This window comes from Mus caroli, unplaced genomic scaffold, assembly GCF_978045245.1.
Source record: "Mus caroli unplaced genomic scaffold, Mus_caroli_1 scaffold_11, whole genome shotgun sequence".
Taxonomy (NCBI): Eukaryota; Metazoa; Chordata; class Mammalia; order Rodentia; family Muridae; genus Mus; species Mus caroli.
The window spans coordinates 82,524,645-82,592,710 of record NW_028227266.1 but is presented as its reverse complement, the minus strand read 5'-3'; the positions used below and the strand labels follow the sequence as shown (position 1 = coordinate 82,592,710).

General features: G+C 41.6%; 1 protein-coding gene across 1 annotated transcript; it reads left to right on the top strand.

Moving 5' to 3' along the window:
• The first annotated feature begins 24,174 nt into the window (after positions 1–24,174).
• Positions 24,175–52,283, top strand: Elovl4 (ELOVL fatty acid elongase 4). The gene is made up of 6 exons (XM_021173155.2): positions 24,175–24,514; positions 41,312–41,499; positions 43,144–43,224; positions 46,282–46,453; positions 48,160–48,287; positions 50,192–52,283. The coding sequence occupies exons 1-6, from the start codon at positions 24,415–24,417 to the stop codon at positions 50,459–50,461; spliced, it is 939 nt and encodes a 312-aa protein (XP_021028814.1). The 5' UTR covers positions 24,175–24,414; the 3' UTR covers positions 50,462–52,283.
• Positions 52,284–68,066: the final 15,783 nt, after the last annotated feature.

Sequence of the window (68,066 nt, the reverse complement as noted above, 5' to 3'; positions counted from 1 at the left end):
TCCTGTGTGAGAGCAGAGGCAAATCATCTGTGGCAGCTCTTCCTATAAGGACACTAATCCTCTTGGATTAGAACTCCACCCTTATGATTTCATCCTGCCTTAATTACCTGTTTATAGGCCTTACTGCTAAATGTAATCACATTGTGGATGGTGTTTTGGAAAGATAGAATTCAGTCCAGAAGGAATTACATCTAGGGAGAATGGAAGAATTAGCCTAGTGTTTGCAAGCAGAGTGTCCCTCAGTAATATTTATTACTTCGACATTTGTTTGCAATGCTGGGAATCAAATCCCAGGGCCTTGGGTATGCTAAGCAAGAGCTCTACCATCGAGCTGCGCACCATCCCTGCAGGAGGATTGTTAGTCACTTTGCTCATTACTGTGACAAAAATCCTAGATGGCAATGATTTAAGGAAGGGTTTACTTTGGCTCACAATTACAGGGCAGGGAAGTCAGGGCAACAGGGATTTGAGGCAGCTGGTCTGACCACACCCACTGTTAGGAAGCAGAGAGAGAGAGAGAGAGAGAGAGAGAGAGAGAGAGAGAGAGAGAGAGAGAATGAGAATACTGGTGCAACCTTCTTCATCCCATCCATTCAGGCCAGGAGCACAGCCCATAGAATGGTGCTGCCTACATTTGGGTTGTCTCACCTTGACCAAACCAATCTAGAATCTCTCAAAGCATTCTTGAAGCTGGTCTCCTAGGTGATTCTAGATCCTGACAAAATGGTGATTACCAGGAGAGTAAGATTGAGCATTAATGGTTATGCGCTGTGAAGACATACTGGAGGATATGAGACTGTGGCACAATTAATAAAGCAACACCAGACAGTGCAAAATGCCCTCTGCTTCCAGTTTTAATGACATTTTCAAAACCAAACCCAAGGCATCACTCATGACCACCAAACCACACACCCAATCACATCTTCTCCTCTTGGTTGCTAAGCTTATACTGTTATTTTTATTATGTTTCTTCAATGCACCCCCATTTATTTTAATGTGAAGTTGACAGTTAGACTTGGGGCCTCATAGATACTAGACAAATGCTCTACCACTCAGTTGTACATTTCTCCTCTCATTATGTTTAAACACATCAGCCCCCTCCTTGACACATAGGATAACGCCTTCACATTTTATCTCTTCACATTTACTCTGTCCTCCTACAAAGGACCCTCTAAAAGTATGTACCAGATTTTTAAAGTCTTTGATGTCTTTCCTGTTGTTATATCTATGAGCCTTGTCTCTCACTTAAGCCATATTTGTATATGCACATGTGTTCGAGCATGTGTTCGAGCATGTGTGTGTGTGTGTGTGTGTGTGTGTGAGAGAGAGAGAGAGAGAGAGAGAGAGAGAGAGAGAGAGAGAGAGAGAGAGAGAGAGAGTTGTAGGCCTGAGGTCAGCCTCAAATGTCATTCCCTTTGTCTTGAGCCAGGTTTTCTCAATTGTCCTGGTACTTGCCAATTAGGCTAAACTGGCTAACTACCTGGGATTCCCAGTTTCTACCTCCCCAAGAGTTTGAATTACAAGCGCAGGCCACCACACCCAGCTTTTATACATGGGTTCTGAAGGCTGAACTCAGGTCCTTATTTGCAAGAAAATACTTTACCAGTTAAGCTATTTTCCTACCTCCTTGAGCCACCTCTTTCACCTCCACTCCTACAGAGAATAGTGATGCCCTGGCATCGCCCTGCTTCTTCTCCAGCACCCAGCACATCTGAAGCTAGTCACCGGATTTTTACTTTCACGTCTTTTCTTCAAATACGTAAAGATATTTGACTGTAGGTCTTGGAAGGGTCTCAGATGCTGGACTTCAAGCCTTGATACTTGTCATGCCTCCGAGTTTTTTGTTTTGTTTTGTTTTCCTTCTGGGATTCGTTAGCCACCAACTATATAAAAGTATTGAACTACGTCAAAAGGACATTTTGCAGCATAAGTTCTCTTAGATTCTTAGCATTGATACATCAAAGTCTGCAGTTGGAGAGGCATAGTAAAAAGCAGACTCACCCGTGGAAATCACCACGCAGAGTGTTAGAGTCCTTTATAGCATTGTGTAGCTGGAAGACAGAACTGGAGAGTTCTGTCCTGTGCACACGTGCTGAGTGGAGAGGATGCGAGGGCAGAGTGCAAAGGTTTAACTGGATTAAGCCATAGGTTAAATATCCCTAGCTCATCAATGAGGGAGAATATATATCAATTCTATAATACATGTTTGAAAGAGGTGAATATATAAAACAGACATGATTGAAAGAATGGTTTTATACAGATGTTATATACAATAAATTCATTCATATTTAAATGATATATTTTGATAATTTTCATATTAGATAAAATTACAAAGAACTGACAATATCAATCATCCTCCAAATTTTTCTTGGGCCCTTGACTCTTCCTCCCGTCCACATGTCTCCCCACCTGTGCCTTAGGAACACATGGATCTTATAAGACTACACCAACTAGCATTTTCCCCAATTTATTATAGATGGAACCATAAAATAATGATTCATTTTTGCCTTATTTTGACTGACTTCATGCGGATTTTTGAGATGCATTCATGGGGTTGTGTGTATTAATGTCCACTCTATTTTATTGATAATTTAATTCTACTTTATAATAACACAGTTTGCTAATCCATTTCTTTTTCTGTGATTATCCACATTTTGAATTCTTTTCAATTTGGGGTTGTTACATATAAGGCTGCTAAGAGGATTCACCTACAGTTATTGATATGAAGTATAGTTGACTTTCTCTGGAGCAAATACCCAGGAATAGAGAAGCTCTGTCGTTTGGTAGGTATAGCTTGAAATTGTGTTTTCTAAAGTTGTTCTATTGTACATTCCTTCAGCCAGCCTTGAATGGCAGTTACAGTCTCTCCAGATCCATTCCATCACTTGGTGTGGCTACTACTTTCAGTTTTAGAGACTGGGTTATTGTGTGGGAAATATTAAAAAAGAACAGCAAGTTCCCGCACTATGTCCTGCTACTCTCAGCCCTGGCTGTCTCACCAGCCAGTTCTTATCTCATGGAGATTCTCTGACTCAGAGCTCCAAAATCTTTCCACCCAGCTTGCTAAGTTCCCACTGACAGAACGCTATCATACCAGCCCCGTGCTTCAAAACCTCCACAGCCTTTTGTGGTGCACATCAGGCAACCCCACACTTTGCCCCTGTACCTTTCTCTCTGGAACCCAGAGGAGCCACCACATGAAGGAAGACACAACACAAACTTAGTTCAGAAACAACAGTAACTCAGTCAGTGGGCACATCAACTAAAGTCCTAATCTTGTAAGCCTTATTAAACCTAAATCCTCTGGTGAATCCTGACAGATCCGCCATTGAAACCAGGAGACACTAGTAGCTACATCTTGCCCTCACGCTATCCCTGTCCAAAAGGCCCTAACTCTTTCCTGCTTCCTCTCTTTCTCCATCTAACCCGGGAGGTATTTCTGGGATCCCCTGGATATTTTCACATGTTCCAATAAAATAATGTATGCCTCCTATATAATACTGTGGCTGTTTTCAACATCTAACTTTACTGTTCCTTGGATCACACTGGGTCGAAAAGACATCCCTATTATTGAGATTCTGTTATATCACAGGCTGTGTGTAGATGCATATCAAGTTATCATAGGATAGCCTTTAATGTGAGATACAGGTGAATAGAAGTTTAGTTTCCATGAGACTTTGGAGAGGCAGCAGTGGCTAGACAGCCAGTCTGGAGAGTGAAGCCTTCAGCCAAAAGGAGACTGAGTCGACACTGATGACAGCAGCAGTGCCCTAGTTTTTCCCTGGCATAGGCAGGCGTTTAGATATTCATATATATTGGGCAAGCACTTGACCTCTGATCTACATTCCAAGTCCAAGGTAGCCCTCTCGATTCTTCAAACCAACTTTGTTTTCCTTTCTCCTCACCCACCAGGTTCTAGCTCACAGGCTGCCACGGTTCTGCCAGCACAGTAGGATGTTTTTTGGCGCAAAGGGGCCCTTATCTTCAGATATGCAGGCATTGCTCAAATATTGTCTTTTATTTTAAAAACATATTTAATTTTTATTTTAAATTATGTATACTTTTAGGAGGGTTGCATGTGAACACAGGTGCTCACAGTAACATTATATCCCCCTGGAGCTGGTGTTAAAGGCCACTGTGAGCCTTCTCCCACCATGGATGCTCTCTAGCATGCCCCTGCCTGAACCCCTGCCCTCTATGACCCTGTGTCATGTCTTTAGTGAGACCTTACATAACTGCAAGCCCTCCATGATTTTCTTCCAACTCTTCATCACATCTCTATGCTTATCTGTGCATACATTTTTAAACTATCTATAGTAATATTGTTCATCTATTTTTGTTTATTGCTTCTTTCTTCTAATACATTTACTTTGAGCATGACATTTTTATTCTTCTTTGTTGCAGGATGATTAAACTATAAACCTCAAGACTGTGTTGTTTTCTGAAAACAAACAAACAAACAAAAAACCCCTAAAAAACCTATTTCTAGTTGTGGTGTGGCTCACACAAAACACACTTTTAATCCTTCTGGCTGGAATATAGACACACCTTTAGTACACACCTTTAATCACAAACAATGAAGGAAAAGTTAGTTTGTAGAAAGAAACCTCATGCTTGAAGGTGATGTTTACGTGAGGGGCAGACAAAGTGATGAATCAGAGAAAGATAGAAAAGGATCTGCCCAACTACCACAAGAACAGAGATAAAGGGGAAGCTACTTGAGGGGCAGTGCAGAAATAGGAAGGAGGCAGTTTTCCTGGGAGAGTTTTACAGAGACAGGTTGAGCTAGACACAGGTAAAGATAGAATGATCCAGAGAATGAGAAGGAGCCAGAAGATTAGAACGGATCATATGAGGCCAAGCAGAGCAGTTCAGTAAGAAACTGAGAGAAGCTACATTGAACCAGTCAGCTTGGAGATGAGTTTGAGCCAGAGCAGCTGAGTTGAATCAGACGGTTAGAGCTCAGAAAGAACTAGAAAGGGTGAGCTTATTCAGCAGTAAATCTCAGAAGCTGAAAACATTCTAGGCCTAGATTAGACTGAACAGAAGCTAAAAGCTTTCAGGTGTAGGTCTAGGTTAACAGCTGAGGCAGTAAGCCTCAGAGACAACAATTACTGCAGGAGAATAAAAGTTACTTCTTCAGCTTTTTCACTGTTGTGCCCAAACTACTTAATGGCACCTAGTTTTGAAGCAGTTGTCACAAAATGTTCAATGAATGTATCTTTACCTGTGCTGTACAGCAGACTATGACATCTATAAGAACCGGACAGGAGTCTACTTTTCTCATGGCTTTGTATGCAGACAGAGAATATGTACTGAATACAAACGAAAGCAACGATGGTGATGGTGATGATAGTAGCTGTAAAGCTATAGACACTGTAAAAACCTAATAAGGCTACATCATTTGAACCACATAGTTAACTGTTGCGTTTTGGCATCCTCTGTCTATTGGGTCTTGAACCTGTGTCTAGCTTTGCGAGGACCAGGAAAATGCAAACAGCCCAAAGTCCCTCTAGGATGTGTTTACACTCAAGATCACTCCTAGACATCAGAGCATTTCCCTTATTCACTGTAAGGTTGGTTCTTTGCCCCTAAGACTGTTGCTCCTCATGCCCTCAGAGAGCATCTCATTTTGATCAGGAACAAGTCCAATCTCTATAATGTGCCTGTCCTGTAGATACCTTCTCCTCCAAGGGCCACCACTGCTCTGCCAGGTCACAGTCCTCTAAACATCCCATACTTAGTAAACCCCACTTCTACTACACTGACTATAAAGAATATTACCACCCTCCACACGTAGCTTCAAAATTCATAGCAACAACGCGTGGTGACCCATGACTGTTGTGGATAGCTCTGGGGTGAATTATATTTGATGTGAATTCCATTCCTCCTATAAGGGGCTGCGAACAAGGAATAAGTCAGCATTCAGGTGATTTTCTGTAAACCTGCTTCCCACCTTAATTTGTAAAATAAAGGAGAGCTGATGATTGGGCAGATAAAGGTAAAGTGGAGCAGAAGGTGGGGAAAGAGAAGAAGGAGAAAATGGGAAAGAGAGAGAGAGAATGAAGAAGAGGAGGAAGAAGAAAAGCAGAGCAAAAGCACATGGCCTAGAGAAACTGCAAGTTCTAAGGGGTCTCATAGATGTGAAAGATGGTAGTGTAGCGGTAGATCTGCCCACTCTAGGCGCACAGCATGTATGCATATTAATTGAATCGTGTTTTCATTGCCAGAGCATATTTGGGTTGGAGATTTACCTCAACGCATGACAAACTACCAACCATCACAGATAAATCGAAATACATTTGCCTCAACAAGTCTTCATGCTTGAATGATAACAGGAGTTTAACCAGCTTCTGGACAGAGTCAGCAAACAAACCAAGCAGGTGTGCCATGACTTAAGCTCTAGCCAATCACAGGCTGCCAACGTATTAGACCATGGCCATATGAAGAACTTGCGAACTGCAGCCAATAAGGTTGTTTCTCTTTGTCACTGCCTTTCCTTTGGCTAGAAATACAATTGACACATGGGCCTTGGTGGGAGATTCTGATTCATCTTTGGTTCCCAAATGCCCTATTTCAGAATGTATACCTTCTCCAAGTATGCTTTATTAAGTTGAAATGTTCTGTTTTGTTTTTTAACACCTTCCTTTTTCCTTCCTCCTCTTTCCATATAAACACTTGCAGTACACCTTTCCTTGTGCATTGATGGTCTACAGCAGTGGCTCTCAAATTTCCCAAAGCTGTGGATTCTTTAATACAATTAGTTCCTCCTGTTGTGGTGGAACAATCATAAGACTAGTTTCGTTGCTACTTCCTGACTCTAGTTTTGCTACCGTTATGAATCCTAATGTAAACATCTGACCTGTGACCCCTGCGAAAAGGTCATTTGACTCCCCGGAGGGGTCGAGACCCACAGGGTGAGTCTAGGGAGTACGTGGTGATTGCCCTTACAGTTCTTACACATTACTCTTACTTTACAGACCCTAGATGGAATTGAGCCTTGAGTGAGAAACAGCCACAAGGTTTTTTGAACCCATTTCTCCCTCTGGCACATAAGGATATGTGGCTGAGCTGCCTGCGTTTCCCTTTCCTGTCCTTAGAATGAGTTCCTTGAAGGAGACTAGGCAGCCTCCCTTCTGTTAGGAATCTACCATGGCATTTCACAATTTACCCCAAATGCCTAGTAGCACTATCAGGGTACAAAGCTCAAGCCTGTCCCAAATGCCTCAGGAAAACAGCTGGTGTTACAATTTCTCCAGACATGCTCAGACACGTAAGACCTGGGAGTACTGCAGCCCAGATCACAGCCAAGGCTGTGTTGTCTCTGACGCATAAGAAAATCTTCACATGGACTCATCAGTGACAAGCCTTGAAGTCACATAAAACCACCCACACCCTTGGCATTAAAGACAGTTTCTCCACAAAGAAAATGTTCTTTTGTTTCTTCTATAAGGGGGCCAGACATAACTTGCTGCTGCCCAAATCCTTTCTTAAATTGGCTAGGAAAAAAAAAATCAGTTTTTTTTTTCCCCTACAGTGTTGTGGTCTGGAGTTTCCTTCCTAAATTAAAGAAAAGACAATGTGAATTTTTGGTGATAGGAGTAATTTCCTGACACTTTTGTATTGTTGGATTCCTTTTGTTGCTAAGTTTCATGGGGATTCATTTGTCCTGTGTACAGATGCAGCGAGGTGCCCCTTAGGATAGAAGTCACCCACATTAGCCTCCTGTGTGACAGCTCAGGGCAGAACTGGACTTGAACAGAGCACACACAACAGCAAGGGGCCCGAGGCATCTGTCAGAGGTTCACTCCCTGCTTTATCTGATAGGACAAGCAAGTCAGGGAGTATCCTGCAGCCTAGCTAGTCAGAACCACAGATGTCTCTATGGGGAGGAAGTGGGGGCCTTTTTTTTTTTCTAAAAAACAGAGAGCCCCCCTTTCCCATCAGTGTCATAGAGGAGTTAAGGTTGGATATGGATATCCATTGGTGGTAACATTTTTTTTGGGCAGCATAGTTCTCTTATGCATAAACCATCTGATTTTTAAAAATCAAAAGAGAAGGGTAGAGTAATAGGAAATTGAAAGACATCCAAAGCATCCCTAAATTATTCAATGTGAGTTTTTAAAGAAAAAAAATGGAATCATACTTTAATGGCATTGGTATTTGATTTGAGTGATTTAAAATTCTGGCCTGTGCCAGGCAGTGGTAGTACAGTCTTTAATCCCAACACTCAGGAGGCAGAGATGGGCAGATCTCTGAGTTCCAGGCCATCCTGGTCTACAAAGTGAGTTCCAGGACAGCCAGGGCTACACACAAACACTTAAAATAGAAAACACATAAACAAACACACAAATAAAATAATAAATTAAATTCTGGCCCGCAGTCATTGGAAGTATATCTTAATATAATATAAATAATATAGATGAAGTATATCTTACCAGGGAGTCACATAACATGCCTCCCCTCCACAATGATCCTAACAGGAGAGCAGCAATCAGTCCTAGCAAAAAAAACCTCACAGAAGGCAAACAAAGTGCCAGCATTTTGAATTTGCAAACTGCTGTGTGGTAATCAATGTGCGTTACCATCAATAGTCTCATTGGATTCTAATTCTAGTTTACAAAACAGGCAGTACAATCCTCTCATCTCTGTTTTTTCCCCCAACATAGGAGACTGAAGTCTAGACCAGATTAAAGACATGCCCTCGAATATTCCTCCAACAAAAACCAAAATGGACATCCTCTTTTCAGTCCATTTTTATTTACTAGTATTCAAATCTATATATTTGGTCACTGAAAATAGCTATCAGTATCCAGAGGTAGTTGGTTTATAGGCAAGGAGGATTCACATACTCATTTATAATTGAACTGATATATTTCATGGTGGTGCAGATGGTTAGTTTATATGCATAAGTAGGTCAAATTCACATACTTACTCATGCTGGACATGGTAGGTAGTACTTGTTCTAATTAATAAAACAATGTGTGCACCAGCCTACCAGGCAACTGATCCACTTTCCCATAGGTCTCTGTGAGGCCTCCTCCTGTTGTAGTTTAGTTGGCATGTGTTTCTTTTGAAGGACATCACCTCTACATACTCCACACTCCACCCTCTGACCCAGTTTCTATCAAAAGTTGGCACCACTTTGTATCACATTGCACACACTGCCCAAAAGCTCTGCACTTGTTTAAAGTCTGTCTCAGCAAATTTCAGCTGATTTAATTCACCCTAGAGAGAGCTGGAGTGGTGAAACACACTCACAAGGACACCATCAGGGCCATGCGAGCCTCCATTTAGTTCATCCTTTCCCACCCAGGACAGGTTGACTCACACAGACCTTCAAGGACCATAGTGATACTACCGGTGACAGAACTCCTAAAGGCACTTCACAGGCACTTCGTACATGAAGGCATTCCAAGAAGAAGAGTCTGTTTAGCTGAGAACTTTCTGGTAACGGTGGGTTCACTTTGTGACTGAGAAAAGTTGACCTCTAGCATCTGTGACGTCTACAAGAAGAGTTGAAAATGATGCCCTCCCCCCACACATTGTGCTTGTTGAAATATTTAAATGTTCAATTAAATATCTGTAAAATAAAATATACCCCTTTCCCCCTACTGAAACCAAACCAATAAATAATAGTCAAATGAAAGTATATGTTAAAGTTATGATTATTATGTCCTGATATTTGGCAAGATATAAGACACATTCAAATGTTATTATTTCTTTACACTTTAGATGTTTTGTGTGCAAGATCAATAACATGAAAGTACATAATTTATAAATGTTTTTACAAATTGTCTTTCTTCATAAATTTGTTCTTATTTTCACCAGAAAAGTTTCACTCATTAATTTTCTATAAGTAAGATTATCACCGGGTCCAGTGGTTCATGCGAGTGATACAGTGTGATACCACCACTTGGCAAAGTAGGACTGCTGTGAGTTTGAGGCCAGTTTAGCCACCATGGTGAATTGGGTGATGACTCAAGTGAGACCGTATCTCAAAACAAACAAACAAACAAAAAACAAAACAAAAATAAATGCAAATTTAAAATGGATTTTCATATAATTTTTGTCTATTGACACAAGTGAATATACTTTAAACATGTCTTCAGAAAAGTTAAACATGATTAGAATTATTTTGTACTCAACTTCTAAGAAGTAATTTTTCTTTAAATGATCTATTAAAAAGAAGAATTACACTCAAGTTAATGCACATGAAAACTATAATATAAATTATCTAGAGTTAACCTTTTAACTTACTTTTCAAAATATCTAAGTCTAGATTGTATTATGTCTTCACTGGTATTGTCTAATAAGGAATAGTGCAATTTTTTCATATTTTATGTTAAAAACTTTACCGATATTTAGAAATGTAAAAGTATAGTGCAGTCACTACAGAAATTAACAATTTTAATGTTTTATCTAGTCCTATATGGCTAAAATATTATTTGAATTTATGATCAACATAAAACTATCAAGTCTTTTTATAGTCTTTTTCACACTAAGTCTAAAGAAGTTTTTTTTTTTTTGTCGTTTTTTGTTTTGTTTTGTTTTGTTTTTGAAGGGCCTTGTAGGTGGTGTTTACACTGATCATCCTATTAGGCGGATGCATCACATTTCAGACGCTCAGTAGCTACAGTTTTCTTAACGTGGCAAGTATTCTCTGGCTGCCTGCATGCAATTGTTGCAGATATTGCACTCAACAGTGAAGCTTTCAGATCCATGAACTGAGGCATGAAGAAAACCAAAAACCAAAAAACAAGAAAATGAGTTTGCACTACGTCCGGGGAATGACTGTGAACAGAACTCAGCATGTCCTTTCCTTTGCCTTTTCTCTTCACCAGCCTCTTTTACCGCTGCCCGGCTTTGAGCAGTATTCACTGCCCACACAGATAGTGGCAGCGTCCCTAGGGTTTCGTGGGTGTAGGTATTTTTGTTTTAAAAGACGGGATTTTTTTTTCTTTATTCTTAAGATGACAAATAGGTTTCAAGTTTTTTCCTTTGTTTGTTTGTTTGCTATTTAAGTACAAAGCTAAGCCACAAACAGGTACAACCAAGACATTTTTATCTCACAGTTACACCCTCCTGTCGGGTCCTCCTCCAAGTCTGACCACTGACTGGGCTAGCAGAGGGTGCAGGGGAAGACTTTCTTAGGCAGCACCATCACGAGTCTGGGAGATGGGGGTGTTGGGGACAAGGGTAGGTTTTTATACCTGGCTCCTGAACCCCAGGCCCCTGGACTAAAGGTGAATGGTGAGTCCTCCCCATGGAGGGAGAAGGAAGCCACCTACTCTTGCTCTCACAGGTCAAAATAAAGTATCATCCTGGTTCTCTGCCGGCTGTCAGGTACCCTAGTGCCAAACACATCTGGTGCCTGATGCTCGCAGGGGTCCTAGACTGACAGCTGACAGCATCTTCGTGGGATACCAAGAGCTCTGCCTTGGCAGCTGGTGGAGAACTTCCCACGCAGCAGAATTGGGGTTGAGGAGGGGGTGCAGGCTTAGTAATTTCTGGTCCCACTACAAAACCTCACTTTTGATTAGAATAGAGTACCATCACAAATCCTTCTACACAAACCAACCAGCCGAGCCAAAAAGGAAAAACAAAAGCAAACAAAAGCAAACAAAACAAAAACTAGAAGAAAAGAAAACTGCAAAACTTGTATACATGTTAAGTTTTTTCCTGTGGGATTTTTTTTTCCATTTTTTTCTTTTCTTGATTTTTAAAAATGTTTTGTTTTTATTGTTTTTTAAAATAAATTCAGTGTTTACATTTCTACAAAGAACTAATGCAGTTTCATGAGACCTGCCCTCTTGAGCAGGAGAACAGTGCTTTCCCCAGCCCGTCTCTAGTCTGACTGTCCACCCTGGTGCTTCAAGGTGCCTGGAAAAGCCGTAAGACTGTGGAAGACGTGTTTTCCTGGCAGGGTTTCCGAGCCCCGGGCTCAGTAAGCTTTGGAGAAAGCAGAGAGGAAAACTAGCTTACTGTGAAACTTTTGCTAAAAAATATTCATACACATCAGTGAGTATGCCTGTCAGGACGCTGAGGAGAACAAGAGCTTGGAGACATCCCGTCCAGGCTGTGGGTGGGGGAGCAGCACCCTCACACCAGTCTGTCCTTGGACGTGGGGTGCAGGGGAGTTCTGGCTTTCATCTTAGGCAGAGCCCGGCTTCCTAGTTCATGTTCAACTCCATTCTCTAAAACCTGTGCCGAGTCTTACACTGCGTGGGAAGCACGGACGTTCAGCTTGTAGGCAAAAAGGTACAAAAACAACTAGAATATAAAAATATAAGGCCATCTGTTCAAGTCCACCTTGGAAACCTGTAACAGATATGTAAATACTACGTAAGACAAAAAGACACAGGACAGGAATTTTGAAAAAAATATCTTGGGGCCATGAAAGTTTCTAATTAAGTATTTTAAGCCTCACTGTGCATAACTGAACCAGCTAACGAATAGTGGAGATCCGTGAGTGTGCTAATTTACAGGTTGGTGTGTTTGTGTAAAACAGAGCCCTGTGTTTATTTTCACAGGTATGAAGGAGGATCAGAACCAGGGCAACCTCAAACCTAGTCAGATCTTCTAGGAGCACACGAGGACAGGAAATGACTGAGACGAGCCAGTCCTCTCAGGACTGTGCTAAAAGACAGTAGAGGAGCTGGGCTTTGAACCTTTGCCTAGCAAGAGCAGTATTCCAAGCCTGAAGTGAACGGCAGGACAAGGTGGAAAAGAGCCTGCCCCCTTTGGCGTGGCTGGGAAACTGATGATTTGGGCTGCACGGGATCCATTAACGACTGTTGGTCTAGTTCTTCCATGGTACTCAAATGTCAAAATAAAGATAGAAATGATTTCAGTGGCCACTTAAGTGTTCTAACGTATCCATCGGTCCATTCCTTTAGTCAACATTTGTCATCTGTATTGAACATTTACTTATTGGAAGATGTCTCATAGGACCACAGTACAAAGATGCCTAGGATCTCATTGCTACCCATCAATAGCTCTTGCCACTGTGTAGGAATCAACCCCACAGTACCTTCTTTCTTTCCTTCCCTACTAATTTCTTCTGACATGAGAACATCTGGTTATACTGTCCTCATTGATGCTGGTGAAGACCGGGGCTGCTGTGGGAGATGGTCTCCATGGTGACCTCTGTTTCCTTTTTCTTTTTTCTTTTCTCTTCTCTTTTTTCTTTTTCTTTTTTTCCTTCCTTCCTTCCTTCCTTCCTTCCTTCCTTCCTTCCTTTCTTTCTTTCTTTCTTTCTTTCTTTCTTTCTTTCTTTCTTTCTTTCTTTCTTTGCAGGGAAGACTGAAGAATTGCCCTGTAGCATTTTATAGGGTCTCCTTTTAAGATCACTTGTTGAAGGAATTAAAAACTCTCTATGAAATGTCTAAGTAGAATATAAGGAATATATAGGAAGAAAAGAGGGATTTCAGAGCCTTCTAAACTATATGTAATAGAAAGGAAAGAGAAAATAATGCCAACCTTCCACCTAATGAAAGATGTTCTTTTAAAAATAATTTAAAAAAAACGAACAAATTTGAAGTTACTCAGGTTACAATTGTAGTGGCCAAATCTGTATAATCACTTTATATCATTTTGATTATTGTAGAATACTTAGATGATTGTAACTTTTCCCCATGGAAAGGAATGCTTGTTCAATGGCTTTTTTTTTTGTATATTTGAAGTATATTTAGAGCATTGCATGTGGTTATTTAATTTAATTATTTAATGAAGGATATGATTGTGTCTTAAATATTTTAAATTTCTATGTAAACTTCTGGTGGTCAATTTTTTCCGTAGTAAAAATGCCATTCTTTAAATACCCTTAAATATCCATTCCATGCAACTGTGTAAAATAGAGAGTGAATATCTTCATTTATCAGATGGAGTGACTAAGTCTAGTACCTTGCCTGTGCCCACACATACTAGGGCCAAAGATAAACAGAACCTAGGTCTCCCCCAATTGCTGGGGGAAAGATGCTTTCCACTATGAAACAATACTGTCCTACTTTCTGCTCATAAAAACCTGTGGTCTTTGCACATAGTGTTTGAAAATAGAATCCCATGCGTAATGCAAACACCTTTCTTGCTAGGACCCAATAACATGATGGTTTCCCCTTATTTATTCTAGGTTAGAGAGGAGCAAATAAATGCATGCCACTACTTGCTGAAAGTATACAATTTAGTCATCTAACAGTAATTCACATGCAATTTCTTATTGGGAAATGGCTGAGATCTTTCTTTACAAAAAATAATTCTAATCATATAGGGAATGTGGCTGAATCTAATTTGCTTTACAATAAAACTTGATGATTGTGTTGTTGAGTTGCCATCTCTGATAGACAAACCTGACTGATACTTGACTTCGATTCTCAACAAAATGATTCCAACAGTAGGTGATGAAGGCATAGTATTTCTTCCACCTTCTTCAAATTTATAACTAGAAAAAAGTTCAAAATCACATGTACACCTTGTCATTGTTAATACACCATGCCATTGTTAAGTGACTGCCATTTAATTCAATGCATGTTATGGTTAGGACAACACAAGTTATAAAAATTTGCTTTTCTTTCTCCAAAGACTATCCATTTGGCCCAGATTGAATGATATCAACTACTTCATAGGAAAAAAAAAGTTGTAGAAGGCAGCCATGTGGCAGAGCTGGTGTTTGGAAAGCTTGTAGCATCTATTATGGGATTGGCTTAAACTGCTTGCCTTGGCCTAGAGAACAAGAGATTCATCATAGGAATCCAAGCAGATGAAGGTGGGTTGTTACAGAGTAGTGAAGTCTAGAGATACAATATTTACTGAAGGTATAGTTACACTGAGCTAAGAGTCCAGCTAGCAAGCTCATGAATGCCACCCTGAGCATCTTCTTCCAGTTCTACATTCACTGATGAAATGCTCCTGGGCTTAGCGTCAGAGAGAGTATTTAATCATAGAAGCCACACAATGTTGCAAGTGAAGCCTCTAGGACCTCTTATATTCTTACACACACACACACACCACACCACATACACATAACACACACACATAACACACACACACACACACACACACACACCACACACACATAACACACACACATAACACACACACACACACACACACACACACACACACACACATTCTACCCTTAAACTCTGCTCTAGCTTTTCTCTCCAATATCCATTGTTGCCATTTGTGCGCTCATTATCTTTCTTACACCACCCAGAAGGTTCCTGATTTCCTTGTTGAAAGTGTTGATCCCTGAAGTGCTCCTTTCAAACATCAAATCAAGAATTGTTTTCTAAAATATATACTGAGTACTCTCGTGCTTCTTATCTTTTACATCGATTGTATACAGGAAAGGTCCACACTCCTCAGCATGATTTCCCAAGGTCTTTATCCACCATCTGATACTCCTGCCTTGATCTTAATACCTGGCAACCTTTCATTACTTCTTAGTTTATGTATAGTGATGTGGAGATAAGCACAAATTCTATTTGTCACTTTTGAAGTTGTTGTTTCATTTTTTAAAATATTTTGCATTTGTTGTGTTTGTTAATAATTTTATACCATGTATACAATATGTCTTGATCATATCTAATGTCTGCTTTCCCTTCCCAAAGGTCAACTTATAATTGTCTCCACTGTGTGAAAGGTTATCTTACACTGTGATGGTAAGCTCGAACTGTTAACTTGACTCAATCTATAATCTCCTGGGAAGAGAGTCTCCATTAAGGTCTAGTTGAAATTAACCTATGATCTTGCCTTTGGGGGATTGTCTTAATTATATTCATTGATGTAGGAAAACACAGCCTACTGTGAGCACTACTATTCTCTGAGTTTGGATTCTGACTGTATAGTATGCAGAGTGGGCAAGCACAAGTAGGCATGCAGGAATTTATTTCTCTCTGCTCTTGACTGTGAATGCTTCAAGTTCCCGCCCTGACGCCCTTGAAATAATGAACTATAAGCTGGGAGTATATTTGAATAAATCCTTTCTCTATTAAAGTTACTTTTGTTGGAATAGTATAATCATGATAACAAAGGAAACTAGAACACATATCCAACTAATCACATGAACCATTTTTGTTGGAAAGCCATACTTGATTCCTCCATTCACTCCACAATGGCTACCTTGCCAGTTCTAACCTCTGCACTCTTGGCCATTAATTACATTTATTTCATTATATTGAAATGTTACTCTTTTTTTCCTCTCAAAATCCTCAAGAGAAAGACAGACAGCCTGGCATGCACAGCAAACTTAGCATACACAGAAACTCAACTGATATTTATTTACAATATTTATTCATGACATTCATTTAATTATTACTTTGTCCAATAAGCCAGAAATATCCTCCAGCAGAATTGGGAGGTATTTTCATTTCACTCCTTCATCCCTCTGGCTTCAGTCTCATCTGTATTGTTGTTGAGGCTAATGTTATCAATGTCATCTCTTTTTTTTTGCTACATTTATTCAATGTTATGACCTAAGTAGTGGGATTAACTTATTTTTAATGAGGTCAAAGAGCAAACCAAGAGCTATTTATCATCAGTCACTTGCCACTTACTATAGTCACTCTCCTTCATATCTCAACCACACTGTCAGTTCTTTGAGGATTGTGGCTTATTCAGGAACAGTTTTAAACCAAAATATTAACAGTTGCAAGTAATAATAATAAAATGTGAGAATTCGAGTACCAAAAGTTATTGAGAATACTACTTTTTATGTCTGACTTCATCTAAACATCTCAGAGTGCTAATTCTATAGCTAACATTTCCAAGCTTACATTAAGATATATCATAGCTATTTCTTCAGAATAAATTCCCAGGCACAAAAGTACTTCAAAAGGCCATATTTTTCACATTTTACTTATTATTTAAAGCTATTTATCAGTTAGAAGAGTTTAAGATTTATGTAGAGGGTTTGGAGAGTTGACCTGGAGGTTAAGTGTGCTTCCCAATCTTCTAGAGGACCTGGTTCCCAGGCCGCGCATCAGGTGGCTCCAGGGGATCTCATACCTTCTTCTGACTTCCATAGGCACTGTCACACTCATGGTGTGTGTTCACACAGATACACATGTATAAATAAAAACAATAAAAGTAAAAATATTAGTTTTCTGTAGTATTTGTAATGATATATCAAAATGTCCATATATCCCTTCTCCAGTTTTTCTTACTATCAAGCATGACAATTTTGTAATGCTTACTGAAAAGACAAAACTTTATGATTTACTTGGTGTTACATAAAGATCAGTCACAGTTTGTGTCTCTTTTGCTGTCATAAAACACTTCCGGACAAAAACAAGTCGGGAAGGGAAAGGGTTTGTTTCATCATGCTATTCTGGTCACAATCCAAGCACTGAGGGGAGCTGGGGCAGGAACTCAAGGCAGGAACCTGGAGGCAGGAACTGGAGCAGAGACCGTGGAGAAACATTGCTTCCTGGCTTGTTTTCCACAGCTTGCTCAATTGGCTTTCTTGTACTTCCCAGGCTCACTTGCCCAGGGGTATCACCACCTACAGTGGGCTGGGTCCTCCCACATCAATCAGTCATCAAGCAAATGTCCCACAGACATGCCCATGGGCCAGTCTGTTGGAGACAATTCCTCAAATTAGGTTGCTTTTCCCCCAGGTGCCTCTAGTTTGTGCCGGAACAACTGACCTTCTTCAGTTCACAACACACATGCATCACTGTTAATAAACAATCTGTTCTTTCTTATTTACCCCCAGGATCCCATGCTAATCCACAATACAAAGCATAGCATAGCTTAAAAAGTCCCACAAATCCTTAAAAGTTTCAAACACTTTAAAAACTCAAATCTCTTCAAAATATCCAAAGTCTCTAACTGTAGATTCCTATAAAATAAAAACTAAAATACAAGTTAAATACCCCTTTCCGCCAAAAAGGAAGGGCATAGTGGGCACAAGAGCAGTCACACTTAAGCAAAATCAATGTCTAGACTTGTAGCTCCAAATCCTGTGGCCCAGTAGAATTCCCAGGAGGCGATTGGTAAAGGTGCTGCTTCCATTGTAATGGGAACCTGAGCTTATTGGAGAAAGCAATGGTTGTCTCAGGACAACCACCAAAGATAATGGCAGGGGTGAAGTGGATCCCACCTGAGCCTATGAGTCAACCTGTGTGGTCCAGATGGCAGAGAAATACTAGTTCCACGAACACGTTGCCAAATAATGTACAATCGGAACTTGTCTGCTGTTTCTCACATGATGAGAATTTTGAGGAGCAGGACCAAGAGGCTCATCAGGGCAAAGCTTCCCATCACCATCCTTATCTGGTTTTAATATTTATCCTTTTCATCCATCTGATTAATGTTATTCTCTATAAAGTTGCCTTTTTCTTATTTCAGTTCTTCACTGTTTGGGAAGAAGTTACTATGTATAGGACACACACACTTAAGGCGTGGGTACTATGACTTGAAGGTAGGCTACCTACAAAAATTATTTGGAGTTTTTTGTGCTGCAAAGATACTTTTTTTTGTGTGCTAAGAATAAAAGGCAGGCAGGGCATCATGCATGCTAAGTGTGTATTCTATTCCTGAGCTAGATCCCCAGCCCCAAATAACAAGTGCATTTATACACAATCATTAATATCTATGTTTATCCCCAGATAAGTTTGTACTGTTGTGCCAAATTCTAATCTTATGTCACATGATAATCCTGAGCTCCTCATGCTTACCTATAACTTTACATTTTATTAAGAGACTTGCCTTTTTGTCTTGTGCATTCATTTACTTTATAATTGAGTTCTAGTGTAAATATATGGGTGTACCAGAATTATTGTTTGATTCCACTGTGGGAAACAGTTAATACTGCATATATGCAGTCAATTTGCCTTAGTATTTTAATGACTTTTTTATTTGTTTCTTGAGAATTTTACACAGTATAATTTGATCATACTCTTTCCCCTTTCACAACTCCTCTCAGATCCTCTCCTACCTACCCAATGGCATGCTATCTCTCAACAAAACAAAACAACCAAAACCAAGAGTGTATGTGCACACAATCATGGATTTCAATAGGTGTTGACCCCCTTACTCCTGAAAATGGAGTAAGTCCTCAGTGTGGTCGATATACCTAGTATTCCTTCAATCAAGAAAACTGATTTGTCTCTCTCAGAAACTATCAATTGTTCATTAGATTCTTGGCTAGGGGGAGGACTTTGTGCCCTCCCCCCTTTCTTCCATTGTGGGGATTTTATCTGGCTTGAACTTGTACATATCTTGTGTATATAGTCATTGTCTCTGTGAGTTCATGTGGACACCTGCCCTGCTGTGTCTGGAATAATACTATTTTATTGAATTTGTCCAACTGCCTCTGGCTCTTACAGCCACTCTATTTTCTTTCTACATAGATCCCTGAGACTTGAGGGTAGAGGGATGATGAAGACTTAGGGTTCAGTGCTCCAAGATCTCTCACTCTCTACACATTGTCTATTCATAGGTCTCTGTTAATTATCATCTACCATACAAAGAAGTGTTTCTGATGAGGGTTCAGCAATGCACTAATCTATGGGTATAGTCACATCCTTAAGAGAGGTTCTGTTCGGGTGTTCATTTAGCAGGAAAAAAATGTAGTAGATATACCACTACCTACTAGACCTATCTAGTCTCAGTTTCCCAGCCTCCTTAACATTGTCAGGTATGAGCTCTACCTCATAGGGGGCTTTAAATCCAATTTAAAAGGGTATTGGTTACCCCAATTGTGCCATTGAGCCAGTGGACATATCTTGCAGGTAGGTTGCTATCCAGCTCTCAGGCTTCACAGCTGAGTGAGATGGACCATTACTTTTCTACAATAGTATCATGAATAGCATCCTCAAGTACTATAAGCACTAGCCAGTAGGGGTGGGGGTGAGGCTTGCGGTTGAGTACCAGGTTGAGTTCTCTGTGTCCTATTACATTAAGTATGTGTAGTCTTCATCAATAGGGTCTTATCATCAGCCGTGGCTGACAGCAATGCCATTTCGTCAGTTTTACTGACCAATCATGTTGGTCAGAAATGATACTCTGATCCCATTCCGTCAGATTTTTTTCTGAGATAAAGAAGACAAGAAATTAAATATGAGAACCAAGAAAGGTTTTATAGTGATGTCTATGTCTCCTGGTTAGATAAAATATTAGATGTGGGCCTGGCAGTTGTGGTTCGTGCCTTTATCCCCAGCACTCAGAAGGCAGAGATAGGTCTATTTCTGAGTTCAAGGTTAGCCTGGTCTACAGAGGGAGTTCCAGGACAGTCAGGGCTACACAGAGAATCCATGTCTTTGAAAACTGCAAACAAAGAAATAAATACTAAGTACGTAAATAAATAGATAGATAGATAGATAGATAGATAGATAGATAGATAGATAGATAGATAAGTTAGGCGTGAAGGAATGAAAGAGAATTCCACCTGGATCTAGACAGATGTGTCTGACAAAATGCTTCATTATGGCTAAATATTCTTGAATGTGAAATGAGATTCTTCTTGATATATTCAAGATGAGGGTACTAGGGAACTTTCCAAATTGACATACATACATGCACACTAATGAGTATGCATCTCCAAAGACCCTGACTTTATTATAATATTTACATTGTTGTTTGACATCCCTACCCTATTGTAACAGTTCAAGGGGATTATGGGAAGAATTACTTTAAAAGGGTAATAGTCCATCATGATTTGGGAGAGGAGGAAGGGGTTCTTACCTTAGCAAATATGCTACCCACTTCAGAAATACTCTTATAAGATACTTCTTACAATTCCACAATGCATTTGAGGTCAGTCTGTTTCCATGTCTGTATGGAGTGTAGTGTTTATTAGATTTGTCCTGCTTTGTTAAATAAGTTACTCCTGAAACTGTGTCTTCTCTGTATTCTTTCTTTTAAGAGGAATCAGAGGAAACAATATTTTGTAACATAGTTAGATTCTTTTGTGGCAGTCTATCTATCTATCTATCTATCTATCTATCTATCATCTATCTATCTATCTATCTATCTATCTATCTATCTATTAAGGGACATTTTGACTGTTTAGAGCATACAGTGATTATAAGTAAGACTTTTATTTATCTAACTTTCCATTTGTTTGAATATTTGAAGGTACACGATCACATGCATTCTGGGTTCAATTGTCTTAGCAGAAATGGTGCTTGTAATTTGATATAAAAATACCACTAATTCTTGGGAGTTAGTCAATTATAAGAAAGTTACCTTTCTCCAGCTTGGTCTCTGTCTGGGTGGTTTGCTACCAAGTGTCACAGTGCTACTGTGTCATTCTTTCCTTTGACAGATAAATGTATCTCTTGCTCAAATTAGATTTAGTTTCATTTGAGAATAAATAACTTAAATTTTAAAAAGAGCTGTATATTCCTGTTGGCTCTGGAGAATTTACAAGTGTCTTCTCTTCCCCTCCCCCCACCAAAAACATACCCAGCCTTGAACCACAACTTTCCAGAAAGACTTAAGTTCCTTTTAAATGTCCTTGTCCCAGAAGGTCTCTGTGGGTTTTGAGAAGGAGGAAAGAGCCATAGGGATATGTGCAGGCTTGGGGATAGACATAAGTTGTTAAGTCAGGACAGTTGCTAGGTCTGTCACATTTAATGAATCCAACAAAAAGCAACTGCTAGCATCGTTTGGTTTGAAAATTCTTCTATCATTCATATACTTCAGCTCATCACTCCTAATCTGCTTCCATACATCCCTAGGCATGGGCACAGTCTAGCCAATTTTACTTTACTTCAGTTTTCAGTGCTGTTCTTATTTCTCTCTGCAACATCATCAGAATGTCCCATACTGTCAGAGCTTCTACTGCTGGTGACCTCTAAGGTATAAAGATACGCAGTCTTTCTTCCCCATGTTCTCTCTGTTGCTCCAACAGTTCCTGGGAAATCTCGATTTTATAGCTAATCCTTGAAGATCTTCCAGTCTCTACCCATTACCCTACTTCAAAGCCGCTTCTTTTCAAAAGACTAAGTAACTTGTAGAGAATACAGATTTATTTCTTACAGTATAAAACTAGGAAGCCTATATTCAAGGCACTAGATCTAGTGAGGGTGCTTTTGTTTCCTGCATCATTCCAAGGTAAAAAAGTAGACAACTAAGAAGTATTTATTCTGAGAGACCAAACTCACAATTTAAAATGCTTTGCGCTTGGCAGTGGTGGCACATACCTTAATCACAGCACTTGGGAGGCAGAGGCAGGTGTATTTCTGAGTTTGAGGTCAGCCTGGTCTACAGAGTGAGTTCCAGGACAGCCAGGGATACACAGAGAAACCCTGTCGGAAAACCAAAAAAAAAAAAAAAAAGCAGCTTTGCTACTTAATCTATTCATGAAAGTGGAGCCCTCATGATCCACACCACTCCAAGTAGGTCTCACCTCTCTACCTTGCTGTATTGGGGATTGAGATCCAACAACACATGAACTTCTAGGGTTGTTTTCAAATCATAGAAGCAAGCTTTGGTTCTGTGCGATCATTGGTATCTGTAAACTACATGTGAATTAAGTAATATTAAGTAATGGACTGTAATCTTCACACCAAGTAATAGAGCTCAAGGGTGGATACATCTTGACTGTTTCTTCTTATGTGCTTGAACAGCTCCTAAGTATAAATAAAAATGACTATGCCCCCAAGTAAGGCAGAGAAAATGTTAACAATATAGTTGCCATTTCTAACTTAACATTGATGGGGCTTGTCTATGATTTCCTTATGTGACAGGCGCCCCCTAGTGAACAAGGAACTCAAACTGACCTCCACTGTAGAAGAGAGGCTCCAAGAAAATTCTTGAATAAAGCTGCCTTAACGATTTCACATTATATTAAATAAGCAAAGACGGTGACGTTTTGTGAGGTGAGGGTAGGAATCTGTTCTCCATAAAAACATCCAAGACTCCAAGACAAGAGAGAGGTAGCAACCAATACCATAAGCAAAGGGAAACCTAACTCATATTCACATTACCAAAGGGAATGAGATTTGACTAGAATTCTTTATAGTTACTAGATTCGTAACTAGGAATTGAGATGTAAGAAATTCTTTAATCTGAGAAACTTCATTCTGGCAAGCAGATTTGACAAATTAATAAATCATATATCATTTGGTTGATTTCAGAATAAAGCATGTAAAGAAGGCTGTGGTGGTCTGAGTTATACAGCAAATCAGTTACTTTTAATTACCCTTCCTCGACGAAGCTCTCTCTACTTAAACAACTCCCACTATGCTCTGAAGTGATGTCCGTTATAATTTTGTCACCATAAATATTTATGACTTGCTATTTATAGCACAGAGTTAGGGCTCAGGTAGTACTCATGTTAACAACGTTGGGCATTTGACTCAGTGACCTCTAAACTAAACATTCTAAATCAGTCAAGTGGAGAAAAATAGCTGAAACAAAAGTGGATGGCACACCTGAATAAAAAGCATATGAACTTGTTATTGAACCAGTCACTGAAATCTTGCTTTATGTCAGAAACTATAAAAATTGCATAGTGTGATTTTGCTGCTGCTGTTGTTGTTTCTATTCATAGGGACGGCTCTCTTCTCACAAGTCAATTGCTCTTTTTCTCCTCAGCATCATCCTTTCAGATTGACCTGAATCTCATCTGGTGCAAGCGGACTCTTTAACCTATTCTTATGGCTCCATCCTCTCTGAACTACCAGTAGCCTAATTTGGCACAATTATATTGCTTTGATCGGCCAGTGTCGCTGTTTTCAATACTCACAGGATTTAACTTCATGCTAATAATATTTATGGGGTGACCACAGACTACTCTCCTTTACCGCCGCTTAAGACAAATAGCATTCCTTTACAGTGAAACCACCCGCGTTTCCTTGTCTGGGTGACAAGCACGAGCCATAGGCGAAGACAGCAAAAGCACATGTGATGGAGGTGAATGATAGGCAAGGACCAGAAATGCCTCGCGTACTTCATCTTTGCCCACAAACTCCCACTTTTTCCCGTCCGGTTTCCCACGTTGCATCCGGTAGAACAGAGGTAACCGTGGGCAGGAAGGCAGGGGAGGAGGACTGGGTACGAGGTGTCCCCCTGCGGCGTTCCTGTGGCCCAGGTGGTGGCCCGGGGCTGGCCTTAGCGCGCCTGCGCAAGCCGGCCACCACTCGCGACCGCAGCATCCCCGCGCCCGGGGCGAGAGGAGGCGCCGCCCCGCCCCGCGCGGCCACGTGATGCGGGCGAGGGGATTGGAGCTGTGGCAGCGCGCGGCGACAGAGAGGAGCAGCGCTGGGCGCTCGTGGCTGGTCCTCCTCCGCCGCCGCCCTCCGGCTTCTTGTCTCTGCTGTTCGCCGCTGCTCGCCGCCTGCATCCCCAGTCGCGGCGCCTGGAGGAGGAGGAGACGCCGCTGCCAGCAGGGTTCCCGCCGCAGTCGCCCACGGTCCATCGGAGCTTCTCTTCTCGCCGCTGCTCGCACCTCTCCTCGCCAAGATGGGGCTGCTGGACTCAGAGCCCGGCAGCGTCCTGAACGCGATGTCCACGGCATTCAACGACACCATGGAGTTCTATCGCTGGACCTGGACCATCGCAGGTACAGGCGAGGGGCCTCACCCATCTCCTCTGGGTGTTCCTTGGGCTGCCCACGGCTCAGACGCCAGTCCCCGGCTTCAGCGCTAGGCAAGGCCCTGCGCCCCCTTCCCAGATCCTTGAGGCTGTTGGGGGCGCCCGGGTCCCCGCAGATGCGGCGCCGCGGACGCCGCGGTTGTGCACTGGTTAATCGGATGGGAACCTCAAGGCGTACTACTCCCCCCATCCCCCCAACACTCCCTTCTCTTCAGCTCCGCGGATGCAGGAGCTGACTTAACCAGATGCTACCAGTGAAGCCAAGGAACCACCCTGCCCTGACGCCCGCATTTCCCGAGCTCGCCTATTCTCTTATGTACTGGTACTCCTTATAGAGCGATAGGCCTGGAGGCGGACGAGAGCTGCGACTATACCTGTCTCTCCGCTACTTCAGCTTCCTTGAAGACTTTGACAAACCACTCATTATCTTCTTCCATTTAGCTAACCTCTTTGTAGTATAATTTCGACTGAAAAGTAAAATAGCATTATTTAGCTTCTTGAAGAACGTTAGTTTTTTGTGGTTCCCCAGTAGCAAATCTGTTAGGCTACCCTCGGCGAGGGCTTTGCGCAGTGCAGTGCCGTCAGGGGGAGGGGAAAGAAGGCAGGCTTTGGGCTGGGGGTCTCCGCAGCAGCACCTAGAGGTTGGCCCGGAAGCCTGCATAAGCATAAGTACAGTGTACTGAAATTAGCGAACTTTCCCTTCAGCTGTTGAGTTTGCAGAGCAGGGCTGTCATTGAGTGACTTAGGTAGTTTTCCTAGCTGAATTAATTGTAACATAAATGTTCACGTTTTAACATTTCTTCACTTGCTTTGTTGCTTTAAAACGTTTCCGAGACCTTAAACGTTAAGTTTAAAGGATCCTGGGGAATAGTTTGGGGCTTTAAATTTGTGTTGTGTGTTTGCAGTGTGACCCTGTATTCTAGCAACGGAGGATGTTAGCAATATAGGTTATGATGGCTGTCTTCTTTAGAAGTGGAAAGTTTCTTCTTTAGTTTTTTGTGTTCTGTTGCTAGGGCAATCGAGACAGTGGGTTATATATAGCATGATACAGAATGACATTTGATGTATGTGCTGTGGACAAAATGCTTGCTGGAATTGTTTCTGTATGAGACAAATGCTTTTTCGACCCGGAGGCTTCGTTGACTTGTTTTAAAAAGCGCGATATTTCTCAGGAGCTCAAACATCTGACCGTAGGAGAGCCAGTAGTTCCCAAGCCTCGCATCTGGCGATGGTTTAAAGCAGTTGTCCAGGGACGACTCTTCCTTGAGCTTTACTTTAATGCTATCACACTGATACCTGCCATACCTGGGGAAGAAGCACCCTTCCCTTCCTCTCTGTGATACTGCTGGGAGCATTGCATCAGAGCTTCCCCTTACACAACTGCACAGAACCGAACATCAGACAAGCTGGCTGGCAGGTGGCGATGCGGATGAGGTTCTCCAGCTACCTTGCATCCAGAGCCACACCTAGGCGTTCTCTCTCGGCTCCTTCCCATTCAGTAGTGTTCTCACCTCTCCTGAGCCTCAGGAAAAAAAAAAAAAAGAGTTGAGAGCAAAGCTAGAACGTAAGCCTCCTGTGATGGTTCATTCCTTCTGAATGATTCTGGAAAAAGACAGTGAAGGGAGTTGGGGGTTTTGTGTGTTCCCTCGTGTGAAAGCTTGCACCTACACTTTTTAGGGGCACATAAAATAATACACAATGATGGGACAAACTTGAGAAATGAGTAGATGCAGGGACACTCAGGTGACCTCTTACTAGCAGGTCAGTGGGAAGGTATTCATCCATGTTCTAGACTATCCACTTACGAAACCTGAGACTGCTTCCTTACCTCTGCCCAGAGCTGCCTGCCGTGTGCAGGCAGAGCTGCTTCTTAATCCACCAGAGGCTCAGGGGCTAGAGTCTGGGCCTTGCTGCAGTGTAAGGGGGAACACTGTTCAAATTTGTTTGTTTTGAACACACCTGGAGCTCCTGTCCTTGCTCCCTTACGCTTGTGTGTGTGCTCCGTGTTCCTTCTGGGAAGCAGGTCACACTGCTCCTCTTCCAAGAGCACTTGCAGAATCTGAGAACCTGGTTCAGGGGGCTGCAGAGTAGAAAGGGGGGCCTCTTCAGCGATGCTGAAGAAAAGTGGATGAGTCAGATGTTTGGAAAGAGGAAAATAAAACTGGGTGGGAGACAGAGGTACTCTTGGGAAATGGTTGTGACGAAAGAACACGATTATTCAGGAAAAGCAAGCTGAGCTAGGCGCCATGCCCCGAGTGCCTTGTTGTAGGTGGATGCCGACTTCTCTTCCTTTGACTGGTTCCTTGGGTTTTTCTCTCCTGGAAGTTCCTACCTAAGCACAAGTAAAGTAATTTAGTTTGGATCATCTTAATAAGAAGGGTCCAGGTTTGTAGAGTGTATTTGACAGCCTACGACTTTTTATTTTTTATTTTCTTAGCCTTCAAACAAATATAATTTTGAACTCTACCATCAAATATTCAACAGCACACACACACACACACACACACACACACACACAGAGCAAATAATGAATTTGTTCACTTGTAGGAACAAGTCACTTTTATTGTGTATTTGACACTTTATATTTTGAAAGATCTAAAGGACTGTGCTTTTAGAAAAAAAATTAATTTGACTTTCCTAAAGTAAGCACTCAGACACTTGCAACAAGAAAGTTGCTTTTGCTGCCCAGCAACTAGGAGCTGGCGCTCTGAGGCCCCTGCATTTGCTTTTTCTTTTCTTCTCTGATTTTACTTTCTATGTGTGCACAGGATTAGACTCAAAAGTAACTAATTAAGCTCTGTGTATAAAAATTTAAACTGACACATCTAAATAGTCTCCCCCTCTGATAAAAGCTACATTGTCCATTTTATCCACTATGACCATTTTTCTTCTGGCTACTTGGAACATGGGTACATGCTTATATGTTTCTGAAGTTAGAGGCTTAAACAGCAGAGTTATCTGGGTTCTTGAGTTTGCTTTGGAAGAAGCAGAAGGGAAAGAGGATGAGACCAGTGGTATAGGAGGGAGGGTGTCTCATATATGATGAGGACAGACTTCAGAAGCCAGACTTGTATAAGTTAAGTGCACTTAGGTTACGTGTAGTTCTTTAGTTCAAAATGTACTTGCCAGGCGAAATCCAGGTCAGGGACAGAGAGAATAGGTCACTAGGTCGAAGCTCACCAAGTCTAAGGGAGTCACTGGCATTCTGCTCCCATTTGAAATCCTGGATTGAGGGCCTGGGAACAATCAAGGAAGTCCTTTTCTACTGTCACCTCAGGGGCCTCTCCCTAATGTGTCAGTCACGAGTGGTCAAATCAGTGGACTGACTGGCTCTGTTTTCTGATCATTTCAGCAATTTCTCCCAGGTCCCTTACCCCAGCAGTGAGCGAGCTGATGGGAGACTAGGGCAAAGGTAGCAAAGGCAAAGGGAGCAGGGGCTGAACTAGGGACTGAACCAGGAAACCCAGACTTTGAATGGACCAGTGAGTCACTTGGACCTGCTGTGGGTGGGGATGCTTAATTCAGCTGTACCAAGCTGGAGTCAGGGGAGGTTTACCACCCTATGGCCTGCCAGGCTGCAGGGGAAGAAGACAGGTTTTAAATGGTCTACAGCATATTGATAGTCATTTTATTTGACATAGTTAATGTGTAGCTTTTATTTGTGTTAATTTCTAAAATAGGTTTTGTTTAGATTAGATGGGAAATATGTCTGTTTGTCTGTCCATATCTCTCTCTCTCTCTCCCTCTTTCTCTCTCTCAGCAAGGGCTAGGGTTTGAGGTAGGGTCGTGATGTGTGAACCCAGCCAGCTCTGAGCTCACCGTGTAACCGAGGCTAACCCCAAGGTCTTTAGGGTTTCACCTCCCAGTACTGTGATTGCAGGCGCACACACTAGCCCAAAAACAAACGTGTGGGAAATAGCCAGCTTCTAGACCCTCCCACGGTCAGTGTTGTTACTGATGTCTTGTCTCAGCCTCTCTGAAGCTTTTGTGAGGTCCAGACAACTTCAATGGGGTTGCTCTGTTGATATTTTTCCTCTTTCTCAGTCTTACTTGAGATAGCACATACCCTTAGAGTTCAATGGCTGGTACTCCTACACCCTCTCCACCCACAGCATATAACAGAACACCTCTCATGGTCAGATTGTAGTGGGGCGGACAGAGTTCTTAGATTGGTGTCATTTGCTTAGGGAGACAGGTTTTAAGATTAGAAAGGTCTTAGGTAATAGTTTTGTCATCTTGTAAGGTACAAAGTACTTGGTCATCCTTTTTAAAATTCAAAGTTTTATTTTTCTCAAGTCATAAAAATAATACTGTCACATGACATTATTACATATGATATCACATACATCCTAAATAATGTGGATGACTTTACATGAGTATGGTTTCTCCCCTGAGCCACTATTCTTGGATTGAGCGTATGGATCCTCTCAGAGATGAGTTATTGAATGAAGTGCGTCTTGCCTCGCTTTCTATGCCTCTTTTCCCCTCAGATATTACAATCTTTTGTTTATAAGATAAACCAAGGGTTTTCGGCATCGGAGTCTATTATTTAAGAGCCACATGGGTTTCCAGATTCTGTTTCTGGATTAGCTTCCTAGTGTGCTAGGCAATGCTCCTCCCTCTCCCCACAGTTCTCTACCTGTGGCTCCAGCCAGCGTGGCTAAGTTCCTGTTCCTGCAGGAAAGGCAATGCTTGCCTGCCATGCTGTCCTTAAGAGTGTTTCCTTGCTAGTTTCCCTTCCTTTACCTCTCCAGATGCCATAGAGCTCTGCTTCCCAGACCATTGCTTCCACGGCAGGCTAAAGCAACTGCAAGTCCTCTGACATCAAACCTTGTGTTTAGCAATGACTTACCTTGTGCCATTTTTTAAATGACTCTAGTCCTGAATTACATAAATCATCATTATGATCTGCCTCTTCATTGTATGGTTTCCTCCTCATCATGCCCAAGAGAATCTCTCTCTCTTCCTCTTATGCAAGTGGCAAGAGAAGATTTGCTAACTCTAGCTTTGGTTTTCAGTTTTGAAAGAGAGTCTCACTGATAATAGTCCAGTCCTTGAACTTGTGAGTCTCCTGTCTCAGTTTCCTGAGTACTGACACTATAGTCAGGTACCACCACTCCTGCCCATCTTTAATTTTGATTAGCAATTGATGTCTCGGGGTAATAAAGTTTTAGATGACACTAAATTGCAGACAGGTGTCCCACCCCCTTTTGTGGGGCGGGGGGTGGGATTGAACTTCAGGCCTTCACACATGCTAAGCAAGATCTACTATTAAGTTTGTTGTTGTTTTTCGTTTGTTTTATTTTGTATTTAGCCCTGTAGAAAGTTTTTTTAAATTATATTTATCAGTCATAATTTCAGTTGGTGCCCACTAAACCTAATGGATCAACTACCCAATCATTTAGTCACTCATGACAGAGATGCATAGTCAGATAATCACGTTTTGTCTTTCATACCTGCAGAAGCATTGTGAGGTGGGGATTGAGGATAGCAGGACAGTGTGGGTGGAAAGACTTAAGGTCTGAGAATCAGGTGGCCTGGCTTCAGTCATAAGGCCACTGCTACCAAGTGTAAGAGCGTGAACAGGTCCCTTTCCCCAAAAGTCCTCAACATTATTCTCCTATAACCCAGAGAACTGAATTATGTAATAGTCTTAGACCAGGTTGGCCTTGAACTCACAGAGATCCACCTGCCTCTGCCTCCTGAGTACTGGGATTAAAGACATGTGTCACTCTGCCCTGCTTGATCCATAGTTCTGTATAGATGCTACTCTTCTGATCTTTGAATAGAGAGAGAGCAATTTCAGTGGCATATATGTCAGTCATTAATTTGAAAATCTTTTTTTTACGATTTAAATGCTTTCCAAAACCTTCTTAGTACCTCCCCATTAGTAAAAAAAAATAGTACATTTGTTATTAGCCATTTTTTGCTTGGTCTTACCTGTTCTGCAAGAGCCATGAAGAGGAATAGAGAGATAAAAGATAAAGACACTGGGCAACTGCCTGAAACAGCACCGTGTGACGAAACATCATCAGCGCTGTTTAATTATCAGTATTCCTTGAATAACCACGAGTGAGCTAACTTGCCAAAAACAGGAGCAGAAACAGAAAAAGTATAAATGATTTCAATTACATAGTAATTCTATCATGTGATGTGCAGCTTCTAAAGATGGCTTCTTACGTAATCTGGGCAAGTTATCAGTATTTGTGTCTCTTTTCTTTTCTTAAGGATTTTATTTTTACTGTGTGAGTAAAGAGTGTGTGTGTGTGTGTGTGTATGTGTGTGTGTGTGTACATAAAGTATACCTTTGGAAGCCAGAGAGGGCACCAGAGCCATTGGAGCTGGAGTTACATATGGTAATGAGCTACACATCTGTCTTAGTTAGGTTTTGTTTGCGGTGAAAAGGACAACATTTAATTGGGGCTGGCTTACAGGTCCAGAGGTTTAGCCCATTATCATCAAGGTGGGAGTATGGCACTTTGATGCATAGCAGGCACGGTGCAGGAGGAGCTGAGAGTTCTATATCTTCATCTGAAGGCCGCTAGGAGAAGATTGACTCCCATGTGGTTAGAAAGAGAGTCTGACTGCACACCCCCACAATGACACACATCCTATACCAAGGCCACACTTCCTAATAGTGCCACTCCCTGGGCCAAGCAAATTCAAACCACCACATCTACATACTGGAAACCAACTTGGTTCCTGTACAAGAGCAGCAAGTGCTCCTAGCAGCTGCCATCTCTTCAGCCCCAGGTCTCTCGCTGCTACCTGTACCGTGTGGAAATTTAACTATAAGTACGTGCCATCCACCAGCAGCTCGTCTGTGTAATCTGCTTAGCAAATTTTCATAGAACAATAACTTAATTAAGACTAAACTTAATATTATTAGCTTCATTTTTTCTTTCAGAAAACACCTACTTTTCTATATCATTATTAAACTTTCCAATGATAGATATTTTCTATTTGGTAATGTCCAACAAGTTTGGAAAGCATGGCTTAAGACATTTATAAAACTGCTGACATATGGATGTCTCACAGGAAGGGGAAAGCAAAAGAAACTAAATGTTTTTGATATAAGCGTGTTTCTCAATGTATCACTCTATTTAAAAACACTTCTGTGTTTTTCCCACAGAAGGTTGTCATTGCTAAGCAAATATCTTTGTATGGTATTTTATGTTTTATTTGTATCTTGGGGTTTAATTAAATGAAATTCACCAGCCTACTGAAGGAATCAGTTTCTGCCTGATGAAATCAGACAAGCCTTTGTGATTCTAAACGGGAGCATTTGAAGGAGTCCACATTTCTGTTTTCATTTTTATTTACCAAATGTAGACTGAGGCACACATCTGTATATTAATGCATTGTGTGTGTGTGTGTGTGTGTGTGTTAATGCATCTCACATGTCTGTGTTAATGCTGGTGAACACAGTGGAACATGAAGATACAAGAATACTTTTCAGTGTGGAAGGAAATTTCTACACTGTATGAGGATGACCCCAGGGGGCATTGAGCTCCAACACAACAGGACAAAGATGTGTCATCTTACTCACATGGGCTTTCTAAAGTAATTAATAGAAACAGAAATTAAAACTGTGTTTGGCAGGGCTGGAAAGAGAACCAACCAGCTGGGGAATTGGTGTTTAAGAGGTTTGAAGTTTCCTTTTTTGCAGCGTGACACTGGTTGTGGAGATTGGCTGTACAACTCTCTGAGTGTGCATGCTAGTGCCACATGTGTAGTTAATGCAATTACAGTGGTAAACTTCATGTTTCACACTGAGGAAAACTCATTGGGCACACACACACACACACACATACACACACACACACACACACACACACATGAAGTCATTATGTAAAGAGGTTGGGGGCCTGAGGAAATGAGAAGTAGGGACTAGAGAGGGAATGGGGGGCTGTAATTAAAGTGTATCGCATGCATGTATGAAGAAATCAAAATGAAACCCATTATTATGTATAATTAATATAGGCTAATAAAAATGTAGGAAGAACCCCACATACTGTAAAATTAATATAATTCCATTCCTAAACTTGATCTTTCTTCAGTTTTGGTTGATGAAACAAATGCTTCTTTTGTTTTTCATCTTAAAGTAAAACAGCTTTATACAGAGAATACAGGGTGTCGTCAACCGACCTGACAAAGTGCCAGCTTGGCCAGCAAGCAGCGAACGAGGAGGCAGAAAGATTCAGCTTTGCTTTTTGCTTTAGTTTTACAGAACTCCTGGAAGACAGGCTTGAGACATCTTGCTTCCTTCCACCCGCTTACAAATCCTTGAGGTTCACAGAAGTGAGGGAATGGGCTGTGTCAGTCCTAGGCTGATGCTCATTTCATCCTCACACCAGTCAAGAAAGAAGTCCTCAGGTCCCTTGCCTAGGCATCTTTCCAGCTGATCTTTCTCACTACCACCTGACCTACATAGCATGACTCCATTCTTATTCCTGTGAGATACTAAATCTGACTCAAATCATAATACTGACAGTGATAACAAAAAAAGGCAATGAAGTGCTCAAAGATGCTTATGAGGGCTAGCGTATGAAATTAAACTTGCGGGCTGGAGATGTGCCGCAGTTAAGAGCCTTGTTGCTCTTTTAGAGGGCCAAGGTTCAATTCCTAGCACGCCCCTGGCATCTCATAACCACTGTAATTCCAGTTCCAGGGCATCCAATGCCTGCTTCTGGTCTCCATAGGCACCAGCCATTTGTGCCATGCACAGACATATATGCATACATTTTTTTAAAAAAAAAAGAAACTGAAAAGTGGTGTTTTCTTAGGTAAATCTGTATGCTGACACTACATATGGGGGTATATATTTAAGATATAAGACATGTGTCCTAAGATGAAATTGTCTTCCATAAAATAGAGTTGTTGTTTGTTAATTTATTATGTTCAAAACAATTATAAACTTATTTGCCAAATGACGTGAGACAAGAGCTACCAGCTACTATTAATTAGTGAAAATTCAGGATGGGATAGTATTCTGCCCAGTGAGCATTTAGTTTATGGAAGTGTTAAAGACAAAGTGCCCCACCTCATGCACATGCACATATCCATGCACACACCCATACACACATATGCATACACACATGCACACACACGCACACACACACACACACAAATGCTACAAGCCCTTTAACAAATGGGAAGCGTCACTGTAATTTTCTTAAAGCTTTGAGAGCATTGGCAACGTTGAGTGTTGTCTGGACTCAAACAAGGAGAGTTCATGAAACAGAGAGGAGGGAACTGCTTGCCTGCCTCTGGCCTTGACTTGTAGGACACACTGCATCATTTCCATTTTCCAGACCTCTCTGTCAATACAAATGTTCTCCCCACTGCATGTCTCCCTTTCTCTTGAACTGGTTAAGCGGAAGTGCTAGTTCTTTAACTATGAGTCAGGTATCCCTGGCAACCAATGAAGCTCACTGCCATCTGCGAAGTACCTGCTGCGGCTCCCAACGACTCTTGTGAGGCTGCAGTAGTTTCTGAATCCCCATATACTCATCCTTCATAGCATCCTTTCAGGTTAGGTATTACTTAACTGTCTAGAGATGAAGAAAGGCTTAGAACCACACAGCTAGAGTCACAGAACTGGGGTAGAAGAAAGATCTTTTCACTCCTGTCACGCGGCATCGCCTGCTGTTCATTTATCGGGAGTACAGAGTGGTCGCTGATGCTGATGGAGCGCCAGGTGCTGTAGCCAGGGCTTTGACTATCATCACATTTATTTAATACTTATGTTCTCTGGGTTGTGTGCCATGGTTATCCTCATCTTCTCAGGAGCAAATTGAGTTTTGCTGGGTGGTATGCATCAAACACTTAACCCTCCCAGGTCAGAACTCACCTTAAGTAGCGTGTATCTCCACACTGATTCCATCTCCTGACAAAGTCACCCTTTTCTGCTTTCTGCAGGACACCGAGTGTGTTTCCTCCCCTGTAACCTTTACTATGATTGCTGTTTGGATTCTCAACCAAAGTACTTTTCTCTCCTCATTTTACCTCCTGCCACCATTGGCTGACTGGTACATAACTGGGTTCATACACCAGTTTGAACAGCTCTGAGGTCACCTGCTTCCTCCGGCCATCAGACACGCACCCCACCCCCTATTTATTTATTTATTTATTTATTCATTCATTCATTTATTCACTTTACATCCCTACTTCGGTCCCCCTCCTCTCCTATTCACTCCCTTCCCCCTCTCTCCTCCCCTTTCTCCCCAGAGAAGGGGAGCCACTCTCCCCCAAACCCTCCCCCCATGTACAAACCTCCCCCCATGTACAAACCCTGGGACATCAAGTCCCATCAGCAATAAGCATATCCTCTGCCACTGAGGCCAGACAAGGCAGCCAAGCTAGTGGAAAGGGATCCAAAGGCAAGCGACAGAGTCAGAAGGTTCCCACATCTTATATAAACTCCCAAGACTAATCTGGCTAGCGGTTCTTAGACTTGTGTTTTTCTTCTGACAATTTTCATATTACACAGATGAGAATGTTGTTAGAAGCAAAGAGATAGTGGCTGATTCGTCCAGGTAGAATCAGGGACCAACTCAAAGAAATCTGGGGCGGTGCCTTGGCGGGATGAGGATTCTGAGTTAGTGCTCCGGGCTAAGAGAGATTCTGTGCCCTACCAGCCCCAGATGATGACACTTCACTGGTCTGTGGACCACACTTTAATAGAAAGGAATAGAGAGAGCATTGCTACTTTCCTTTGTCCAATACTGTAGAAAAAGTAGAACTATTAAATGGGCTTAAGTTGGAGAATCCAAATAATGGGCCAAGCTTGGAGGTGCACGCCCATAACTCAGCACTTCCGGCCCCTATGTTGCTTATGCTGTCCAGGTCGGCAGGAAATATGTCACTTTCTTGCCTTAGCATCCTGATTAGCTGGGACTATGGGTGTGTGCCACATCCTGGGATCCAGTTCTTGATGTAAGTCTTTTGTCCACATATTCTGTGAACCTTTAGAGCGTCATCAGCCATGACTTGTTTCCTCTGCAGACCTGGTTCCATCTATTCTAGAAATCCAGATAGTCTAAAAAGTTTTTGTTTCACTATTTTTTTTTCTGGGATGTGATAGTGCAATTTTTACTAGAAAGAAAGTTCATTTTGGCTAGTGGCAGTCCTGAGCTACAACTACAACCTTTAGATCAGCCTTTCAGAGAAAAAGTAGACCAATCAGAGAGTTTTCCCAAGGATTCACTGTGATTACTTGATTATACGTAGAGGTTACCTGAGCTACTTAAAAACTATGGGACTACCAGTATTTTATGCTTTATTACATTTTGTTTTATGTTGCCTTTAAACATGATTTTGAAAATAGCCTTTCAGCATAATTTGAAAATTAAGGTAGGGAAGCCTGGGCAGGATGGCTCAGCGGGTAGTGGGGCTTGCACTGCAGGCCTGATGACCTGAGTTCAATTCCTGGATCCCATGTATAAAGGTGGAAGGAGAGAACTCACTTCCCCAGGGTTGTCTTCTGACCTCCACGCACATGGCATGGCACATGTGCATGTACTGAAAAGGAGGGAGGGACTTTATAGAATCCTTTTGGGCTGGGAGCACTGTAGCTCATTAAATCTTCCCTTATCAACCCTCAAGGTAATGAGTTCCTTAAAGAAAGAAGGAAGAAGGAAGGGACAGAGGGAAGGAGGCCAGGCTGGCAGGCACAGCTGATTCCAGTGTCTGGCTATTTTCACCTTCGAGGCCGGTTTGATGTCCTATTGTCCCCCCATCCCACCCCCTTGCCCAGGGTGACTCCAGGCACAGACATTTTTTGCTTTTTTCCCTCACTGTGTGCACTTGACTTGCTTATGACCTGATGTGAGTCTCATGGCTCCTGTCTCCTGCCTCCTGCCTAGGCAGTCCCTCTGCATCCCTGAAGCCTCCTGGCTGCCTCACCTAGGGACCACTTAGGTACATCACACAGGGATGTTTAAACATTTCCTGATCATTTTCTCCTGGGCCTTCTTGCTACACTGTCTACAGTAGTCTACACTGTCCTGACTTTCCTAGTGGCTTCCTGGCAGGAATCCTGAGCCATTCCCCTTTTTTCTCTCGAATCTGTACCTATTTCCAGATCTATAGTGCTTCCCCATGCGACTTTTCTGTTGTCTCCTATCCAGAGCAACATCTGGAGCCTGGGATTCGACCACACCATGCATCACAGCACCGAGAAGCATTAGAGTCTCAGTTGGACCCAGCTGCAGAGGTGTCAGTTCAGATCGTGGGATGGGCCTGGGAATCAGAGCACTAAATAGCACTTGCCCCTCATGTCTCTAGTAGAGATGGACCTGACCTGGTTTCCATGCTCTCTGACAATCCTCTTCCCTGCAGTCTATCCTTCACTGCTACCAGAGTCTTGTCAAACAACGAGAGGAGCTCTGAGTCAGTTTCTCTTATTCCCTTCTCTGAAACAGGACTTCTCTGCCTCCCTGGCAAATATTCTTTTTCATTGAGTAAAAGTTTAGATGCCTGTAGTTGAGCCATATCTTGTCCACTTTCCTGTCCTGTTGCTCAACTTGGACTCTTATCCTGCAGCAGGGCAGTCTGTCCCTCCCTCCTATAAATGATAAACTTTGATAGGTCAGTGATGCGCTTGTGTGCACACACACACATACATACATACACACACACACACACACACACACACATACACACATACACAGTCACAAAGGTAGAGTTGTTGGCTTCAGTGCTATGTGATCGATCATAAGGTACAAATGGAGTTAGAAACAAAACTGTGTCCATGGCATGTGAAAGCTCATCTTCTGGGTGTGCTGGCACACATCTATAACTCTAACACTGAGGAGGTAGAGGCAGACGGATGTCTGTGAATTCAGGGCGATTGTGCTGTGCATAGGGAGTTCCAGGCTAGCAAGAATTACACAGTGAGACATGGGCTTAATAAATAGTATGTTTCAGATGGACATATCCCCTAGGTTTTTTTTTTATACAGTTAACATTTTGAAAGTTTTGACAACGTGGTCGATTACCTCTGTATGAATTTTTAGTATAGGTAAAATGTGGTTATTGTCCAAGCTGACACCTATAAACAGATTGGTCCAGCTTGTAACAGTAAGTATGTTACAGATAGAAACCATTGTAACCCTTAAGGATGAGCCTTGAAGACACATGCCTGCCATTCCAAACCCAAGATGTTGAGGTAAGAGAATCAGGCTGTGAGACTTTGTCTCAAAAACAAAACAAGAAAGCCCACACACTTATTGGGAGTAATATACGAGAATATGAAGAATCCCAGACACACAGAAAGTGCAGTATTCTTCGAAATGGGCTGCAGCATCGACCAAAGCATCAGTGTGCATGTCAACTATTCCTAGAGCTTGCTGCTGTTTTAACAAGGCTGGAGAATCACTAACGTAGCTCACCTTTTCACCCCCCCCTATTATAGATGAAGGAAATGTAGGGGGATTGTGCTGTAGCATCCTGTGCACCATGGCAGGGCCAGTGCTGGAGCTGTCAATCACTGGCCATGTCTTGCATGTTCCGTTATTTCCTGCTGTTCTCTGGCTTCTTAACTGTGTCTCAGCCTCCCTCAGTGCTTGATATTGCTTGATATCAGAGCCTTCAGCTTCTCACTTGTGTTTTCCCCTGCCTGTCCTTGATAGCTCTCTTAAGTGTCATCGCTTAATGAGAGAACGAGACAGTTTACCAGCACTGCAAGCTAGACATAGTGGAACGCCCTGAGTTCTAGCTACTATTTGGGAGGTGGAGGCAGAAGTGTCAATCTGAACTCAAATGTTCAAGTACAGGCTGGACAACAGAGTGAGACCCCCTACCTTTGTCTCAAGAATATTGAAGAAATGCATTATTTACTCTTAATTGTTGGCTAGTTTTGGTGCCTGGTTTTCTTTGTTTTGTATTTGTCTGTTTGTATAAGCTAATGTGTGTATATGTATTCATGTGTGTGTGTGTGTGTGTGTGTGTGTATGTCTATGTTGTAGGCAAGAAGTTGATATTGGGTGTCTTAAATGCTTGACACCTTGAGCTTTTGAGACTGGTCCTCTTGGATGGGGCTAGATTGGCTGTCCAGCAAGTTCCAGGGGTCTGTCTATCTCTGCCTCTCCATCACTTGGATGATAAGCAGGCATTACCACTCCCAGTTCTCCATGAAGTCTAGGGATCAGATTCAGGTCCTCACGTGTGTATGGCAAGTATTTTATCGACTGAGCCTTCTCTCCAGCCCCTGAACCTGTTTTCCTAATTTTTCTTTTTGTACTTTGCTCCTCAGAACTGTCTTTGAAGTCAATAGGAATCTTTTGTGTGGTGAGATAAAAGGGGATACAGAATCCAGGATCTCAGACATTAAGGTCTCTTTACAGCAGAGTTCGTTTTCCTCTCTGTGCCAGGCTGACTAACCCATTAATAATGCATTGGCTCTTGACCTCCATCTGGTAGGTCAATATTTGCCCTAACATTTGTGGAGAACAGGAGCCTAGAACAACTCTGCTGTGACCTAGAGCAAGACTTTAAGCTTCTGGAGTTTGTCTACTTCAGGGAAGACCTAAGTTGATGAGCATCCTATGTTTTATATGGTGGCTTCTGACAGGAAACCGTTGTGTTTATAGGAAGATAATTATCATTGAAGGATAACATGTCTTCTAAGCCCCAAACAACCATAACAGCCATGTGGCCTTTGGCAAATATCAGCACAAGTCGACATGGTTTAAGTCTCTCATTTTTTAGTTGAAGTCTGGTGGTATTTGATTTGATCAATATAATCACAGTTATCATAAACAGTAGACCTCCTTTGTAAAGTACGAAATAAAATCTCATTGCAGTTTTTCCTGTTCCCATGTATGTTCTTCTTAAATTAACGATATCTCCTTTCCCCTTTTAAAAAATATATTTTTAACATTATCTAGACTTACATCATTTCTCTTTTCCCCTTACCCCCTCCACACTGTCTCATGTGCTCGCCTCTCTTTGTCTTCAAATTCACCATCAGATTGTTTTCTTTAACTGGTAGTGGCGGTGGTGGTGGCAGTGATGTGTGTGTGTATATTCCCTGTACAAATGTTTTCAGGGCTGACCATTTGGTATTGGGTAACCAATTGTGTTCTTTCCTGGGGAAGGCTATTTCTCTCACTCTCAGCATCCTTTAGTTATCCATAGTCCTTTGTGTAGCATTCAGACCTCATGGATTTCCCCCATATCCATGTTATTATGTCCCTGAGTATCATCCTTATTCGAGTCATCTTTAGGCCACCATATTGGTGAGACTTCATGGGTATAGCTTCTGTCATTTCTAAGAGCCATCATTTCACAGCTATTATGATCTTTCTGCTCCCTTCTACTGTAATGATTCCTGAGTCTTGGGTGATACACACACACACACACACACACACACACACACACACACGCACGCACACACACTTTGGGACTAGGCTCTACAACTCTACATTTTTTATCTGCTGTGGTTTTCTACAATGGCCTCTGTCTTTGGCAAAGAAAAGTTTCTTTGATATGGGGTGAGAACTATGTGTATGTATCCAGCCAGACCCTAGAGAAGAGTGCCCCCTTCTTTGTTTTGTGGAGGCAGGATATCTCTTTTAATTTAGTAGATTGGCCTCAAACTCAGTCCTTCTACCTGAATGTCCCCTACCCCTCTCATCTTTTTATTTTTGGTTTTTCGAGACAGGGTTTCTCTGTGTAGCCCTGGCTGTCCTGGAACTCACTTTGTAGACCAGGCTGGCCTTGAACTCAGAAATCTGTCTGCCTCTGCCTCTGTCTCCTGAGTGCTGGGATTAAAGGCATGCGCCACCATGCCTGGCTCCCTCTCATCTTTTTATCAAGTTATTTCACTGAAACTGTAGTAATTATGGCACTTCCTGACTTGAAAGATTATTTCATGAAACCTAATATTTTCTGTCTTATTTTCAACTGACATCATATAGAAATAGATTAGTGTGTGTTTGTGCATATATATAGATGTGTGTGATATGTATATATACACACAGCTACAAAGGGAGATCCTTTCTTTACCTCTGAGCCACACCCCAGCCTAATTAGTATGCTTTAAAACAGTATCCTAATATTTAGTTATCTAATTCAGAACCATTTTGTATATATAGTTGTAGTAAAAAAGTCCGTTTTAATTGAGGTTACTGTAATTAACAATACATTACATTCATTAAGGTTGGATTCTAGGAACTGACTAAAAGACTGTTTTTCTTTATTTTAGAAATAAACTATGCTGAAAATAGAATGTTAATGTGTTTTGTATTGTCAAAAGTAGATATTTGATTATAAAAGATAAAGTAGATATTTGATTATAAAAAATGGAATTCTTTTTAACATTAGAAATGTAAATTTAAATCTTAATATACTTTATATATAAGTAGATTTTCTTAACCGATTAATTCATTATCATTTCTTATCTAATCAATGTTTTTGTTTTAAAAGATTACATTAACTGGGCAGTGGTGGCACATGCCTTTAATCCCAGCACTTGGAAGGCATTTATATTATATTTATCTATATTTTTAGTGCATTTCTTGTCTTTGTGTCTTTAATTTTCTGTACAACGCACCATGTGATTCAGTAAAGAAAGGATTGTCCATCAATGCTTGCAGGACTCGGCTGTGTCTGTATTTGTTTTATATACCGTATGTTTTCACGGGCACAGTGATCTGTGCTTCCTCCAATTATGGAATTTAGGACATCTTAATTCCTAGAAGAATTTTGTTTTGTACAATGTGCATTACTCAGTAAATTGCATGTTTGAATCTCCCCGCAGATAAACGCGTAGCAGACTGGCCGCTGATGCAGTCTCCATGGCCAACGATAAGCATAAGCACGCTCTATCTCCTGTTCGTGTGGCTGGGTCCAAAGTGGATGAAAGACCGTGAGCCATTCCAAATGCGCTTAGTACTCATAATCTATAATTTTGGCATGGTTTTGCTTAACCTTTTCATCTTCAGAGAGGTAGGTGTGTTAACGGCACTCTAATAATTCCCCAGGGTTGTTGGAAATAATTTTAAAAATGAAACTACCATTGCATCCTTGCACGGAGTGCAAGCTGTTTTAGGTGGGACTTTGAAGCAAGCATAGAGTGGATCTCTCTATACTCTTAGTAACTGCTTTGGCCTGGCAACATGCATGCCAAGTAAGGAAGGCTGTCATTAGAGGTGAGAAAGGCGTGTTCCTAGGATGTTTGGCACATGTTCGACTTTTCGTGAGCCATAGGAGCTACCCAGAACCCTTCTTCATCAGTTTCAGGCCTGACAACCTGATCAAAACACTTGTAACTGTGAGCTTCACATTGAATTATGTCTTATGTAATTCGCCGTATTACGTGCTAGAGCTGTCACGCAGGTGTGGCTGCTAATCACCACACTGTTCTGGACCTAGGCAAATTCTCCAGGATATTTGGAAAGAAATCCTGGAGGCTGGAATTGGCACAGTCTTTTCAAGTTGCTAAAGTCTAAAGGCTTTGTTCCTAAGAGACTTGGTAAAATTCTGTGTGGGCTGATAGCTAAGCAGAGGTACTGAGTAAATGAACTCTTCTTTCGAAAAGCCTCCCAGTGACAACTTAACCTATCGACTCTCAACTTCGCAACCACTCTCATTTGCTTTATTTGAATACCTTAGTTTAATAGTTACACACCACTTTCGATCAAGATATGGATCAGTAAAAGCAGGACAGCTTTGGGCTCAGTTCAAACAGTTTATCTCATCTTACACTCCCAGGTAGCAATCCAGGCAAAGAGAAGTCAGGGTAGGAACTCAAGGCAGGAACCTGGAGGCAGGAATGGAAGCAGAAGGCACAGAGGAACGTTGCTTATTGGCTTGCTCGCAGGTAGCTTGCTCAGCCAGCTTTTTTTTTATAGCACTTGAGACAAACTGCCCAGGGGTCGCTCTGCCCACAGTGAGCAGACCCTCCCATGCCAACCTTCAGTCTATAAAGCGATCTGTATGCTTGCTCCCAGGGCTTTCTGGTAGGGGTATTTTCTGAATTGACATTCCTTCTTCCCAGATGACTTAACTTGTATCAAGTTGACAAAAAAAAAACTAGTAAGCACAGCTGCTATAAAAATTTCTCATTTACGGAGGTGGATTGAATAGAATTTGCATCCATACTAGTTTAGAAACATTAAATATATCTTTCCAATAATGTATTATGCTAAATATGTAAGGTCTTGCCTATGCAAGTTTAATTATAGGAACTAATAAAGCTAATAAGCTATTATCTAAATAATGAAAACATATTATGTATTTGTCTTGGTGAAAAAGAGTATGCTTGCTTCTTAGTTAGTCTTTATGAAAAGTATAGTAAAGCTATCACACAATGGATTTTAGAACATTACATGTCAGTTCAGGGCTGCAAATGAGAAACCCTGTCTCAAATGCAGTCATACAGTGTTTGCCCTGTGCATGTGAAGTCCCAAGCTTGATCCTCAGCACCACAAAAGAACAAGAAAATAACTTTAAAATGTGTAATGCATGTGAGATGTTTTTAAAGAAAATAACTGCTTTCACAATACTTGGAAATAGTGTGAGCCGAATCTACTATTTTCAATGCTGTGTTTACTAAACCTTCACTCCAAATGTTAATCTTTTTGTTTCCAGCTATTCATGGGATCGTACAACGCAGGATACAGCTATATTTGCCAGTCAGTGGATTATTCTAATGACGTTAATGAAGTCAGGGTGAGTAAGTCCTGGAAAACCGTTGATGATTGCAGTCTAACTTTACAGGTTCTCAGGCCATAAAAAAATACAGTGTTGTGTGGGAGTGACGTGTGTTGAGTGGGAAAGACAAAGTTCTGCTGTCCTTTAAAACACATCATTGAAAAATCTGTTTTTATCCCTCCCATGTGCTGTGTCATTGGGTGTTGTAAGAATGAACCTGATCAAGTGCTAGTGTACAATATGGTTCTTTAAAAATAGGTCATTTAAGTGGAGAGGCGGTGGCTTATATCTTTAATCCCAGCAGTTAGGAGGCAGAGACAGGCAGTTCTCTGAAACTGAGGCCATCCTGGTCTACAGAGTGAGTTCCAGGACAGTCTAGGCTACAAAGAGAAACCCTACCTCAAAAAGCCACACACACACACACACACACACACACACCAGTCATTCCATATTTGATGTTATTTTGTATTTTTGCCAGGCATGGTAGTACGTGCTTTTAATCTTCGCACCAGGGATAGAGAGGCAGGTAGATTTCTGTGAGTTCAAGGCCAACCCAGTTCTTTAGCAAGTTCCATGCCAGTCAGAGCTACTTCATGAGACTGTGTCTCCAATTTTGTTTTTAAACTTTTGTGTCAAAAATAGAAACTCAAAAAGAAAGCTAACTTATTTGAGGAAAATATTTTAATTATATAATACTTAGGAAGGCATAAGATAACCCACAGCGGTATGAAATTGGTCTTTATTAAATTTGTAAAAAACAATATAATGCTCCATTTTCCCCAGTCACCTATATTAGTAAAATTATCATTTAACTTAAGGAGAAGAAAATTGTTAAGTATTTAGTGAACTCTTAAGTCTATGATTCCTATACATATTATACACAACAAATGCAGTTTACATAACATATGTGTGTTTTGTATGTCCTATGTATTTTTTTATATACACACATATATAAAATGTATGTATGTATATATGTATATAATAGTATCCACTGGGAAAAATAATGTAGCATGAATTTTAGTGAATGTAACCAAATTGTTCTGATGTACTTAAGACTTAATGTCCACAGCATTTCCCAGTCACCCCGTTGCTTGCCACGTTGACTTCATTTGCCCACCGCATGTGTGTGGAGCCCAGATTTGTATGTATATAGTGCCAGGGCCTGGCCTGGACCATAGAAGTAAAACGACAGATTAAGTCTCTGCCTGCAAAGAGCTCCCGTTCTGCCGCGGCATGGAAGGCAGGTAGTCAGCTTGTCAAGAAAGAGTTAAGAAAGTAAAGCCTGGGGTGTGGCTGAGGGACTGAGCAAGGTTGCTTCATTCAGACTCACAGGAGATAATAACTGTATTGCCAAACAGTGTCCTCAGTGGAGAGCTGGCTTTCTGTTAAGGTAGGAGAAGGAGAAGGGCTGGCCTTAGCCTTCTCCCAGGAATACACTAAGGAAGAGCCCTGGGAAGGGCAGTATGTTCATATTATTAGGGTAAAGCCTTAACATTACCGGCCTTCTGATTGTGAATCCACTCTGTTGACACACACTCAGACTTCACCCACTTCCATGAGTGGATATCCCACTCAGTCAAATTCAACAGCACTCTTGCAGTAAAAAAAGAGGCTATTGTGAAAACACACCCAGGACCAAAAATTAAATAAATAAATAAACAAATAAATAAATAAATTCTGGTGACTGAACAGATCGCATTTGGGGTCTTCCCTCTACCCACCTCACCCGTCTTAAGCGTGACCATGGTGAAATGAACATTTGTACTCAGACTCTTGTGTGCATTGCGCCTACCACAACGTGTTGCTCCTCGTTTTGATGTCTCCCATTCACAGACAACAAGCACAGTTTACAGACTAAGCAGAGAAAGCATTATATTTGAACTGGCTAGCTTAGAGGTTCACACGGAGGAAAAAGAAGACTTTGTGTCTTTCTTCCTATTGTGCTAAAGTAGATGGTTACTTCGTCTTACAGCAATGTAGCCATGGACATTAAATACAGTGTTACTATGGGGACACTGAACTATGTCAAGCAAGTTTTCAGCTAATTTTCTGGTAGCTGACAATACTGTGTCTGTGTACATGCCTGTCAGCCAATAAATACAAGACTTTATTTTGCTTCTGGCCTTTCTCTTTTTCTTGCTTTATGTTTTAAAATTGTAATGTTAGGGAAGGCTTATTCTACATGATGCCTGATTCTAGACTTGACAGTAACAAATTAAGAAATTCAGATTCCCATGAAGGCCTGGGAATGATTGCAGCCCTTAAAATATAAAGTTTCATTTTTCAGAAGCAAAAAACCAAAACACAAACAAAAACTCATGATAGGCATCAGATGTGGGTAAAAATTGAGGACAGGATCTTAGCCTTCTGTCATCGAAAGGTTTGTAAATACATTTCAGTTGAGCACTGATTTATTCTTTATTTTTATCCACAGTTATTACCAAAGATCTATACAAAGGTTACATTTTGGTCATTGATAGAATCAGATTCTTGCAGAATGATTCAAAACATATTCAGAGGTCACCTCTTCCTGGGTCCTTAATCCCTTAGTATGTCACATAATCTTTTTGTACCATCTGGTGTCTTAATTAGAGCCTGAGAAAAGACTTACTTGTGTAAACAGGATTATATTTGTGACCTAGGAAATATTTGCTGTTTTTGAATTGACTGTTTTAAAGACTTTTACTAACACATGCTGCATTGATTAGACACCTTAGTGTACAGTTAAAGGGAAGTGGGGGAGTGGAATGTTAAGAGACTAGCTGTTATGTAAACTTAGGCTCTATAGGACCATCTAAAATACCAACATATACGTTGCTTTCTCTATGATCTGCAGAGCATCGCAGTGTGAGTGGACAGTGCTCAGCAGCAGGACACTGTCTGGCTCTAAGCAGAGAAAGCTTTGGGTTTGTTTGTTTTCTGGGTACACAGTTAGGTCTGAAACCTACCTCTCGGAAGAACGATTGCATACCTTGTACATTTTGTGCGCTGTGTTCTGCATTTTTCAACACTGAGTAGATACTCACACTGTGGCATGGATTTGTTTTACAATGTGCCTTTCCTTCCCTTTTACAGATAGCTGGCGCCCTGTGGTGGTACTTTGTATCGAAAGGCGTTGAGTATTTGGATACAGTGTTTTTTATCCTGAGGAAGAAAAACAACCAAGTCTCGTTCCTTCACGTGTACCATCACTGCACCATGTTCACTCTGTGGTGGATTGGAATCAAGTGGGTGGCTGGAGGCCAAGGTGAGGGACCCACCTTTCTGTCTGAACCCCCATGTATTCGGGGTGAGGGTGGGTGGGAGTAGATTTACCTAGTGCTTGCTTTCGTGGTTAATCATCTCCATTTGTGTTCATCTCTCTTCTTACAAACTTGAGCTTTTTAATCTGGGAAGAATTGGATACTTAAAGAATTGTCCCCATGGTGGACATAATCCACTAAGCCTAAACACCAGAAAACAATACCTCTTTGAGTGGAGAAAGGTGCTGATTGGCAGTTCTGATCTGATAGAACGCCCCATTTTCAGTCCAAGCCCTCAGCTTACTCCTCCTATGATACAGACCTTGTATGACCTCATTGCTTCCCATTTAAATGAACTTTTACATAGCCTCATTAGTGCTAAAGAGGATCAGAAGTCACAGCTGGGCAGAGATTTGCTCTAGTCTCTCCGGTGGCTGTAGACTAAGGGCGGTATACACAGACTGAGCTGGAAACAGCCCTTTCCTCTGGATGCAGGGTAGTGCCGTGTGACTGTTGGCAACCTACACATGCCACACTTGGCATTTGCTAGTAACGTTAAAGTGAAACTCTGAGTTTAAAAGAGAATTTGTAAATCTGAACTGACCCCTCAGCTCATATCATGACGACATGCATTATTGTATACACTCTTGAATTAATATTCTAAAGAGAAAGGATGTTGTTGAATTCAACTGAGTGGGGCATCTCGAGATCTGTGGAAAAGAAAAGGAATGATCGCTCCATGTATGTAATGCTGTCATGTTTAAAACCATGTAGAAACCTAAGAAGTGAAGATTATTTTGCCCCTGGTGGGCATGTTGGTGTCTCTAGAGGTGATAATGTAATGCACAGAAACCCTTAGAAGCACCATAGCCTCTGCATTAAAACAGGGCAAAGGAGGAGGCAGTAGCCATTTTACATTGTTTGCTGGAGCTTGCCAGAGTTCCTCATTTAAGAATTTACCACTTCAAAGACCCTCTGCATTTTAGCAATACACATTTCTACATATATATATATATAAGAAACCCTCACCCTGGTATAGCTGTCTCATATGAGGCTATGCCAGTGCCTGGCAAATACAGAAGTGGATGCTCACAGTCATCTATAAGATGGAACACAGGGCCCCCAATGGAGAAGCTAGAGAAAGCACCCAAGGAGCTGAAGGGGTCTGCAACCCTATAGGTGGAACAACAATATGAACTAATCAGTAACCCCAGAGCTCATGTCTCTAGCTACATATGTAGCAGAAGATGGTCTAGTTGGCCATCATTGGGAAGAGAGGCCCCTTGGTCTTGCAAACGTTATATGCCCCAGTACAGGGGAATGCCAGGGCCAAGAAGCGGGAGTGAGTGGGTAGGGGAACAGGGCGGGGGGGAAGGGTATAGAGAACTTTTGGGATAGCATTTGAAATGTATATAAAGAAAATATCTAATAAAAAAACAAATTAAAAAAAAAAAGAAACCCTCAAACTTAAATTGTAAAAAAAAAAAAAAAAAAAAAATCAAGCTTACTCTCAGAGGCCTTGGCTTCTCTTTGAGACTAAAATAGAATGTGTAGCATTCGATGTAAATTCAATAGGAAGCGATGTAGAAGTATTCTAATATGCTTTAATCATAGCGTACACATAATTTTTATCAGCGGGATCGCTTTTTAATCTCAGCGTCTTCATTGACCCGTAACCGTTTGCTTACGATTGCCTCGTATTTCTTGACAGCGTTTTTCGGGGCCCAGATGAACTCTTTCATCCACGTGATCATGTACTCCTACTATGGGCTGACTGCATTCGGCCCGTGGATCCAGAAATATCTTTGGTGGAAGCGATACCTGACCATGCTGCAGCTGGTGAGTTCCATGTTTTCAATAGTTACTTCCGGTTGTCGGCACGGAAAAAAATCAAAATAGTTAAAATATTTGAAGTGTATTGGACCACGTACATGTAGCAAAGGAAGGACAAAGCCAAGGAAGGGCAGGTGGGGGGAGGGATTGAGTACAATACAAGGAGCACTCCCTCTTTCTAGTTCTGAAACATGCTGTGCATGAACAGCAGAGCCAAGGATTTGAACTCCCAGTGTTCCAGGAAGACAGTTCTTGGGAGCTCCTCCTTGTAGGGCTCCTCATTACACCCCAGTGCCTTCATCAAAGCACTGTACAGAGCCTTGGGTGTGGCCTGTAATCAAACTGAAAATGCAAATCCAGGCTGGTCCCTATACTAATATGCTTTAATCATAGTGCACACATGATTTTTATCAGGAGGATCTGCATTTGGAAATATCCATCTCTGCTTTGAGTTGCCTCATAGCTGTCCAACCAAACAGGAAACACAGCCTTTGGGGAATGCTGGGTGTGAAGGGTTCACTGGTAAAGAAAGGCTCGAAGAAACTTCTTCAGGCGCTGTGGTAGCTCATGATAGAGTTTGTAGAACTTATTCCTCACACCAAGAGCTAGATGGTCCCAAGAACATGAAGAGGTGACCCAAATCCTACAAAGTATGTCGTCTCTTCCGTCAGGGTTTGCCCCTAGGCTGTCTGTGAGCTACATCATACTCAACTACACCCTATACACAACACACCCTCTTTCAGTGGTACAGGTTCTAAGAGCCATTGTGAAATTACAAGTTCTGAAAATTTGGCCTGTTGCCATGGGAATTATAAACGTTAATATAAACTGAAGCGTGTGGAACAAATTATCTTAATATTTAATGAAATAAATATATGGATAATGCTATCTTTCTCAAAGAAACTATAGTTGACCGTTAACCGGGTGCTGAACTTGAATTTCTGAGTCAGACTTTCTCCAAACACGTAAATAATACAACAGTCTTACAGAAGTCCACCCTTGCTAATGGTACAGAATTTGTAATTCTATGCCTGAGACCATCCAGTGACTAGTACACCAGAATTGAAGTTTATTCTTCGAACATTTCTATGTTTTGAATGTTCTCTTCCCCAGAGTTCATAAAATTGAAGGTGATTCTTTTTTTGCATTTATTGATTTTTATCGGAATATAAGTTTTTAAAGAATGGTGTTTATTCAGATAAACTTGCCCATCCGTCCCTTACCTGCAGGAGAAAGATAGTGAGCTGGCTTGATAAGCTTAGATCCATTTTTAGGGTGAATGTCTTCATTTGGCGTGAGAGCAGGAAGAAGATTATGGGGAGTGGAGATCAGTGGGCGTGGCGGGGCTGAGCCAATTACAGTGATGTGCATGGATGAGACTATCAGTGAACCCTCTGATTTTTGTGTTCCTGTCTAAAGATGTAATTTTAAAAAGCATACAGTGAATGTAGCTGCTTGGTGACAGCTTAAGTAGGAAAAAAAAAGGAAGAAGGAAGAGACCCTACAGATACCATTGCTTCATCTTTTGCCCGCCATTGGCTCCCTCTCCTTGGATGCCCTTTAGCGAATATTCAAATGTCTAAATTCTGTGTGTGGGACTCCTGGTAAGCAAGGCAGAGCCCTGCCTCGGGGAAACCACAGTAGAGGAGGCAGCAAATTCAGGACTCGGCTTTAAATAGCCATCACACCAGTTTCCAAACCAACCACGAAGGTCCTGTGATGGGCAACGGATCTGTGGCAATCACTAGAATGCCCTTGCTGAGCAGGTGACGTCTGAACTGTGATCTCAGGGGGAGAGAGAGGCAGAGACTCTCAAACAGTAGAGCACAGCTCGCCCCGCGGTGGCCCTGTGATGCCTGTTAGAAATCTCTTCCTGCTCTCATGAAATGTTCCCTGCTTCTGTTTTTCAGGTCCAGTTCCACGTGACCATCGGGCACACAGCACTGTCTCTCTACACCGACTGCCCCTTCCCCAAGTGGATGCACTGGGCTCTGATCGCCTATGCCATCAGCTTCATCTTCCTCTTCCTCAACTTCTACACTCGGACATACAATGAGCCTAAGCAGTCAAAAACCGGAAAGACGGCCACGAATGGTATCTCATCGAACGGTGTAAATAAATCAGAGAAAGCGTTAGAAAACGGGAAACCCCAGAAAAACGGGAAGCCAAAAGGAGAGTAAATTGAACTGGGCCTTAACCGGTAGACCGTGAGGAAACTCCTGTGTCATTTTAAAAAGTTCAGGGGCAACAGAAGCAGAGAGTCTGGGGTGGGGAGAAAGGCAGATAGGGTCTTTGCCCTTCAGACTGAGTAAACCTTTCAATATATGGTACCCAGATCTTTTATTTATGAAGTTTTTATTTTAAACGTTTTTTTTTTTTTATTAGCCTTCATGTTGTCCAGACCAAAGCAATCCCAATGTGACCTCGGAGCCTCTCCTCCTGTTCACATCTGCCTGTGCAATGGGTGGAAATTTTGCCTATCTTCCATTTACTCTTTCCTCAGTCTGAACTTTAGATGATCACAGAAACATAATTTTATGAAAAAAAATTTTTTTTTCTAAATCACGAGTTTCCGATTGGTTGCAAATCAATGTTCAGAGACAGAACAAGAAAATACATTTGAATTTGGACCCATTTACTGACCCTTGTGGTCAAACCTTTCCACCTCTAGTCAGAATATTCCCTTTTGGATGTAATTAAATTTGAAAGCTCTGCAAAATCTCTGTAGAATCTTAGAGGCCTGATGAGGACGATGATGATGTTGATGATGATGTTGATGATGATGATGGTGTTGGTGAAGATAAGAAAGAATAACAGTAAAATCCTGTCTTGTGACCCATAGGCCACCATGACTTACGGCACAAATCACTGTGGGAAACAATATATCTCTCTATTTTTTTGTAATGAGGAAGGTAGCCTTTGAATACTCCTATTATTAGCAGAAATGAATTATGAGATTTAAGATTATTGTACGATTGAAACATGAAAGAAATCATGTCTTTGTTAGCAACATCTAAGGTAGTCACATTTACATGCACTTAGAACTCCGAGGGTGGATGGATTTTTTTATCAGGGCTTTCCTTGTTTTGATTTGTGGCTATTGCTGATTTTTTTTTTCGTACGTGGACATACACCTACCTCTTCTGTTGGAAAGAACATTTAAAATGAAATAAATTTTACTTAAAAAAAATCAAGGAGTCCTCTAATGTAAATTTTAATTTTAACTTTCCAATTTACTTTTTATTTTTTTTATTTTTATTTACAAATAGCTCAACCAAACATTTCTGTGATGTTATCCATCTCTTTCAATGTGTCTAATTCTAAGCAATGCTTGTGTCCCCTTGTGACTATGTTGCAAAAAAAAAATCTTCCTTATTAACTAGAAAAGAAGTGTAAACGCATTTTGGTGCAATATCTTGACTCCTTGGTGCTAATGATTGCAAAATTCAGTGCTTGCCGCTACAAGGTGTTACTTACTGATACAAGATGAGAAAAATTGAGACCAAGTCAGATCTCTCAAGTCCAATGTGGTGTTTACAAACTATGTATCTCATGTCATTGAAACGGGTGACCGGAAGACTGCAGAAGAGACGTTGTTCCACATTTTTTTTTTTACACAGATTAATTTGTTATGGGCATCACAGAGAGATCATATGGAAAGAGGAAATGTAACAAAAATTAGCATGAATATTTCTGAATCTTCCAACTTGTCAAATCTGCATGTGTGGGATGTCTGCTGTTTGTACAGACTTTCAGAACATTTTGTAAATTATAAAGTATTTATTGTGCATTGAGATTCCATTTCCCCTCAAAGGCATGCAGTCGCGAACATTACAGGAACAGCAGCACAGGGAATAGTGCTGTTTAAGAGGAGCTACACCTTGTTTCTTGCCAGTGTGTAATGACTAGAGATGTGTAAATCTTTGCGAACATTCTGTACTGGCTCCCCAGACCCCTTCACTCCCTGCTCTCCGATTTCAGCACAATAAATACACTACAGCTGTGGGAAAAGTGACTCTGTCTGTCGTTGATTTGTTTCTGCCTTAATTTATTTCCAGGTGCCTACTTCTTACATAGAAAAGCAATGGAAGTAGATCTTAGGTCTCAGAGTTTCTGGTTCGCAGTCTGTTATTTTTGTATGTATTCATTTGTTTATTTTTGAGACAGAGTCCTGCTATGTAGTTCAGGCTGGCCATGAACAACTCACTACCCACTGCCCTCTGTGTCCAGAGTGCTGAGATTATAGGAGCATAGTAGGACTAAAAGCTTGTTTTTAATGGTAGCATTTTATTATTATTATTATTTAGTTCAGTTTGCTTTCAGACATGCAACGTATTCTCAATAATTCTGAGGAGGCTCTTAGAGTACCATACCTCAATCACTCAGTTCTTATAATGAGTTTATGGAATATGACTTTAAGTGCTTAAATGACAGCCTTTCCTAATAGTTTTGAATCATCACAGAACAATCAACATGGCTTGCTGCTGACGCCCAGTGAACAAGGGTTGTACCTTCTTTGTGTTAAACACAAAGAGAAATAGAGTTTATTAAACATTTGCACGTTCAAATAGTTGACTATAAACTCATATATATGTGTATATATATATACACATATATAGTCGAGAGCCGTAGCTGCCCCACCCCCACCCCATCCCTGTGCTCTTGTATCTGTTCTCTGACAGACCCTGGCTGGCTGCTAGTTTCAACTTCAGCATTACTGACTGATTCATTCATTCATCCATACCACACTCCAGGCATCTGAACATGGTTTATTTAGAACAGATACTGATGTTCACATCATGAAATGTGGGCTCTGCCAGCATTACAGCTCTTGGGAGTTCGTTCTGTTGTCTGTTGGAGTCCTAAAAGCCAGTTGCAGGAGACTTAGGGATTTTGGTGATCCCCCCCTCCCCCAGCTCTGTCTCCTGAAGAACAGAAAGAAAGCAAGCAGACATTATAACCAAATCATACACAGCTGTCCCTTGGGTGGCAACTTGGTGGCAACATGGCTTACTTGTATCCCTGGGTTCACCAGCTTGAGATAAAAGCCACAGTTGACAGAGCCATTGGCTTGTTTCTGTGGACTTCGGAAGGCCACACGCTTATGTGCTATGCCATTGACCCATGAGGAAAAAAAAAAAACCCTGGAAGTACAGATTATTTTCTTGTGCTACCTAATTGATACTACACCAATTCAGGCACTATATATTGACTACTGGAACACAATGCTTGACACTCTCCATCTCGTTAAAACGGGGTACCTCACACTAAGCTGTCTTCTCAGCTCTTCTCCACTGAGAGTTTGACCTCAACCATCTGGATTCTATCCCCTGGTTCCCGCCCTTCCTACCCTTCTTTCCTTCCTTCCTTCCTTCCTTCCTTCCTTCCTTCCTTCCTTCCTTCCTTCCTTCCTTCCTTCCTGTCTTAGAGAAGCCAGCTCTTCCTTTTCTTAGTTTAGAATTCTCTCATTCAAGTTTGCCAGGAAGGAGAGGACGGCGCTAGTTACGATTCTTTTATCACCCGTGATGCATTCGGTTTAACTGAGGCTCTCCTCCCTGTGAAGGAAGGATTCTGTAAACCAGTCTTTCAAGAGTAATGATTACCTAGCTATTTGGAAATGAGGTTGCGTGGGTAGACGATGAGGTTTCAAGATATGGAGGCATTATGCTAACAAGTCACACCCCACCTCTCTCGGCTTTTGTTCTAATGTACTCGATCTGGGCATCCTGGACAGCACACATTCCACAGGGGTATTATATAGTTAAGAGTATTATCTGTTCATACAGTTTCATTTCATGTATATTTACATATTTTCTCTCAGTGATGAGTTTGAAACCAAGGCCTCATGCATGCTAGGCAAGAGCTCTGGCTGTGAGCTACATCCCAAGATTTCACATGAATTCTAATTTCAGGTCCGATCAGAAAAAATTTCAAGATGTCCCATGATCACAAAAGAGAAAGTAACCTCTCTCCAAATTTGCATTTAGAAAAAAGAAAATAGAAAAGAATAAAAGGAAGGCTGTAGCTTTGTTAGAAGAAGTAGGCCAGCCATTATAAAAGCAAAATCTAATATTTTCTGCACTAAGAAAATATCCTGGGGGCTTGAGGCGAAAGAGCAACCAGATGAGGCTGAGAAACAGGTTTCTTATAGTTGAGATTTTTTTCATCCTAGAAGTTTACCATAAAGACTAATCACCTCATAATTCTAGCTCCATCTTTGTTAGTGTGTTAGGCATGGACTGGCATAAGGAATTAATTCATTCGCGGTGATACACTCTCTGTTCTCCCTCAGCATTGCAGAGACTGGAAACCCAGATTTCCATTCGACTCCTTTGTGAGCTGTGTTTCTCTGACAACGTTATCGTTTGTCAACACAAGGGAAAACCTGATTTCTTAAGAAGGCAGAGGGCACAGATACATCTTGTAGCAGTCTAGCTAAAGCAGCAGGTTCTTCCAGACAAGTTGGCAGCAGCTGGTCTGTATGCTCCACTGTCTGTGTCAACCTTGTAGATGCGGACAGTTGTGATGACAGCCATGGCAGACGCAGTCATGCAGGTTGGAAGTCAAAGCTAAAGATAGCTTTTTGACTTTCATGTTTCCAAGTTTCTAAATAATTTTAACAACATTCAATCCTTTGAGGGCTGTGTGTGTGTTTGATATACCTTAAGTGGTACCTGTTTCATACACTGTACTTTATATAATTCAACCTGTATGAAGCACTAAACACAACTGAGAAATGGCTCTAAAGATGATACGGAATTAGATATCTGCCCTGGTTGGGTTTCTAGGGAGCAGTAACCTAATGTTCAGTGAGAAATTCGATACTGTGTTCACGAGGCACATAGCTGAGTTATGACCCTTAGTACTAGGAATTGTGATTAAAGGCAAGCGGTTGGCAGACCACAGGGCTGCTGCATTGTACCATTATCATGCAAATGAGGAAAGTAAAGATCAGTGACCAGGCTGTTCCTGATCGCAACACAGGGCATACAGAAAGAATATTAGCTCATGTTTTAAATTCTTGGTTCAGAGGAGGACAAGGAGTTTGTATGACCACCCATCAAAGGCTTCCTTGTACTTCTTCGTAGTTGCGTACCTGAAATGTCTCCAAACAATGCTTAGCCCCGTGGGTTGCAGAGGCAAAACTTAAGTCCACAGCCTCAGTAGTTTTTCCTATGTGAATGTTATAGCATCGGTTATAAAAGAATAGGGATCCAAAGAACTGCATTGTGAGTATTTGAGTAGATCTGGATGCATCTGAGAACCTGAATCTCTTGATCCTTTTGACCATGCCTGGCCAACTAAAACAGTCAGGTTATCAACTGACACAGGCCTTTGTTATACGAAGTCTTACAATGAGTTTAACCAAGGTAGCTACCTCCAAAGGGAGGCTGAACCTCCCTATGCTCCTTTCTACTCTCAGTACCATTGCATCTAGGAGAATGATATGGCTTGTTCCAGGGGCGACCAGCCGGATAGGAGAGGGTGAACAATGGTAAGATTTGGCAGGTTTTCATCTGGAGTAATGCATAGGGGTAGATTCTCAGGATGCTAACCAGAGCAGATGAAACATCTGTAAAATGAACTGAATTTATTGGTAGATGTATAACACACCAGAAATTCTTGAGTTGAAACTCATGATCACCAGCAGGGATGAGCTCAGTGGTTTGTCAGTTGTTTAACAGAAGCACAGACTCAGTGGCCTACATGAAAATGAGATGAAAATCAGAAATGCATTGGAATCACAGGCAAGTGAGAATCAAAAGCCTTATGGAGCTAGTATGGTTGGGGTTATTGTGTGTGATCCATTTGCCCATTTCCTTGCTGTTTGATAATGACCTCCATCATGCTTGAAAAGTTGCTACTACTTCCTGTAGGCTGGGGATGATGAGAGGGAGAGAAAGCTGTCTCTGAAGTGGTCACTTCAGTGACAATGATAGCATCACCAGTTGGAAAGGCACCTAAGTGCCAGTGCACCACAACAGTAGGATTGATATGAGAATGGCTTTGGATAGTATGGTAATGGCAATTGATTATAATGTGCCTGAGACAGAAATAAACGGGCAACTTACTAAGGTCTTAGTGATTGATATAACTGACAAAATCTTGTGAACACAGGCCTGAGTCGCTACAATGGAAAGGAATACCCCACTACCAATTCCCATATATGACCCAGAGCACAGACTTGGAGATTTCTTTCTCCCTTCCACCTTCCTTTCCCTCCCTCCCTTCCTCCCTTCTTCCCTCCCTCCCTCTTTTTTCTTCTTTCATTTGAAACAGGTCTCACTATATATCTATTATAAATCTTCTTATCTTTCACTGAGAAAGAAGAGAAACAGTTCAGGGGGGATTACTGGAACGTGGAACGTGTCCATCATTAAGCACCCAAGTTAGTACTATAGTAACCAATCAAAATGAGGTGATAGATGGAATTGTGGCCTGAGTCAAACCCACTGGGGCTCATTGACCCCCTCCCCCCCCCGACACACACACTGCCTCCCCAGTTACCACATGTACAGCTGAATTACACACTGTCTTTCTCGGGTCCCACACTGCTTCCCTTACTCATGAGAGGAGAGCAATGGTATGGGAGACCCAGTCAGATCTAGGACATTCCCTCCCAATTGAAGCAGTATGCCAGAAGTTGTAAGCATCCTATTACCTGTAATGTCAGCTGTTCATGACGCCTTCCGTGGTCTAAAAGATTCAAGGTAGTGTGTTTTTGTTATGTTCCCCCTTAACCCTTCCTGTTTGATCGGAACCGGAGAAACAGCAGCATCCTGGAGAATGATACTTTGCCGTGACCTAGTCATGAAGCGCCAGGTTCAGCATCTGTTGCAGATCTCCTCCGTTAATCAGCAAATCAGCATAATTTTGAGAGCTGATAGCTAACAATACATTAGACATTTTCCTTCATTTTCAGTATCGGTAAGTCAGGTTTTCACCTACAGCGTACACTGTGAATCTTGCAGTCTACACAGCAGTCTTGTCTTGCCATGACACCTATCACCATGGTCTGTTGTGTGGATAGCATCATGTTGGTCTGCTGCCGTGAGGAGGAGGTAGCAAATACCATGATTTCTTTGGCGAAGGAAAAAGTATGCCAGAAGTAGGAGTAAATGCTGAATTCAAGGGTCATGACTTCAGTGTTTATGGAGGTCCATTGACCTATAGAAGGCTGAGATCCTCCCTGCAGAGTAAGAAAATTGCTGCTGTCGGTCACCCATAACTATTAAGTAACACCCGACAACTGTCATCTTGTTGGCTTTCAAACAGCACACACATCAGAAGGTGCTGCCTTCTTCTCATTTATCAGGCAGACTATGAGCCTACCAGTTCCAAAGGGGGTCAGAGGCAAGGAAAGGATTTGCAGGAACCATGCGTTGCAGTACAAGCTACGCTGCTATGTAAGACTGAGGAGCCAACAGATTAAATGGCCCTTGATACGATTAACTTGAAGCAGTTCTGGAGGTGACATGTGAAAGTCCTCAAGATGCTGTCCTTTAGGGTTTACATAAAAGCCATGACCTAGTCTGCACATTATTAAGAAACAGATTGGAGGTTATACCTGGACTTTGGTATGCATTTGTGTATCTGCCAAAGAACATGAAATGATTCTGCAAACTGAGCTACTCACCCTGGGCTGGGTGTTAGCTGAACCACTGCCTCCTAAGCTAGAGCAGGTACAGTAGTGTCCCCTCATCAAGTGGGAGGTGGCGAAGGCACATGGCCTGAGCTGCCCTCAGAGGACCAGAGTACCTGCCCCTACTGCATGCCACATCTCACTCATAGCGAACGTTCCACCTCATGACAGTTCCACTTAGGACTTTATTCAAATGCTGGCTGACTGGTTGCACATGTTTGATACGTGTCCTGAAATGCTGAGCCATACAGACTACATCATCTCTCAGCTCCTTTTGTGATTTCAATGTGCCCCTCAAATCCAAACATTGATTGGAATTTAAGCCCTGAAGTCACAATTAATGGTATTTGGAGGCAGGACCTTCAGGCCATAGGGGTTTGTCCCCCATGAATGGATGTAGTGTGGGTCATGTTGAGTGGCATTAAATAAGTGAACTCTCTGGATCGCTTCCTCTGTTGTGTGATGCCTCCCATCATATCTTAACCCTGTAGGAAGACTCTTCCCAGATGCCAAGCAATCTTCTAAGACCATAATCTCATTAACCATTTCCCTTTTTAAATACCCATGGTGTTGAATTTTGCAATGACCTCAGGGAATGGAAAAAGGCAGCAAGCCCCCTGGCCAACTGGCCTCTAGCCGATTTCAGTCCAGAGGTCATGAACAGGTGACCTAAAGGTTCCACTGTGAGGATACTGCCTTGTCCTCTCCCTCTCTAACCCAGCCCAGTGTCCCTCAAAAACACAGCCTCTTCACAGATTGGCAGCAGTACAATCACCAACTTCAACATGGCTTTCAGGAGTAGCTTGGATCATGGACATCAACCTGGTCCCTGTCAACAGGACAGACCATGGATATCAACCTGGCCTGCAGGGACAGCATGCACCAAGGACATTAGCATGGTCTCCAGCAGCAGCAAGACCATCTTTGTATCAAACTGAAACCACAGTTTCATGCTTTTCACTGTTCATAGGGCAGGTGGAGGCAACCTGTCAAAGTGCAAGAATCATTGGCCTTAATTTAAGCTTGTCATAATATTGGTTTCATTTGGAATGCTGGTATGTTTGAACTGTATTGCTAACTTGGTTTTCACCTTAAAGACACCCATTAATCTCATTTTAAATGAATTATCTAATTCACTAAAAATGCTAAGTCCGCAAGCCAGTTATTATTGTCAACTTCTGATGCAAATATTTTTGATTCCATAAGGAACTTTGTTACCCTGTTGGAAATAATACATTTTCAATATCTGGCCTCAGCTTGGCCCCTTACTTCTGGTAATAAATGATGTTGTCACAGTCAGTGTCAACATTTTTGAGGAATTCCTGGAATTGATAGTGATTTAATCTCTTGGTCTTTATGAAATTCAGTCTTAATGACAACTTACATGATGTTATGCATTTTTATACTTGTGCACATACACTTTTCCGGTATGCTATAAAACAATACCTCATTAAACATGAGCATTGGATAGCATCTGCATCAATTTCTATCAAGTTTATAATAAGTTCCTCTTTCTTCCTCATCGTCAATGGGCGCCACGAATAACCATACCAGCTATGTTGACAATGGACAAAATGAATTGCCTTAATGTGCTCTTTACTCAAGGATTCATGTACATCTGTGTATCTGTGTCTTTTAATGGCACCAAGTAAGCCATTTATTCAGCATGATTCTATTCATCTGCATTGCCTTTAGTTGTGAGTCTATGGTGATGACCCACCCATCAAAGTCCTTGCCACATAGGCATGAAGACTCATGTTTAGCCCAGCATCCATGTAAAAGCCTGGGTATGGTGGCATGTTTCTATAACACAAGTGATGGGAGTGAGGTGGGGGCGGGGCGATAGGTTATGGAGATTGGCTAATACCTGGAGCATTCTAGCCAGCAGCCTAGTCTAGTCAGAGAGCTCCACAGCCAAGTGAAAGATCCTGTCTCCAAAACCAAGATGGATGGTTCCCAAGAAACAACACCGGAGAGTGACCTCTGGCTTGCCCAGCACATGTGTGCACACCACATGCACACTCACACATAACTCTCCACCACATAGCTTAGCCCCACAAGCAAAGTGACAAGTTCAGGCTCACCTTATAGCATCAGCACTGTCACTCAAGGCCAAGGCATAAAAGTAAAATTAGAGGCTCTGCTCTCTAAATCTCTTTGGATATAGGTTTCTCCAGCAGCTAGTTGGTGAGACAAATGGATTTTAGAAGAATCCTTTCTTTCTTTTGAGAGCATATTGAATCTGCCATGGTCTCTCTACCTCATTTAATAATTCACCATACGAAAATGGTTTTGGTGTCTCTTGCCATTAAATATATTACTACATAACTAGAGAACTTTTATGAGCTTAAAAAAATTTTTTTATGAGCAAATAGATTTGTCTTTCTTTCCTGCTGTTTGATTCTCCTGGTACAGTCTCTGATAGAAACCAAATTTGGCAGCATGTTTTTGTATCTCTTTTCAGATTACAGCCTTTGAAAGCTTGTACAAATTCCCTACAAATTAAGCAGAATGCCTTATAGCTTAGCTCAAAAAAACAAACGACAACAACAACAAAAACGTAGTCTTTGGCCCACTGAATAATCTTCATTCTTGTGTAACTTTTCTTCTGTGGGTTTCTGCTTCCTTATGAGACATTATAGAAGCCATATTGCAATAGAAAGTAGCAATTGATGAGGGATTATTTTAATGTTTAAAAATATTTGTAGCTCTGTGTCTGAGTGTGGGTACATGCGCACAGGGACAGCACCTTCAGAGGCAGAAGTGGGTGTCAGATCCCCTGGATGCTGGAGTTGCCTGTGCTAGGAACTAAAGCTGGATCCTCTGTTAGAGCAGTAGTGGTTCCTCTCTGATGGACCATCTTTCCAGCCCAAGGGCTAGTTTTCCTTCTGTTATGAAAATTAATTGACAGGTACCTAGAAAGCAAGGTTTGGTTTTGCATCCAGCTTCTGGTGCAGCATGAAGCCAAAAGTAAGTTGTAAAACCCACAGGCAATAACTGAAGTGTGCAGAGATGTAAAAAGGGCCCTTAATAAGCAGGTGAGAATATTCACCTTCCAAGGTCTCCATTAAAGGCCGACTGATCCCAAATGGTGATTAAAACACTGCTCGTGGTCTGTTTTGCCTATTGAATCACAACAAACGCATGTGACACCTATTGGTACTAGGTCTTCAGTGATTTTGGAAGAAAACCTGTAGAAGCTGCACATCACAGGAAAACTGAAGTCATATTTGTGGATGTATAGTATTTGTTTCCTTTCTATGACATTAGGGTGTGAGCTGTGCTCTGCTTAAGAATTCCACAATTGAGTCATAAATTACAACACAGAACTCATGGTGAAAATAAGTTCTTAATTTTGTGCTGGGTGGACCCCATTCATAGATATTTTGGACCGCACGTAGGCTGCGTGCCGAGAGTTGGACACACCTGGTTTGTGTGAAAGACAGCCATGGTATGCAAATTTGAACACATGTGATCGTTTTGCTCTGGTTTTTCATTTGGAAGACAAATGCTGGGAGGCAGATTGTTGATGGTAGGTAGATTGTGTGGGACACTGTTTATTGACTCTGGCATCTGTTCCTACTCTTCCCTTACTCTTCTTAAGTCATCCACGACAAGGGTAGCACTCAACAAATCCCATTCCCAGGAGCATTCGAGGCCAGAGTGCTGGGTCTCCAATATTCTCCATCCTCTGTCATCAAAAGCTGAAGGAGTGTGGTTGTTTGCTCATTTGTTTGCTTGCTTGCTTTGGAGGACAGGGGTAATATAACTTGCTCAGGAAGAATCCATTGGATCCCATTTTTTTAAAAACACATCATCGCCGGGCGGTGGTGGCGCACGCCTTTAATTCCATCACTTGGGAGGCAGAGGCAGGCGGATTTCTGAGTTCGAGGCCAGCCTGGTCTACAGAGTGAGTTCCAGGACAGCCAGGGCTACACAGAGAAACCCTGTCTCGAAAAACAAAAACAAAAACAAAAAACAAAAAAAAAATAAAAATAAAAAATAAAAACACATCATCTGTTCCTTTAATATGGGGCAGCTTTGACAGCACCAGTACCCAGCAACTGTCTATATGACTTCCTGACTTATGGGCCAATGTGCAACAGCACCATCAGTAGGAAAGCAGAATGAGGAGTCCTTGCCTTGTGTTCCTCCCACCTAATGGCTTTATGTAGGCACATAATTTCCTTCCTATGCTAAACCCTTTCTGCTTAAAAACTCTATTTTCTGCCAGGCAGTGGTGGCACATCCCATTAATCCCAGTACTCTGAAGGCAGAGGTAAATGGATCCCTGAGTTTGAGACCAGCGTGGTATGCAGAGACACTTCTAGGATAGCCAACACTAAACAGTAAAATCATGTCTGGAAAAACCAAAACTAAACCAAACCAAACCAGAATCTCTAGTTCTAGTTTCTGTTCCCTGCACTCAATAGGCACTTAAATTAGATGTAATATGATGTAAATTTATGCTTCCCTAGACTGCAACAGCCACGAAAAGTTGAATGGTTCTAGTATTCGGAAATGAATCTTCTTACTTTTTCATTTTAATTTTTGTGTTTTCGTGTGCTATATGGATGCATATTGTTGGGGATTGGTTCTAATGCTTTGAATTAATCTGCCCCCCCCCCAATCGGGAATCTTTGTGTTCCAACACTGAAGGTCATTGTCACCAATTGGATTTTGATTATCACTAAAGAGCCAAAGGCTAATGGCTGAGCAGGTAGACTGAGGAGGGCCCTTTAGATTTGCATGGGCTAGGGACTGGGGGAGGGGAAAGAGGACAATCCCCATAATTTGGAGGGAGACAATCAGGTTTAGAGCTGCAGAAGGAAAATCATCCAAAATGTAGCTGAGAAGGAGTGTGGCCCCCAGAAGGGCTGCCCAGAAGCATCTTGGGCAGCAATTATGGGGGGGGGGGCGGGGCAGCACCCAGAAGGAGCCAGGGCAACAAAGATAAAATATAGAATTAGAGGACCTTAAGCCAGAAGTACTGGAGGAAAATGTGTGCTAGCCATGTGGAGGATTAGAACTGTCCAGCTTTTGAGCTAGTCAAGGCATATTAAAATTAACTGGTGTGTGTGTGTGTGCACATGTGTGTAGAGATCAGAGGCTTACTTTGGGAGTCTTCCTCAATCATTCCTTATTCTTATTGTTAATTTGTGTTCTTTTCTTTCTTTTCAGGAATATGTGTGTTCAAACATGTACATGTGCATGTGGACATTTGAAGTTGCTATCTGGAACCTCCTTCTATCTTTCTTCCACCTTATTCACTGAGGCAGGCTCTCTCAATCAAGCCTAGAGTTCACTGATATGGCTTAGTCTCATAACCGACTTGCTGGGGAGACCTATGGTGCTGTTCCAAGGCCAGAATTCTAGGCAAGCTTCCCAGCCCACCCAACACTTACATGATTTCTGGGGATCTGAACTTGGGTTCTCTTGCTTGTACTGGCAAGCACTTTAACTGAGGAGCCATACTCCCCAGCCCCAGGTTCACCTTATCTCTCTCTGAACCTGGAGATGAGTGATTTGGCTAGGCTGGTTGGCCAGGTACCTCCAGAGACCTGCCTATTTCTGCCTTCCTGGTGGTGAGATTATAGATGGGCAGTGCTGTGCTTGGCTTTATGCATGGCTTCTAAGGATCCAAACTCAGGTTTGCACAGAAAATACTCTGCTGACTAAACCATCATCCCAGCTTCATAGATATTATATACACATATGTATATATATGTACACATATACATATATGTATGTATGTATTTCATAATATTTTTATTTTAATTAAAATATAATTATATAATTTTCTCCTTTCTTTTCCTCCCTCCAACCTCTTCCATATCCTTTCTCCAGCCCCTCCCATATCTCCCCCATCATTCCCTCTCAGATTGTTGGCCTCTTTTTCTGTATTAGTGTTACATATGTATACTTGGGTGTGCACATAAATATATAAATACAACCCAATGAGCATACACATATCCCCCATTTTTTTCTTTCATGTTTTTTTGTGATTTTTTTAATTATGTATTTTCTTCATTTATATTTCAAATGCTATCCCCAAAGTCCCCCAAACCCCCAACTCCCCTACCCCCCACTCCCACTTCTTGGCCCTGGCATTCCCCCGTACTGAGGCATATAAAGTTTGCAAGACCAATGGGCCTCTCTTTCCACTGATGGCTATGTAGGCCATCTTCTGATTCATATGCAGCTAGAGACATGAGCTCCAGGGGTACTGGTTAGTTCATATTGTTGTTCCACCTATAGGGTTGCAGACCCCTTTAGTTCCTTGGGTACTTTCTCTAGCTCCTGCACTGGGGACCCTGTGATCCATCCAATAGCTGACTGTGAGCATCCACTTCTGTGTTTTCCAGGCCCCGGCATAGCCTCACAAGAGACAGCTATATCAGGGTCCTTTCAGAAAAATCTTGCTGGTGTATGCAATGGTGTCAGCGTTTGGAGGCTGATTATGGGATGGATACCCGGGTATGGCAGTCTCTAGATGGTCCATCCTTTCGTCTCAGCTCCAAACTTTGTCTTTGTAACTCCTTCCATGGGTGTTTTGTTCCCAATTCTAAGAAGGGGCAAAGTGTTGTGTGAACTTAGGCTTGGACATGTGCCTTGATGCATGAGTGGAGGTCAGAGGAAACCCTGTGGGAGTTGCTTCTCTTCTTCCACTGTGTGTCCCAGGGGTTAAACTCAGGTCTTTAGGCTCAGTGAAATGGACCTTTGCCCACTAAGCCAGCTCTCCACCCTCCTTGGGTGTTGCTGCTGCTGTTATAACTACTGTTTTACACACACACACACACACACACACACACACAGCTTCCCTTCAAGTGTACCCTAGTGCTTTTCTTTTTTTGCTTTGTTTTGTTTTTGTTTGTTTGTTTTTCGAAACAGGGTTTCTCTGTGTAGCCCTGGCTGTCCTGGAACTCACTTTGTAGACCAGGCTGGCCTCGAACTCAGAAATCCGCCTGCCTCTGCCTCCCAAGTGATGGAATTAAAGGCGTGCGCCACCACGCCCTGCTCTAACATGTTTTTAATTGGAGAATTTTTCAAAAATGTTCTTGTGCACTTAGTTGCCTTTGTTTCCTCTAGGGTCTGAGGCCACTACACACACACACACACACACACACACACACACACACACACACCAAACACTCCAACCAAAACAACTCATAGAATAAAGATTAATTGGTTTTCCAGTTCCACAGAATATAGTTCCCAGTACAGAAGAGGGCATAGGTCCCACTGTAGAAGATACAGATTTTATAGTTCCAGAGGATATAGTTCTCACTATGGAAGAATAAAGCCACGGTGTCAGGAGCAGCTGAGATTTCGCATCTGGAACTGCAAACACTAAGCTGAGAGTGAACTTAGGATGGTCTTCAAACAGTCAAAGCCCACCTCCAGTGACACGCCTCCAACAAGGCCACACCTCCAACAATCTCCCCAAACAGTGCCACAAACTGGGGACCAAGTATTCAAATGACTGAGACTATGGGAAGGCATCTCATTCAAACCACTGCGTATACAAACCCTCATCCTCACCATTATTCTTTGAGAGAGTCACAGAAAGTAAAAGTTAATTGATGTAATGAATTTTATGGCTAAGGGTGGTGACCGGGAAGTGATGGTTGAGCTGTATAAAATTTGAGTATAAAATTTCTCAAATCCAGATGCTCTGCCAGAGCCTGACAAATACAGAGGAGGAAGCTCACAGCCAACCATTGAACTGAGCTTGGGGGTTCCTGATGGAGGAGTTAGAGAAGGGACTGAAGGAGCTGAGGGGTTTTGAAGCCCCGTGGAGGAAGCAACAGTGTCAACTGGCCAGACCCCCAACCTCTAGAGCTCCCAAGGACTGGACCACCAACCAAAGAATACACATGAAGCAACCCATAGTGCTGGCCACATATGTGGCAGAGGATGACCTTGTTGAACATCAGTGGGAGGAGAGGCCCTTGGGCCTGAGGGTGTTCGATGTCCCAGTGTAGGGGAATGCCTGGATGGGAGGATGGGAGTGGGTAGGTGGGGGAGCACCCTCATAAAGGCAGGGGGAGGGTGATGGGATAGGGGGTTTCTGAAGGGGAGACCTGGAAAGGGGAAAATATTTGAAATGTAAATAAAGAAAATATCCAAAAAACAAAAACAAAAACAAAACAAAACATTTACTCAGAGTTAGGAATATGGTTTAGTGGGTCAGGGTGGTTGCAGCCAACTCTAACTACTTGAGTTCATTCCCAGGGATTCACATGGTAGAAGGAAAGAACAAACTCCCACAGACTTTCTTCTGATATGCCGCACATTGTGTTCTGTGGCATGGTTGAGGCCCCACTTACAGAGACTGAACAAGTTAGCTATTATTAAAAATTATAAATAAAATTACCTGTTTGCTCCAAATAAAATAAAATAAAATTCTCAAGTCCTTTTTTTTCAGCGAACAACTCACGTCTGACAGCGCAACAGTCTTGGATTTGAGGACCGTGGAAGAAAAACTCAATACCTCTTTCACAACATCTCTCTTCATGTGATTTTTTTTTTTTTTTTTTTTTGTGGTTCAACAACATAAAGATCTACATTCATCTTATCAAATGTTATTGAAATGTATCTGTTGTGATTCCTTTATATGCTTCCCATTAACACGGGTTTTGACATTTTGCTCATCTTTAGTATATATTTAACAGAACTATCAGAGGTTAGACATTCAAGAGGTGAGCTTGCCTGTTATCCAAAAATCAGAAAACTTGTTGATATTTTCTCAAAACAAAACTGAAAGCATTTTTTTTTTAAAGTCTAGAGACTTCTGTCTGAGCTTTGTTACTTAGATGAAACCTGGAACAAGTTACTAAATCCTTCTGGGTCTGTTGCTTTATATGTAAAATGAGGCTAATAATATCTAACTCAATACAAGAAAATTAAATAAAACGGTAGACATAGTCTTTAGTTTGTATCTAACTCAGAGTTGCACAGAACATGACAATTTTTGTATTTTCTCAGTATCTTCTTAAAAGTCCTGCCTCTCCTGCATTTGGTAAAAGTTTTATTATTATTTCTTGATTTATTTTATAACAGTTCTGGGGAAAGTTTTATGCTTTGCATGGCTATTATTCAGTAATTTTAAAAAGTGAATTATTGTTCCAGGCCATTTTCTACTTGTAAATTATTCACAACTGTCCTTAAGTTCAATTCCAAAAATGGTTATATTACCTAGTTGCAACAAAAAATTAACTACTCATTGCATAATTAGGTTAATATTGGGATGTTTTTCCTTGATGTCTATTTACAGCTTAAAGCACACTTTTGAAGGAGTTTTGCTGTACTGAGAAAATGATAGAACTCTTCTAGTGAATTGATCTAGTAAAAGTATAATTAATATTTTAAAAGGTAATATATGCATCATATATATATTAACTAGCCCTTAGAAGACTGGTTGCGTTGTTGCTTATATAACATACTACATTATGTCATCATCAAATAGTTACAAAAAATGCTATGATGATATGATTTGATGCTTCCTTGGAAAACACACACACACAGAGACACATACACACACTGGAAATACAAAATTTGATTCGCTTAGAAAAACTTTCCAGTTAAGGGGTAACTGAGTCATTAATTATACCTCTGAAGTTCTGATACTGTTGACTGTAGATTAATGGACTAAAATTTAAATTTTGGCAAAGAAAATCTCTATAGGAAGACATTATTACTTATGCACTTAAGTTTATTTAATAGCAGAATAAACCCAAAGAAGTTTTGGTATTGGCTTTTACAGATTTATAGAAGGAATTAATGTGCACTCCTTGTGAGATGGAGGAGAGGGTAGAAGAGCAGAAAAGATAATCAGATTAAGGGCTCACTGTCAGACACTGTGACAATAATAGAAATTAATGACTGTAAATCCTAAGGGGCCTGCCATAGATCCCTAGCCTAAACAACAGTACTAATACCATGCCCTTCGCTCTATGCATCTCCAAACCTCTTTCTGTTTCAGTATTAGGACCCCAGACACATTTATTAGCTGTTCATAGTATTGTGTGCGTCAGCTGCTCGAGAAACCAAGGCAGGAGGATCACCTGAGTGCAGGACTTTCAGATCAGCCTTGAGACTTTGCCTCAACATTTTTTATTAATTGGGGGAGCACAGATGGC

Excerpts from the sequence above, each read along its gene's own strand:
- Elovl4 (XM_021173155.2), top strand. The coding sequence starts at position 24,415 with ATGGGGCTGCTGGACTCAGAGCCCGGCAGCGTCCTGAACGCGATGTCC. Across the intron at positions 24,515-41,311 it reads CTGGACCTGGACCATCGCAG|ATAAACGCGTAGCAGACTGG; the intron begins GTACAGGCGAGG and ends ATCTCCCCGCAG. Across the intron at positions 46,454-48,159 it reads GTGGGTGGCTGGAGGCCAAG|CGTTTTTCGGGGCCCAGATG; the intron begins GTGAGGGACCCA and ends ATTTCTTGACAG.